General features: G+C 34.6%; 1 protein-coding gene across 1 annotated transcript; it reads left to right on the top strand.

The window, feature by feature from the left end:
- Nucleotides 1-11,097: 11,097 nt before the first annotated feature.
- On the top strand, nucleotides 11,098-35,699 carry LOC143633939 (uncharacterized; the record flags this gene model as incomplete). The annotated part of the gene is made up of 4 exons (XM_077102147.1): nucleotides 11,098-11,196; nucleotides 12,131-12,244; nucleotides 33,192-33,887; nucleotides 35,307-35,699. Coding segments are annotated over exons 1-4 (1,302 nt in total), but the record flags the coding sequence as incomplete, so codon positions are not given.
- Between the last annotated feature and the right edge of the window lie 20,081 nt (nucleotides 35,700-55,780).

Below are 55,780 nucleotides of genomic sequence, written 5' to 3'. Positions count from 1 at the left end.
TATCGAATGTTAAAAACGGTACAATCTAGACTTGGACGATTTCGTGTAAATTTAAGATATAAAAATATATATACGATATATGAACCAAATATTTTATTCAGATAATCGGTTACTAAAAGGTTATTATATTTTACAATAAATATATACTTTTTATTAAATAACGTCCATGTTTAGTTTCGAGAAATGTATTAGTTATACAATGATTGTTTGAAACTAAGTTATTTATAATTAACGATATTTTGAAACTTTCGATTTGGTTACGGTTATCTCAAAGGATTGAAGTTCGTAATTTAATCATTATAATTGTGATAAATAAGACACGTGAGGATAAACGAATTAAGTTAGAATATGTTCCTACTTGTATATGTGTTTATGTGTTAATATATTTGGTAATAAACATATGAATTCAGTTATCATTGGATTACTGTTGTTAAGATCTTGCATCAACTGGTTGTGTATCATCTCATATGTGTTACCTGTGCTGAGACAAGGTGAGCTCTCACAATCCCCACTTTTTAAATGTTTTAATTAATTATAAATGTTTTGGGGGAAGAACACATTTCATGGATTGTATTTTATTTTTACAAACATATTAAATTGGACAAGTTAAATTAGACAGGCGTGAAATACTTAGGTAAGGAAACAACTGCCTAAATATAGTATGAGCGTGAAGGTGAGGAAACAACCGCCCGGTCGTTATAACCGTTAACTTTGGTCAGGGCACAGAAATATTGATAGATCTATCTGTGTGATGCCCTGCCTGGCGACCAGTCGCTCTAGTTAAATGTTAGGGGCAAATATTTTGAGTATGGTATGCTTCGTGTAAGAGCATGAAATGTCTAGTACTTAGGTCTTGTGTTGCTAGGTCATGATAGCATGTGAATTAGGAATGAATTGTACGTTAATGTCTAACACAAACAACTTATGCGCTGCATAAGTCCCAAGCAGCCTATAAATAGGATGCTTGGCCTTTGTGTTCATTGGTCCCTCTATCCTTCGGGTGGAGTTGGTCCATGTTGTACCTGAGCTTTTCATTGTCAAATCATATGTACTTATCACTGCTATGATGAATAAAAAAGGAGATTAAAGAGATGTTTTCGAGTTTTTCACTTTGTTATGATTTCCGCTCATAGCATCATAGGGTAGATCTCGTCGTGGATGCTCGTACACGTCACTCTGAAGACCCATCCTGGACTTTTACTTCGGGTTATTGATTTAATAGTCATACATGTGTCAAAATCTTAGCTAGATTTTGACTATTGCGGTTTGTTTAAAGAAATAATATGTTAATACTATACACTTTGAGAAAGCTTCATTTAAAGGTTACCTTCGTAAAAATTCAAAGAGGATTTCGTTTGAATATGATTTTCACACTTTGGATTTAAAATGTTATATTCATACGCTTTCGCAATAAAAATGAAAGTTGACTTCGGCCCATATGGACGAAGTGGTATTTATGGAAATCATTAAACAAAGAGAGGCTTTGTTTCAATAAATAAATATGAAATAAAATGCAAGATCTAAAGTTAATAATGATATTCTCATTTATTAAACTGAAGAAATAATTGATGTAAAAGTCGAAAGCTATTACATCATGGTTTTTAAATTGAGAACCCACCAACCTTTGTGCTGACAAAATTTTTAAATGTGTTTTTCAGGTAAATGAAAAATGAGTGTTTCGTGGAGATGGTGTGGGAAAAAAAGTGTAACACTTGAATGTTGGACATCTATTTTAAACAAAGCATGTACTCTGGCATGTGTACTTTATGACATTTTATAATGAAAAAAAGTCCAACTTGTAAGTGAATATGTTGTGCTTAAATGCTGATGGGCATCTGCGCCTATCCAAATTAGTTGACTAAGTCTTCTACTGTTAAATTAAGATTTTTGGGGTGCGACAGACGTTGGTATCAGTGTCAATAGCTATAGTGAACTAGAAATTTCTGAAGAAAATTTCTAGACTATAACCCAGTATTTGAAACAAATATTTTCCCACTTCACGAAGCAAAAAAATACAAAAGAAAAGGCTGCATTGTGTCAGGACCGTAAATCTGGTGCAAACCTTAAGCAGGTTGACAAGAACACACAGATCTAATAACCCAAAGGCCTATTGAATATCCAGACGGAATTAGAATATTCAACGGATGGGAACGAAGGTATGAGATAATAACAACGAAACAACAAAATATAGTCGGTAAGAACAATATCAAATACAAAGATTCACTGCATTTAATATATCATTCAATGAAACAGTGAAGGAATGTCTAGGGTTTCGTGACTGCGACGACATATGAGGAGACAAGGAGAATATTCGTTGGAATGTTTGTGCCCTCGTATTGCGTGCCTTGTCCCCCCTAAATGGAAACCTAGGACTCTATTTATAGACCTTGACATTCCTTCTAGAATCCCCTAATCATTACATAATGAAAGACAAATATAATACAAGTGTAAAAGTCTTCGAGCATGAAATGTATCTTGCTCGAGCAGACTTGATATGCAGTGTATTCTTGATGAGGGACTTCGAGCATACTTTACTTAGAATATTTTCTGATAGAAAATATTCTCCTCTAGCACACTTCATTCTTCTTGACTAATCCTTGCTTTGCTCGAATTTGTCCATCGAGCAAGCATATTCTTCTTGATGTCTTCAATCCTGCCTTGTGACTTATTCAAGAATCTTTAACATGCATTAGATGTGAATCTTGCTCGGGACTGAACCATGCTCGAAGTCTATACTTAGAACATATGACATCCTCTTATTGCATCCATGCTCGACACCAATGTGCTCGGATCACTTGTGCTTGGATCACTTGGCTTAAACCTGAATGATCAAGTCATTTGCTCGAGTGGCAATCCATACTCCATAGAAGAATACTCTTGCTTGGAGAAGTGTAGCTTGCTTGAAGCCTTCAACACTTAAAAGAATTGACCCAGAAGGCTCTGGAAGACCATGCTCGATGATCCAAGCTTGCTCGTAGTCCATACTTAGCTGATTTCTTGAGGAGGTTGAGAAGATTTCAATCTTCCTTTGTAGATATCTGACTTAACACATTGAATTTGTTTGTGTATTATGTGAAATTTAATTGATAAAATTTACCTGTAATTTATATTTTATTTTTATCAGGATTACCTAATACGAATTATGTCACAAACGCCTAATTCACACACTGTTAAAGAAATACACAGCACTAATAGTGAGTCAGGGGACCGCTTCTACCGACCTCTGTTATGCTAGAAACCATGCACGCTCTTCCTTAACCTACTCCCCTACTAGCTTTAGGCTACATGTCGTCTTTCTACACAGATCTATTTGCATTACTATTGGCTATCCTATGGCTAACTCAAGTAATAACTGGATTTAGGACGACAATGTGACCCTACCTCTAGCTATTCTTGAGGTTGTGTAACTCCATTATGGGCATTATTGTTGTTTTGGTTAAGGTGTTATAACCATTGTTGGAGTACTTGGACCTCCAATATTTTTCTCTTGTTGATCAAGATAGGCATCACATGCCTTCGATATTTTAGTATGGAAAAATTAAAAACTTGTGCTTGGTGATGATGCATATTCACACCTATTTTAGTAGTTATTTTATTAACTTCTAAGCAAGTATTATAATTTTCCAAATTAAAATGTCACGATGATCTTTTGGCTGATTTATTAATTATTGTGCGTATGCGATTATTTCGTATATTTAGTCACAAGCATTTAATAATTAATAATGAATATTATTTTATCTATGTTATCTGAAAATAACATAAACGACAAAATGCCACTTAAAACAAGAAAAAATTTTGCTAGTAGAAGATATGGTTTACCGACCTACTCTAAAAGATTAGCTCAACTAATATCTCAACACGTTAACACTATTTTAGAGCAGTGAAATATTAGCTAAGGGTACTATAACTTAGATGTTAAGAACGCCTAATATTTGAGTGTGAATATTTCAACTGTGGCGTGAAATCTTGGTCAACTTTAGTGTATGCGACAACACAAAATAGTGTTCTTGTATGGATTCTAGAAATAAATAGGTGGAATACGTGATTAGTATTTGATACATGTATCTCTGTGTAAATTTGTGTTACCTACATTATGACCTACAATAGGAGAATACTAAAATGATCCTATAAGGTAAATTGACAATTATAGTTGATATCATGTTATTTTGAATTTACAGGTATGAGAGAATTCTAGCAAATTCTATTGTGATGACCTATGAGTATGATATGATAGTTAATAGCTATCGAAGATGAGATCTTAATTAACAAGTCACCCATCCGTACGTATAAATGGATTCTCTAATCAGGAGTTTCCTGAGACAATAATTTGGTTTAAGATATCAGTGAACCTTTTCTATTGATCCATAGTGATCATTCTGTCATCTTTGTGCTTAGTCATGTTATATTGTGGTTATCCTGGCACCATTATTACATTCGTAAGTCTTCATTATATTGATATTCTGATGACGTACGTGCTGGTTCTTATTTCTAAACAAGTTTGCTCCATATCTTAAATCTTGATGATTATATTATCAGGGTAAATGTTGTATAAATTCCTTTGTGGATTTAGGATATTACAGTTGACTCTGGTAGATGCATCAATAGATTTTGAGAATGAAGCACATATATCATATCTTTATTAAAGAAATCGTCTCCTTTGGAATTAAGTCATGAGTAGGACATTCCTATTTTTTAGACTCAAGGATGACACTACGCACGAATGCGTTAGTTCTTTGCGAAATCATATTGACTTCTTCACTTAATATTCAAATCAGACACTTCCTTTATACGCCTCTTGTATCATAAGTAACGTTAACTTTATATGTGTGTGATGCCTAAATGTGGTGTAAAGACTAAAACAAAGACAAGTAGGCATACTAGGTCTTGTCAAAATTCTATTATACACATTATAAACACGCAACCTCAAATATATAGATGAAGAACTAACTGCGCAACTACCTTAGCAGTCACTTAATCACCTTTATGATTGGAGTCACTTTGAGATTTTGAGTATACTGTCATGTCTGGCATATTCATAGTTTTCCACTAATCTCCAAAGATACATCTATACGCAAAATTTTGTTGACCTCCGTGTTTCAAATTCTATTCTAATGGATGAAAGATAAGTTATCGTCAACCAATCAATTTTTCATAATGATTATGTGACGATCATGCTATTTTCACCAAATAGAATATATTATCGGCTTCAAAAATATTTTTGACAGAATTAAGTTAAGTGTGATTTTCACAAATCAATAGGCCCCTCATTACTGATAATGATGATAAATATAATCACATCCTTAATAATTCAAACTCTAGAACCTAAGACCAAAATCGTGGGATCAACATCTAGTTATAAATTTACAACTCATAATGAAGCATCAACCCTATAAGGCTAAATAAAAAATTACAGTAGAAACTTTATAAAATAATACACTTGGGACCACCAAAATTTATTAATTAAAAGAGTTATTAATTAATCGATAAATTAATAATTATTAATTTATATATTAATTAATATTTTATTAATTTATAGTAGAATACTTAGTTTACAAACATCTTTCAAGCTTCCACTTAATTATTGTATACAATGCATGTATATCAAATGAACGGCCCAATTTGAAAAAACAACACCAGAAGTTCTTACCATGCTAAGGAAAATTAGAGACGAGATTCAAGGGGAAATTGATTTCAACAAAAAACAAAAGACAGTGTCATTTTTCAAGAAACCTTCATTAATCATTCATGTAATATGCTATATATAAGAAATTATTAATTTATATTTTATATGGGTTCTAAAGAAATTATCAAAAATGTATTATCTTATAATTTTAGCGAATTATTAATTTAGCACCATATCCCCAAGTCGAGACCGGCAAAAAATATTATCTTAGAGAGTTTATTAAATAATCGAATATTAATTTATCGAGTTTCTACTGTATTAGGTTTACATAACCTAGGTACTAGAATAATGCTTATTATAAAAGCTTACGATAACAATCTTGTAAGATCATTATTATATATGTTTTCTGCTACCTGGCTTTAAAATGACGCGTGGTCATTTGACTTAGCTTTCGAAGTAATATATATTTCAAACTTTTGCCCACCCTCTACCTTTAGACCTAACTCGAAAACTGAAATTTCAGTTGATTTATCAATTGCCCCGAGCAATAAATATATGAATTTTTGTCTGGAATTCATCACCTATGATTTTGTTATTTTCTCCCTTTAGTAGTGATAACTAACACGTAGTTAGTACTAACATCGTTACTTGGTAGCAAGATTTCACAACATATGCTAAGTCAGAAATTTGCAAAGGAAGATAGGAATCTTCTAAACCTCCTCAAAAATGGCTAAGTATGGACTTCGAGCAAACATGGACCTTCGAGCATGAAGATTACTACCCCGAGCACGATTTCTTACGCTTGTAAGATTATCTTCTGGAATTCTTCTAAGTGTTGAAAGCTTCGAGCAAGCTACACTTCGTCGAGCAATAATGTTCTTTATCAAGCACAGTTGGCTATCCGAGTAAACACTTGATCTATCCAGCTTAAACCAAGTCATTCGAGCATCTTGGTGGGTTGAGCATGGATATAATAAATGAAGATCTCAATATGTACTAAGTTAAAGATTCAAGCATGGTTTAATCTCGAGCAAGTTTCAATACCCAAGTATGCTGGAGTTGTTCACAATGAATCCTAAGGAAATATTGAAGAGATCAGGGAGAACATGTTTGCTCGTAGGACCTATTCGAGCAAAGTTTAAATATGTTATGAAGATTGAAGTCTGCTGGAGTAGAATATTTTCTAAGGAAAATATTCTAAGTAAAGTTTGCTCCAAGACATGTTTCGAGCATACTATGCATTTCTAGGTCTGCTCGACAAGGATATATCATGCTCGAAGACCAGTTTTACAGTTGTATTCATTTGTCATTCATTATGTAACCATTAGGGTTTCTAGAAAGAATGTGTATGGGCTTATAAATAGAATACTAGGTTTTCCAAATTATGCACGGGTGCATAACGATCACTGAAAGAATATTGCTCATTTTTGTTACCTAGTATGGTCGTCATTCAATATACGAAACCCAAGACATTCCATGCAAACCCGATAAACTATTCCACTGTTCATCAACGATATATAATATATTGGAATCCCTTTATTTATTGTGTTTGTTTTGCTTTACCAATCATTTACTCAATCCAACACTATGGTTATGCTGATTCCGACGGTATAATCAGAAGGTCTTCATTAATTAGATCTTGTGTGCTCTTCTTGACTATTGTTAGTTTTGCATGAGATCCGGTCCTGACAACATAGGATTATAATTAACACTTCTCTTTGTTAATTTGAACTGAACCTCCTTGGTGTTGGCAGCACTCAAGTTTCTCAATAGGATTGAATCATTTGATCTTAAACGGTTATCTCAAATCCATCTTAACTCCAAATTCGATCATTAGTTACATGACATGCATCATGCGCACTCATACTAATGCTCAATCATATCTGCATGATACACCAACTCTGTATTGTTTAAAGAATGTAACCCCTCATTAACTTTTTATCTTTAATGAATAAGCTTGTCTAATGTACATGGGCGCCATCCTTGTTACTATTAGGCCAGATCGAATCTACTATTTTAACTGTATTGCGTATGTACACCAAATTTTGTCATTCCCTCATATAACATCATATTGTTGCCACTTCAAAATACAATAATGGTTGTTGCTGACAATAGCGGATCAACGTCTTATTTTGTATATGCTTTCTTGCAATTCAAAATGAGTATAGTCTCATAAGACTTAGGCTCGAACACAAAAATATGTGTGATTTACTAACATTCTATGCTAGGTCGATCAATTCCTTAGCATGAGAAACGTTAAGTAATTTGGCACAAATGTGTTAGCGGTACAATGTTCAGAGTATGTTGTGACTTCTACTTGTTATGAAGTTACATACTTGAAGAATCATACATCAAAGTATTTTGTATTAACAGATCGTCATTGTGAAAATTTAAGCATTTTAATGCAAAGGTGTGCTTAGATAAAATTATTATTAATATATATATATATATATATATATATATATATATATATATATATATATAAGCACACCCAATCATATGTTATAAGGTATTATATAATACATTTAACATTAGAGATTAAATCTTAATTGGATGTTTGTATTGTGAAGTCATATTAAGTTATACCCAGTATTTTGGTTATAATGAAGTGTGATAGTATTTCACACACAACTCTGTGTAATCAGAATATCACATATACCATTCGCTAGTAAAGTATATATATGAAGCATGTTCTTAAACACAGTCACGCCAAACTATATATAGTCACGCCGAATTATATATAGTGATGTCAAACTTTGTGTAGAACATACATTCCCTAATCGATTCCGATTGCATTCTTGAAAAACATTAATGAGTTAACATATCCTTGTCCATCAAAGATAGAAGTAAGGTGCTATCCTTTGTATATTTATCAACTCCATTGCTCTTCAAATATTGTGCAGCATTTGCAACCACAATAATCTAAGACCTTTAAATATCGTTGTAGCTTCATTAAAAAATTTAGTGATCCTGTTGTGAATTCATTGTTGTCATTCTATCTGATTCCATCATACATTACTTACCCACCTTTCTTGGTAAAGAATACTAAATGTTTAGGTCCTTCTGTATAACAAACCATACTAAAGACTAAAATAATCAAAGAAAGAAATGAAGAAATGAGAAAGAAAAGAGAAGAAGTAAAAGGAAGAATGGAAAACATAAAGGAAAAATTCCATCACACATTGGTGGAGGAAAGAAAATGGAAGGCTTCCACCATGGTATAAATAGAATTTCTAACTCTTGTCCCACATCGTTAGATTACAAACTTGTAAGCTCTTTATAAGGAAGAGAGTTCATATGATAATGTTCTTATGTGAACAACCACTCTCCCTAGTCCTAGCAGAGGGTGCGAAGCACCCGACACGCACGCGCACGCGCACGGGCTCGGACACGGGCTCGGGCGCAATGTGGCACTTTGATGGCGCACTTCGCACGCTCGCGAAGATTCCTTCGCGATACACGAAGATGCTTGTCGAGCCACGTGGCATAGCTAGGGCTGACTCGACAACCCTACTGCAACTTCGCGATACGTGAAGATGCTCAAATCCGAGTATAAATAGGGAGGCATCCTCGACTGCACAAATCATTCAAAAACTCTTGATCTCTCTCTAAAATTTTCTTATATAAGGCTAGTATTATACCAAGTAATTGTAACGGTACCTCTCCGATCGAAAAGAACTTTTATAACACGAATCCAAAAGCTCTACCTAACCAAGGTATGGCATTGTGCCATCGTATAAAGTTTCATGTCTCGTGATAATCGTTATAATTTTGGGTTTATACTAATATAGTTATACTACATTGTGCTTAATCTAGATGCTTAACATCAGAAGGCTTGTTAAATATAAACTAGCAAGGTGAGACATTCGAGTTTTTGCACAACTCACATTTGCGTGAGACAACTGATTTTCCAATGCTGTCATGATGCTTTTCTAAATCCATTAAACTCATGACAGATAGTTTAAATATTTTCAAAGGATTTGAACTAAATTACAGTGATTAAGTCTCTGTAGACTTACGGGATGGTTACTACTGGTATTATGGGGTGTTGTATACAAGGCTTGCCTACTGGGCTATTACACGTTACTTATTGGAAAACTGTTAGCCAATAAGTAATATGACCACAGTCACAGATACGGTCGGCTGATAAGTACCTTTCGGTAATTTGTAAGTAGGCAGATGTAAAAACATCTTAATGCTATAACTGTAAAATGTGTCATTTATAAATGAATGTGGAATGTACTCACCAGTATTTCCTGCTGATCAAATATTTTTAAACATGTTTCAGGTGACTTGTTAGAGACAAAGGAATGATGCCTGCGGGCTTCCAGCTTAAATAAGTGGCTTGTCACCATAATAAAGAAATGTGTTTTGTAAATTAGGGTTTATCCCTATAAAATTTATGTTTGTATAAAAATGGGGCGAAGTTGCAGTAGGTTTATCAAGTCAGCCCTAGCTATGCCACGTGGCTCGACACGTTGCATACTTCTTCGCGTATCGCGAAGGAATCCTTCGCGTATCGCGAAGTTGCATGCTCCTTCGCGATATAAACTTGCAAGGTGAAACATTCGATTTTTTGCACAACTCACATTTGCGTGAGACAACTGATTTTCCAATGCTGTCATGATGCTTTTCTAATTCCGTTAAACTCATGACAGATAGTTTAAATATTTTCAAAGGATTTAAACTACATTATAGTGATTAAGTCTCTGTAGACTTACGGGATGGTTACTACTGGTATTGTGGGATGTTGTATACAAGGCTTGCCTACTGGTTTGTTACACGTTACTTATTGGACAAGTGTTAGCCAATAAGTAATATGACCACAGTCACAGATACGGTCGAGTGACAAGTACCTTTCGGTAATTTGTAAGCAGGCAGATGTAAAACATCTAAATGTTGTAACTGTAAAATGTGTCATTTATAAATGAATGTACTCACCAGTATATCCTGCTGATCAAATATTTTTAAACATGTTTCAGGTGACTTGTTAGAGACAAAGGAATGATGCCTGCAGACTTCCAGCTTAAATAAGTGGCTTGTCACCAGAATAAACGTGTTTTGTAAATTAGGGTTTATCCCTATAAAACTTATGTTTGTATAAAAATGGGTTTTATCCCAGTTTATGAAATAATATTTATGGTGTTTTTATAACTCTGATTAATTTTCCTAACTACGATTCTGATGAAATATTCCTGCTGTAAATTATTTTAATAAACATCGATACCAACACTCAACATTCACGGTTCCCCTCCCGGGGTATAGGGATTGGGGGCTGTGACAGCTGAAGTGGTATCAGAGCCATTGGTTTAAGCAATGTAGGTATTTTAACAATACCTAATTAAGTGTTAGGAAATAAATGTATTAACCTATGTGTTAACTTTTATGGATGAAATTTTAACTATACATAAATATAAATAATATGATTTTCTTTTGGAAGTCGTTGTTTTATTTTTTTTTTTTGATTAAACAGCATGAGTGAGCTTATAGAGGCTTTTGAGAACATATCGGTCAGTACGGAGGAGATGGAGACAGTAAACCCAACAACCGAAGAAAAACCAAATGAACCAATGGTATTCACTGCCCAGTCCTCGACTTCAACCTCAAATCAACCAAAAAGAAGAAAACGATATATGGACCGGAGAAAAGGAATGAGAAAACAACAAAGAAAAGTTATGATTCCAGTACCAAAACCACAACCACAAATTCAACCATCAACTGAACCACAACCCCCTACAAAACAACCCATCGCTAAACTTCCCATGGAAGAAAGGCTAGGCCAATGCCTAGATTAGTGTGAGTTCTTCCAACTAATAGTTAACAACATGGAAGCAGGAACCTCGACCAACCCAAACCAAAACCAAGAAAACCTGCTTCCCCCTGATGACCTCATAAACCAATCTCAGTTTGAAGAATGGTGGACAAACGATTGGCAATTCCACACAATGACCACAAACCCGTACGCACCATTCCAGCCGGAAACTGCCAACTTTCCCATGATAACACCGGAGCTAACCACACAACTCCGTCAATACGGGGAAGAACTTAATGAAACCGCCAACCGACTGAGAAACATCAGGGATAGCATGATCTGGCGATTTTACGATAGAGAACCCTATATATAATATAACTAATATAATATATATATGTGTGTGTGTTTATTACCGTAATTTCCTCTTTGTATAAAAAAAATGGAGTGTATGTATAAAATATAGTGATGCATATATATAGATTAGATATAGAATATAGTGACACATATGTACAAATATAAATGTCGCAAAGCTCGACGATTTTGACATATTCTGTGCCTATGTGTTAACATGTTTTGTGCTTATATGTGGATAATACCTTGCTTATTTTATTATTTAATTATGATATTAATATTCCTTCTTGTTTGAAATTCAGATGTCAAATGAAGTTTCTGTTAACAACCGTGAAAATAATCTTGAAAATTCCAATCAAGAAAGTGCTCTAAATATGAATGCTATTGACAATATGATAGCTCAGAGAATTGCTGAAGCAATCCCACAAATTGTTGCGGCCATTAGACAACCAGTAACTGTCATTAGAGATAAAACCGAGAGCAATAAACGAAAATCTGATACTGAAGCTAGTAATAGTGTGAATGGAGGAAATAAAAATAAACAACCTAAAAAGTTAAAAACTAATGGTTGTACGTACAAGGATTTCTTGGCCTGTAAGCCAATCGACTTTTCTGGAAATGAAGGAGCTATTTTAGCACTACGCTGGTTAGAAAAGACAGAAGTTGTTATAAGAACTAGTAAATGTGCTGAAGAAGATAAGATATTGTATGCTTCTAATCTCTTTATTAATGAAGCATTAGAATGGTGGAATACAGTCCTTCAGGCAAAAGGAAGCAACATAGTTGACATTTTGACCTGGGGTGAATTCAAAGAAATAGTAGAAAGAAAATTTTGTCCTCCACATGAAAGAGAAAAGATTGCTACTATGTTCTTGAATCACAAGATGGAAGGTGTGAAATGTCGTGAGTATACGACAAAATTCTTTGAATATGCAAGAATGGTACCGGCTCTGGCTTCGCCAGAAACAGTACTAATTTCTCGTTATATTTGAGGATTAGTAAGTGAAATCCGTGATCTGGTAAAATCGGCTAGACCTCAGACTATTGAGGAAGTAGTTGAACTAGCCAATACCATGACAGACGGATTAATCCGAACACAGGAAGAAAACAAAAAGAAGGAATTAGCCCAGAAAATTTCTCAAGAATTCCGAAAGAGAGGGACAGGGCAATCCTATGCTCAGCCTTTTTGTAAAATCTGCAGAAAGAGACATTCAGGAAGATGTGCTTTTAAAAATACTAAATTTTGCAACTACTGCAAGATAGCTGGTCATACGGATGAAGAGTGTAGAAGAAAAGAATCCCGTGTTTGCTATAATCGTGGAGAACCTGGCCACATCCGTCCTGAATGTCCCAAGTTGATAAAGGTGTCTGACAATAAAGCTAAGAATTCGGATGGACCTAAGAGGAACGCAAGAGCTTTTCAGCTTACTGCACAAGAGGCAGCAATGATTCCAGACGTCATTGCGGGTACGTTTCTTATTAATGACGTTTACACTAAAGTACTATTTGATTCCGGAGCAAATCAAAGTTTCATAAACAAGAATTTTTGTCAAGTCTTAAACCAACCATTAACCAAACTTAAACAAGTTTGCATAGTAGAAACATTCGACGGAAATCCTACTTATATTCATGAAGTACTTCAAGGAGAAAATATAAATTTATTAGGTCACAAGTTCAAATCAAATTTGCTTCCATTGAATTTGGTCGGATTCGATGTTATATTAGGAATGGACTGGTTAGCAGCCAATCATGCTCGAATCCTATGTTATAAAATTCTGTTTAGATTCGTACGCCAACAAGAGAGATTATTACAATTCAAGGAGACAAAGTTCTTAGACCTAAGAAGTTTATATAGATAATGAAAGCGGCAAATTTCTTAAGAAAGCAGGGTATAGTATATATGATTTCTGTCATCATTAGCGCCAAAGGAAGGGAGCTAAAAGAAATTCCGATAGTATCAGAATATTCTGATGCTTTTCCAGAAGATTTACCGGGACAACCGCCTGATCGTGAAGTAGAATTCAGAATTCATGTGATCCCAGGAACATCACCAATTGTTAAAGCACCGTATCGCTTAGCGCCAACAGAAATGTTAGAATTGAAAAAGCAATTAGACGATTTGCTAGAAAATGGTTTTATACAACCAAGCTCATCACCCTGGGGAGCACCAGTGCTGTTTGTTAAAAAGAAAGATGAGTCGATGCGTATGTGTATCGATTATAGAGAATTAAATAAGGTCACAATTAGGAATCGGTATCCCTTACCGAGAATTGATGATCTATTTGATCAACTTCAAGGAGCTCGATATTTTTCAAAGATCGACTTACGCTCAGGATACCATCAATTAAAGGTGCAGGAAGAAGACGTTCCTAAAACTACTTTTAGAACCAGATATGGTCACTACGAGTTTATAGTTATGCCGTTTGGTTTAACCAATGCACCAGCTGCATTCATGGATATGATGAATCGGGTATGTAAACCGTATTTGGATAAATTTGTGATCGTTTTTATAGACGATATACTTATTTATTCCAAAACTAGTGATGATCATGTCAAACATCTTCATACACTTTTAACACTATTGAGAAAAGAGAAGCTTTATGCTAAATACCCAAAGTGTGAGTTTTGGTTACAAGAAGTGCAATTTCTAGGTCACTTGATTAATCAGGAAGGTATTCATGTTGACCCTGCCAAAATAGAAGCGATCATTAAATGGGAAATTCCTTAAACTCCTACAGAAATTTGAAGTTTCTTAGGATTAGCAGGATATTATAGACTCTTCATTCAAAACTTTTCCCGAATAGCAGTTCCGTTAATAAAGTTAACATGTAAAAATGTTAAGTTCGAATGGGGAGATAAGCAAGAAGAAGCTTTTGAAACTTTAAAAAAAAAGTTAACAAATGCCCCAATACTTGCATTACCAGAAGGAACTGAAGATTTCATAGTTTGTTGTGATGCTTCCAAGTCAGGATTAGGATGTGTATTAATGCAACGTGAAAAAGTTATTGCTTATGCATCCAGACAATTGAAGAAGCATGAAGAGAATTACACAACACATGATTTAGAATTGGGAGCAATAATTTTTGCCCTAAAAATCTGGAGACATTATTTGTATGGTAGCAAGTTGACTGTATTCACAGATCATAAAAGTTTAAAGTATATATTTGGGCAAAAGGAGCTCAATATGAGGCAAAGACGTTGGATGGAAATTCTTAGCGACTATGATTGTGAAATCCAATATCATGAAGAAAAGGAGAATGTAGTAGCTGATGCATTAAGCAAAAAAGAGCATGAGAAACCTAAAAGAGTACGAGCTCTAAGATTAGAACTTCAAATCAATTTAATTGATGAAGTGAAAAATGCTCAAAAACAAGCAATGGAAGGAAATAACATTGCTGATGAAAAAAGAAATGGTACAATTGAACAATTGACCAAAGGAAATGATGAGATCCTCCGAATGGGGATTAGAATTTGGATACCAATCATTGGAAATTTATGAGAAAGGATTCTCGAAGAAGCTCATAAATCCAAGTATACGATGCATCCCGGAAAAGATAAAATGTATCAAGATTTAAAGAAAACCTATTGGTGGATAGGAATGAAAAAGGACGTAGCTAATTATATTTCGAAATGTATAACTTGTTCGCAAGTTAAAGCTGAATATCAAAAACCATCAGGATTACTTCAACAATTAGAAATGGCAGAATGGAAATGGGAATTAATAACAATGGATTTTGTTACCAAATTACCTACAACGAGAAGAGGTAATGACACAATCTGGGTGATTGTGGATAGATTAACAAAATCAGCTCATTTCATACCAATGAAGGAAACTTTTAAAATGGAACAATTAGCTAAACTATATGTAGACAAGGTTGTCTCATTACATGGAATTCCATTATCCATCGTATCTGTAACGCCCGTTAATTTCCGACAAAAGGTTTAATCTTGTAGTGTTATGTACACCTTTCGGGCTTGACCCGGCATTCTCCCGGGAGCTCCTTGCAACCCTCATAAACATTTCTCACTTAACTTTTCTTACAAATTCGATCTTTAGTAAAGTGGAGGGGCTAGGATGTATTATTATTATATTATTATACAAAAAAAATAATAAAACCCTAAACCCCTAACCCATCACCGATCGGCGCCCCTCCTCCCCCTCTCTTCTCGATTTCCGTGCAAGACCAGCCCGTTTCCGGCCATCCAATCTTCAATTCCAGGTCGGTTCTATCTTAGTATAACTCTTTTTCACCATTAAACCCTTTGTTGAACACGTTAGGGTTGAGTTTTGATTATAACAATTTCTGACAGATTCGTACTCGTTTATTGCTTGGTCTGTAACTCAATGAAAATATATTGTTTTTGATTGATTCTTGTTTCTATTATGTTCTACTTTGAGTCTAGTTTCCAGAAAGGTATAATACGTATTTTTTGGACGAGATTTGAATACTTTTTATGATTTTATAAGATCGAGTGTCAAAGCTGATGCGGGATGACGGATTCTGGTCTGTCTTCCTGACATCATAACCCTTTTTCGACAACTCTAAATTGGTTGGTTTCACTTCTAGAAGTTAATATTTTGAGTTAGGAACCAAAAACAATTGGAATCGTTTAATTTGGCTGGGTAATGAATTTTATAAAAATAAAACCATTTTGTTGCGCGCTGAAATAGCTGCACATACCTTTCTGTGTTGGAGGAATTTTTATGATTTTTGTGTCCACTAGAAAAATATAATAAAAATATTTTTATAAACTTAAGATATTTATACAACTCTGGTAAAAATTTAATAATTTAATTCCGTGGTTTTCCTATGTAATAAAATACATCTTTTCATGCTACAACCTGCATGTTATATTCGTTATTGATCGATAAGTTCGTTTTAGGCTTAACCGGTGGCTGCCCTTGCTCGCATCTTTCGGGGCTGTTATAATTGAAGTTCGTGCTCCGTCATCTTCTTAGGTATGTCTAGTGTAATATACTTTAGTATCATGAGTTTTGGCAATCGTTAGATTGGTCAACTGTTGATGACGTGAAAACTAGGTTTCGGTTGTCTAGTTTGTCAATTGTTACGTCTAGCGCGTTGTTTGAGGGAATTAACAACCAATTCGGGTGTTGTAGCCTCGGTAGGATTTGTTGGCTGTGAAAAACTATATTTTTATGTTATTGGGGCTGAATTGGTTGTCGGTTACTCAAACGGGTCGGTGCGGCGCAAATTCGCGTTTATTAGTAATTTGTGCATCGTGCTTGCGAATTACCGACCCATCCAACTCGTGTAGTGTCGTGTGGACTTGTTGGCTGTGATTTTACTAAATTTGGTCCACACGGGGCTGAGTCGGTATCTAAGTGCATAAACAACCCGTTAACGCGCGTATTCGATAAAGTCAACAACTTTCGGGGGTAAATTGGGAACCCTTTGTCCCCGGGATTAACTAAGGGTGGTTTTGGTAAATACATGGCCTCGGGGGATGATGTAATTGAATTTGGTAATGTCAAGGCTTTAGGTCAATCAAATCATGTTAGAACGTCTCGTAGGATAAACGAGTCGGTAGGTTTAGTTAGTAATCTTTGTGTGCAATCCGACAGACTTGTAAACTGTGGATTGGCTTTGAAGTTCTCAAACTCTTTGGTGTTTGTGTGGCTCGTTTCAGGTGAGTTCATGATGCCCTTTTTACTCTTTTTATGTAAGGCCCCGTTCCCGGTAACCCTACTATGGTGTTGGATTTACTCATAAACACAGTTCTAAAATCAGAGTTAATTTAAACTTTCGCGGAATAATTTAAAACTTCAAACATCACATTACAAACATTCATTTTTGTCTTAACATACAAATTGTCTTTTCATAACATAACATAAAATAGTCTTGACACTTCTTCATAGATGCCAGTCTCTTTAGCTCGTGCCATGTGTCCTTCCTCAAGCCAACTGCCTCAACCTATCTGCTTAAACAATATCGCATGGGAGGTTTCGTTTCGCTTCGCATGGGAGCGCTTCACTTCGCATGGGAGCGTTTCTCTTAGCATGGCTGAGCGAAGCGAAATGCCTTCCTTTCTTAGTTTTTACCATTTTAAAGCCATTTTACTTCGTGGCTCTTCCTCAGGACCTGATTTTTACTCTTTCCCAACTTTCGACACATTCTGACCCCATGCACCTGATTCTGAACCCATCTCTCAAAGTCCAAACACCACCTTTTATCACAACGTGCACCCGAGAGGTAATAACTTACCAAGTTTGTATTTTTCTTACATTTCACAACCCGATTAATCATTATATCTGTTTGCATGCCGATTCTAACCATAGAACTTAACCAGTTAAACCGAAACCTACCTTTTGCTTCGGGTTTGAGTTCAGATCGGGACGACACGCAGGATCTTCCAAACGTTTCTTGTTGCTCGATGAAGTTGAACACAAGATTCACCTTTCTTTTGCTCGGATTTGGATCCGGGTGTTTGAGAGAAGAAGTGTGTGTTTTTAGTGTGTGGGGAGGGAGACAAAAATGGTGAAATGGTGCGTGGGTTGGGTTTATATAGTGGGTTATGGGTCCCACCACCCACTCTCCATTCCCATTTCAAATCCTTATCCAAACATTTAACACACGACTAACTTAACGACACACAGTTAATAACAAAACTTTCCGTCATTTATTATATAACAAAAAGTTGGATATTACATTTTACGTTTTGGGCTAGCATACACACCGTAATACGATTTTACCCGATTTTACTTGTTACAACTAATTGGATGGTAGTACATAGCCTTAGTTGTATTTGTGCATTTATAAAACTATGAGTGGATTGTGTTCTATGTCTTAGGATATTTTAGACCCGTTTATGGTCATATATTCCTTAAGGTTATACATATTACTTGTGCTCTAAGCTCGAGTTTGCTATTAGGCTTAGTATTGAATGCCTAGATTATCCATTATTTATGGATTGTATGTGATGATAATGTTGGTTGGATATTTGAATTAGATGTTTGTATGTGTGTATGTAAATGTGTATGTGTTGGTAAACTGTGACCGGGTCAAATATATTACTCGGGGAAGACCCGGGGTGAGGAGGCCCGTGTTGCATGTTTATGACGCGGCTGGGTCAAATATATTACTCGGGGAAGACCCGGGGTTAGGAGGCCCGCCGTTCTGTAAACCGTGGTCCGGTCAAATATATTACTCGGGGAAGACCCGGGGTGAGGAGGCCCGTATCACGTGTTTGGTATGTTAAACCACGACCGAGTCAAATATATTACTTGGGTATGACCCAGGGTGAGGAGACTCGTGTTGAGTGATTTTGTTTTATTAAACTATGACCGAGTCAAATATATTACTTGGGGATGACTCGGGGTGAGGAGGCTCGTGTTGCATGATTTTAAAGGTTTTGTTAAACCGCGGCTGGGTCAAATATATTACTCGGGGAAGACCCGGGGTGAGGAGGCCCGTGCTGCGTGAAAAGAGGTTTAATGTTTTATTTACTTATGATTTGGTTAAGAAAAGCTATTTATGATTTTATGGACTCATGATTTTCCCCTACATTCCATACTCATGGAATTTAAATTTTTAATGAATGTCGTTTATGAAAACTTGAACTCACTCAGCTCAAGCTGACTTTGTGTGTATATTAGATTGACTTTCAGGTTAAGAAGTGGATGCTACCGCTTGGACGTGCTGGATGCTACTCGGGAGGTTGAAGGCATTTCTGGTCGAGGATTTCCAATAAAACGGATATTATATTTATATTTGATTTTTGGACACTTGTACCCATGTTTGGGATTTTCTTTAAATAATTACACTTTTTCCGCTGTTATTTACTCTGAACTTGTTTTAAATAAAAACGAATCGTTTGGTTTTAAATTTTTGTGAAATTGTGGATGTGATTACCAACTGTAGGATTCCCGGCTTTCGGGGTCTTACAGTATCTAATCGAGATAGCCGTTTTACTTCTCATTTTTGGAAAAGTTTTCAAATAGCCATGGGAACGAGGTTAAACTTGAGCACAGTATACCATCCACAGACTGACGGTCAAAGTGAAAGGACCATACAAACGTTGGAAGACATGCTAAGAGCTTGTGTGATAGATTTTGGTGGAAATTGGGACGACCATTTACCACTGATAGAATTCTCTTACAACAACAGTTATCATACAAGTATTAATGCTGTCCCATTTGAAGCACTTTATGGACGAAAGTGCAGAACACCAATGTGTTGGGCAGAAATAGGAGGAAAACAATTATCAGGTCCTGAAATCATACAACAAACTACTGACAAGATAATTCAAGTCAAGGAAAGATTAAAGACCGCACGAGATCGTCAGAAGAGTTATGCAGATCATCGACGCAAACCATTAGAATTTCAAGTTGGAGATAAAGTGTTACTAAAGGTATCTCCATGGAAAGGAATAGTCCGATTTGGTAAGAAAGGAAAGTTAAGTCCAAGGTTTGTTGGACCATTCCAAATTATTAAAAGAATTGGATCAGTAGCCTACCAGCTGGAGTTACCAGAAGATATGGCCGGTATACATGATGTATTTCATGTAAGCAACCTAAGGAAATGTCTAGCTGAAGAATCATTAAAAATACCCCTTCAAGATATAAAAGTAAACGAAAAATTGAAATTCGTCGAGAAAGTATTACAAATTAAAGATAGGAAGATCAAGAATCTCAAGCATAAAAGAATAGTTCTAGTCAAAGTAAAATGGGATTCAAAACGTGGACTAGAATATACTTGGGAATTAGAATCAGAAATGAAGCGGAAGTACCCACACCTATTTCAATAGATCTCGAGGACAAGATTTAAAATAAGGAGGGGAGACTATAATAAACCATACTAAAGACTAAAATAATCAAAGAAAGAAATGAAGAAATGAGGAAGAAAAGAGAAGAAGTAAAAGGAAGAATGGAAAATATAAAGGAAAAATTCCATTCCACATTGATGGAGGAAAGAAAATGGAAGGCTTCCACCATGGTATAAATAGAATTTCTAACTCTTGTCCCACATTGCTAGATTAGAAAACTTGTAAGCTCTTTATAAGGAAGAGAGTTCACATGATAATGTTCTTATGTGAACAACCACTCTCCCTAGTCCTAGCAAAGGGTGCGAAGCACCTGACGCGCACGCGCACGGGCTCGGGCGAAGTGCGATGGGCGCAATGTGGCGCTTTGATGGCGCACTTTCCACTTCGCACGCTTGCATCGCCGCGATACGCGAAAGAGCATGCAACTTCGCGATACGCGAATAAGTATGCAACGTGTCGAGCCACGTGGTATAGCTAGGGCTGACTCGATAAACCTACTGCAACTTCGCGATACGCGAAGATTCCTTCGCGATACACAAAGATGCTTGTCGAGCCACGTGGTATAGCTAGGGCTGACTCAACAACCCTACTGCAACTTCACGATACGCGAAGATGCTTCGTGATACGCAAAGATGCTCAAATCCGAGTATAAATAGGGAGGAATCCTGGACTGCATAAATCGTTCAAAAACTCTTAATCTCTCTCTAAAATTTTCTTCTATAAGGCTAGTATTATACCAAGTAATTATAACGGTACCTCTCCGATCGAAAGGAACTTTTATAACACGAATCCAAAAGCTTTACCTAACCAAGGTATAACATAGTGCCATCGTGTAAAGTTTCATGTCTCGTGATTATCGTTATAATTATGGGTTTATACTAATATAGTTATACTACATTGTGCTTAATCTAGGTGCTTAACATCAGAAGGCTTGTTAAATATAAACTTGCAAGGTGTGACATTCGAGTTTTTGCACAACTCACATTTGCGTGAGACAACTGATTTTCCAATGCTGTCATGATGCTTTTCTAAATCCATTAAACTCATGACCGATAGTTTAAATATTTTCAAAGGATTTAAACTACATTACAGTGATTAAGTCTCTGTAGACTTACGGGATGGTTACTACTAGTATTGTGGGGTGTTGTATACAAGGCTTGCCTACTGGGCTATTACACGTTACTTATTGGACAAGTGTTAGCCAATAAGTAATATGACCACAGTCACAGATACGATCGAGTGACAAGTACCTTTCGGTAATTTGTAAGTAGGCAGATGTAAAAACATCTTAATGCTGTAACTGTAAAATGTGTCATTTATGAATGAATTTACTCACCAATATTTCCTGCTGATCAAATATTTTTAAACATGTTTCAGGTGACTTGTTAGAGACAAAGGAATGATGCCTGCGGGTTTCCTGCTTAAATAAGTGGCTTGTCACCAGAATAGAGAAACGTGTTTTGTAAATTAGGGTTTATCCCTATAAAACTTATGTATGTATAAAAATGGGTTTTATCCCAGTTTATGAAATAAGAATTATGGTGTTTTTATAACTCTGATTAATTTTTCTAACTACGGTTCTGATGAAATATTCCGCTGCAAATTATTTTAATAAACATCGATACCACCACTCAACGTTCACGGCTCCCCTCCCGGGGTATAGGGATCAGGGGCTGTGACATTCTGGGTGATGATATTTAGTAATTATGTTATACTGAATGAATGCTTATGCTTATAGTAATAGGCCCCTTAGACTCTAAAATCTGATCTTAGGAGAATATTCTTTATGACTCATCATAGAAAGAAGCAATAAAGAGAACACGTTTGCATGGAACTCTTTTCAAGATGCGAAACGCATATAATCATAGTAGTTCATCTAAAGACCAGCTAAAATTGTTCTGAGAAGACTGGCTTAGAAGGATGGCAAATATGAATGTAGGTATCGACAAGATAAATTCCTCCTCATGATAGAGACAAGATTAACCTCAGAGAACCAGTGTTTAAATTAGAGGCAGCATCTAGTAGTTTACTTTGGTAGACTTATCAAAGTTTGGTGTGTGCTTACATAATGAAGTAGATTATGTTGCACAGCACAGTTGCACTCATAAAGATAATTACTTGACTTAAGATCTAAAGTTAATTAAGGATCTTGACAGAAAAGCTCATACCATGATAAGTAGCTAACGCTATCATCTCAAGGAAGATTACCTTGCGATCAAGGAAATATGTTGTTGTTAATACCGACTAAAGATTTTATTCAGATCAGAAACGCTCACCCGGTGACGATAAAGAATCTAAAAATCTATATAAAGGTAAGCTATCGGAAATCTAGAAAGTAAAGCAAAACATTAGAATGTTAGACCCCCCACGCTCTGTTGAATATCGAGGACGAGATTCAAATAAGGCGGGAAGAATGTGACACCCGGTAAATTATTATTTTTCATAATCAAAATTAAGACATGTTTAGACCGGGTTAAGTGAGAAATTAAGACCGAAAGTTAAAATATTGTTTTATTCTAAGAATGAAGGTAATATATTTAATGGAAAGCATGTGAGAAGTCAGACTAAATAAAGAAATTTTGGTGATAAATTAGAAGAAACGAACGTTTTTGGTTAAACGTGTGAATATTCAACTCGACATTTGAGAAACTATTCATAGGTGGATCCAACTGAATAGTGTAGAGGATTGAAAACCGAGAACGAAGTCCAAAACGTGACTTAAGTTTGAGTTATCACGAAGCGGGAAAATGCAAATTAGTATTTTCAAACGTGGTTGTTAAAGCACATATACCGATGAGCTTGTAAAATTTAATACTATCTCCATATTTGAGATTTATTGTTTGGATAAAATAAATAGAATAGACATCATAAGTTTGGATGAGTTGTTTTTGGGAAAAACAACTACACTAGTTTTATTAAGTTCGGAATAACACGGAACCAACAACGGATAAAGATCAACAATAATTTATTAGCAAAGATAATAAGCTAACGAGACAAATTTATCTTGCGAACGAAAAAAATATTTTGACGAAATATATTCGGAAAATATAACGTCACTTGAAGTAGTGGATTCATTGGAGAGAGAGACCAAAACGCGATCGCAAAACGCATTAAAAACCATATGTATGAAAGACCAACCACACTCATTTTCTCTCATAATATTATAGCAGCTGAAAAACTTAGAGAGAGAGAGAGAGTAGAGAGAGGTTAGAGGATTCCGGCAAGGTGGTTAGCGGAAGACAGCGGTCTGGTGGCAGCTGGAGCCCGTCTTCTACCCAGAACCATTTTTCGATGTCCCGAACGCAATGGTAAGCTCTGATCGTCCTAATTTTGAGCTTAAGTTTTTTAAAAGATGTTTTAAAATCTAGAAAGATAGTATAAATTTTGCATGTCTGTAATGATCGTTCCATAACTGAAAATCTAACGGTCCGATAATCTTGATTTTTTACAGAGGGTTCATAACCCATAGATAATCATTTTGAATAGTGGAGATGAGAATCAGAGTAGTTTAAGTTGGGTTTCTAGACTCGTTTTCGGGTTCAGTTCGCTAAGCGGATTTTCAAAACACAGATCTAAAGAAATGCAGATTCCCGGAGATCCGACAGTCGAATCAAGCTGAAATTTTTGGTGAGCCTTCCTAACACATAGATATTTGATTCCACAAAAGTAATCGATGATCATATGTCTGGATTGTGAGTTATAAGATTCGTAAGTTACTGGCCAGATTTCATAACGAAATTAGTTTCTTAAAACTAGTTGCATGTAGGTTTTGAGTTGTCGTACGGACTATATGAGACTGGAGAAACGATCGTGAAGCAAAAACGATGTTGGTATATCCGGATCACATTGCATGCGGGTTTTGAGGAGATTTCTATACGCGAACCTTAGGTGAGGAGGTATATATTTTATATCTTTTAGTGTTGAAAAAGTTATATAACGAGAGATTAGTATAAATATTGTTATCGGCAATAACTTGGACAATGAAAATGTTGTTATAATTATTTAGAAAACCTTTAGTTAATATTGAGTGTTAAAAAGGGTACAATCGAGACATGGACGATTTCATGTAAATTTATGATATAAAAATATATATACGATATTTGAACAAAATATTTTATTCAGATAACCGGTTAATTAAAGGTTATTATATTTTACAATAAATATATACTTTTTATTAAATAACGTCCATGTTTAGTTTTGAGAAATGTATTAGTTATACAACGATTGTTTGAAGCTAAGTTGTTTATAATTATACAATATTTTGAAACATTTGATTCAGTTATGATTATCTAAAACGATATAAGTTCGTAATTTAATTATTATAATTGTGATAAATAAGACACGTGAGGATAAACAAGTTAAGTTAGGATGCGTTCCTACTTGTATATGTGTTTATGTGTTAATATATTTGGTATTAAACTTAAGAAGCCATTTATCAATGGATGGTCGTTGTTAAGATCTTGCATCAACTGGTTATGTATCACCTCATATGTGTTAATTGTGCTGAGACAAAGGTGAGTTCTCACAATCCCCACCTTTTAAATGTTTTAATTAATTATAAATGTTTTGGGGGGAAGAACACGTTTCATGGATTGCATTTTATTTTTACAAACGTATTAAATGGGATGAGTTAAATTAGACTGTCGTGAAATACTTAGGTAAGGAAACAGCAGCCTAAATATAGTATGAACGCGAATGTGAGGAAACAACTGCTCGGTCGTTCTAACTGTTCACCTTGGTATAGGGCACAGAAATATTGATAGACTATCAAGGTGACGCCTTGCCTGTCGACCAGCCACTCTAATTAAATGTTCGGGGCAAATATTTTAAGTATTGTATTCTTCGGGTTATTGATTTAATAGTCATACGTGTGTCACATTCTTAGCTAGCTTATGACTAATACGGTTTGTTTAAAGAAATAAAATGTTAATATTATACACTTTAAGAAAGCTTTGTTTAAAGGTGTTTGAAGGTTACCTTCGTAAAAATTCAAAGAGGATTATGTGTGAATATAACTATCACACTTTGGATTTAAAATGTTATATTCATACGCTTTTTCAATTAAAACAAAAGTTGACTTCAGGCCATATGGACGAAGTGGTATTTATGGAAATAATTAAACAAAGAAAAACTTTGTTTCAATAAAATAAATATGAAATAAAGTGCAAGATCTAAAGTTAATAATGATATTCTCATTGATTAAAATGAAGATATAATTAATGTAAAAGTCGAAAGCTATTACATCATGGTTTTTAAATTGAGAACTCACCAACCTTTGTATTGAAAAAAATTTTATATGTGTTTTTCAGGGAAATGAAAAATGAATGCTTTGTGGAGATGATGTGGTAAAAACAAGTGTAATACTCGAATGTTGGACATCTATTTTAAACAAAACGTGTACTATGGCATGTGTATCTTTATGACATTCAATAATGAATAAAAGTCCAACTTGTATGTGAATATGTTGTGCTTAAATACTGATGGCTAAACGACATCTGTCACGTCCAAATTAGTTGACTAAGTCTTCCGCTGTTAAATTAACTTTTTTGGGGTGTGACACCTTTTTCATAAGACAAATATTTGTGTTCATGTTTGTTCATTTTAAAAAAAAAATCAGCATATTCATGTTCGATTATGTTGGTTAGTTAAAAATCTAAGAAGCCTACACATCTCAATTGAATGAGCCCTAACGTTAAATAAATATAATTAACGTAACAAACTACTATATACGTATTAAATTAAAACAGAATTACGTTAAAAAATAAAACAAATTATTAAAAAATATAAAAATAAAACGATTACAAACAAAACCTAAATAAAACCCTGTAACACGGGGGCTAAAACCTAGTGTGTGTGTGTATGTGTATGTGTATTTGACCACAGATACTTCTCATACTTCTCATTTTTCTCTTCATTTGCATTTTAATTTTTCCTTATATATATAACCATTCTATATATGATCTCCACTAGTACTTGTGTAATATAAACATATGGGTATGTTTATATAATTCGGTTTATGTAAATTCTAAGTATGGAATGGTGGTATATTGTCACACCCCGACTAGCACAATGCGGAAGCGTAAAACGGGAATGTAACAGACACCTCTGGTATCAACAACATTGTTTATAAAGAAACATTACAAACTAATTTACGTTATATGACATTGATAAATCTTTGTGTTCAAACTACGTGTTACAACAAACTACGTTCGTTAAACTATTATATTCGTACTAATAACCTTGCATCTATTCACATAGCATCGAGTATGTTCCACAATAGATAGCACAACATCACTTTATTCCAACTTTGGTAATCCTGAAAAGCAGTTTAAAATGGGTCAACTACTGGAGTTGGTGAGTTTCACGAGTTTCAAGAAAACAGTTATGAATATTCACAAGTTAACACTTGTAATCATGATACAAGTATGTATGTATGTAAACGATGTAATTATGCTAAGCTACAGTGAAGCCTTGACTGTATGTGCTGCGTGCATCCATTTCCCACGCTCAATCAACCACTGTGGCTCCCCTTCCGCCCACAACATGCCCCGGTAGCTATGTCTAACACTACATAGCCTGTATATATAAATATGGTCATGTGCAAACGGTGCTATGTGACACGGAAACCAGGCCGATTCCGTTTGGGTTTGTCAAACCAATAGTACTATTCACAAGCCACCGACTCGAAGTTAATCACTGTGATCGTGGGGACTTTCGTGTGTTAGCACTTAGATAATTCACATCATTACAAATTTCAGATATGTATACATAATCAAACATGCTTTTCACCCCAAAAGTTCGTAAAACTGTTTAAAGAGTGGGGTCATGAAACTCACTGTTTAGTAGATAATCAGTAGCAAGTCGGTTCGAGGTTTGTGTAACTCGTAATCACGGTTTCCGATAATCAATATTATAATAATATTAATATTTTAATATTATTATAATCTCAATACTAAACTGGGCTGTATAACTAATCTGGGTATAGTTGGAACGCCCAGAAAGTGGCAATAGGCTTAGATTGTGATGTTGTTCAATGTCTAATACTCAAAACCGAACTTGGCTTAGATTCTCGTTTTCCCAGCTGGGCCAAGTTGTTCGTTTACGCGTTCAGAAAACAGTTATGGAGAAATAAGCTTGGCTAAATGTGTTGGTTAATAAAATGATTAAGTTATAAAGAAATATCACATATTGTGGTCCCGGATTAGCTACGGGGCCCGTTTCCGTTTATTCAGTTTGTTTTGAGAAGAAACGTGCACAATCTATCTAGATTATCCAGGTTTCTCATAAAAAGGTTCGTTTTTAATTAATTAATCCAAAAATATGATTTTTGATCACTCTTGGTGTTTTGATATTCTCGCAGGTTCGTTAATCGCGAACTTGCCGGTTTTTATTAAAAATTGAATTTCTTTAATTTTTAAATTAGCATAATTAATTAACCGTTAATCATTAAGTTATGAAAATTTAGACACTTATCAATTAAAATATGTAGATTTTTATAAAAATATTTTTGGAATTATTTACTGATTTATTAATTTATAAAAATTTATTTTATCAGCTATATTTCGCCTAAAAATCGTCCGTTTATCCCAAAAAATTTCCAAAAATTCCACAAAAATTCCTAAATACTCAAATTATGTCTCAAAACAACCTGTATCAATTCTAGAATGTAAAAAGCTCGTGCAATATTCTTTTCGGCCCAAATTCGGCTATAAAAATTCACACGAACGCATATGCACAAAACACCCTTAGACTTCTCCAAATGATCCCAAAATTCATATGTGATCAAAATACATTAAATATGAGTTCCCTGAAAAATTTCATAAATTTTGAAGCATTTTAAGTATTTTTCCCCATTAAACGTTCCAATTCGGTAATAAATTCGCCAAATATTCTCGGATGGTCGAAAAATTACCAAATTTGAACAGGGACTCAATGACATGGTCCCTGATATCGCTAAAAAATTTCAAGATTTGACAATATTCACATCACAACCTTAACCTAAGCAGCCGTAAACGAGTGTTTCGGCATTACCTTAGCGGTTTTGATTCGTTTCCGCCTTTCTAATCAACTTTTCAAGCTCTTATGCTTCTATTCAAGCTAGATACAAGTCCTATATCACAAACCAAAAAATTTTTCATCAACATAACAACCCTTGAATTAGGATTTCGGCTAGTGCACAAAAACGAACTTTTGAACCGTAAAAATGCCGTTTCAACCCTCTAATCCGTGTTTACGGCAAAAAAAATCTATCAAACCAGGTTCCTTACCATGTGTATGATCAAAAAATGTCTATGGACCATTTTTAGGGTTTTTACATGGTTAGGAATGGTTTTTAGTAATCAAACTATGTTTACAAGTGATTAAGCGAGCTTTAACGAGTTAAAAATTAGCCAAAAATGAAGTTTTTTACCTTGTTCTTGCTGGGTTTTATGAAGATCAGGGCTGGTGTCCAGATTTTTTTATGAAAGTGATGTTGAAAATATCTTATACTTATTATATAATTAAAGGAAACCTTGGGGGGGGGGGGAGTTCCTCTAATGCGGCCGCCCCAAAGGTGGGGTCCTTGGGCCCCCCCTCCTGTTCATTTGTCTCGTTTCTCGTGCCTTTACATGAAATCCCGACCCCATATTTATTTCGGGTTCGGGTTTTGGCGCGAAAAACTTATCGGGTACGTTAAACAGTGCGAAAACGAGTGTTTTTCGGCTAGTTTTGTGTAAATTTATAAAAACATACTATATATGTTTGTAAAAATCAAAAATATTTTCACGGATCACTTAAAACTTTTCAATTAAGTGTTTGGTAAGTCTTTTTCTGCTTAACGGATGATACAATGCTTGGTTCGTAACTATCTTTCGCATTTAAATCTATAGCGGGTAGTTAAACGAGCATGTTTTCGTTTAACTTGTTTGCTATCGAACTAAGACCGTATTACTAATATTTTAGCTTATATTAAACGTACATCACTTATAGATGGCCCCCCGGGATATCTGGGTCATAACCCGACCCGTTCGGTTAATCGTTCGTTTGTTACGCAAAAAGCGTTTATTTGCTTAATCGATAAATACGTACGGAGGTGTACCTTGTTTTGGCTCAAATGTCACATATATTTTTGTTTATGTACTTTTATGAACTCTTGTTTGTGTGTTTTGTATTTACTCCAAATATAATATAACTAGATTTTATCCCCCGTATTACGGGGGTTTTTTACATTATTCGTCTTTAATATTTATATATGTATATTTGAATTTTAATTTTATTTATTGTAAGAAAGTTAATAATTAATATACTTGAGGTTTGATGATGAAATAGTTTCACAAATAAATGATGTGTTATAATCCGGTTTAAAAGCTATCTGAGTTTGGTGATACCCATTACTCGTTTATTTTCTTTATTATAAAATTTTTTGTTAATTATAAATAATATCTTTTTTTTAAATAAAATAGGATATTAATTTTTAGTATATTCCTATTTTATAGGATTTTCATATCAAATATTTGATGAGATTATTTTTTAATATAATGAAATGTTATAACCTTTTTAAGAGCTATCTGGGTTTGGTGAGACATTTACCCGTGAATTCGGGTCAAATTCGTGAGAAGCATTCATTTACAAATAAAGCAATTTGATGGCTTGAGAGAATGGCTGTTTTATATTTTTCGTTTTTTATATTTATTTTTTGGATTTTAATTTTCTTTATCGTAAGAAAGTTAATAATATACTTAGGGTTTCATAAATAAATGATATGTTATAACCCGTTTAAAAGCTATCTGGATTTGGTGACCTATGATCCGCTTATGTTTTTTAATATAAATTTTTTATTAATTATAAATAATATCTTTTTCTTTTTAAATTGGCTATTAAATTTTAGTATATCCCTATTTTATAGGATTTCCATATCAAATAATTGGTAAGATTAATTTTTAATTTAATGAGATGTTATAACCATTTAAGAGCTATCTGGTTTTGGTAAGACCCATACCAATTAATTTCGGTTAAATCAATGAGAGACCTCCATTTAAAAATCAAAAAATCTGGTGGCTTCCATAAAAGGGGGAGCGACCACATCGCGACACATAGGATTTTAGGGATTTCTTTTATATATATTATAGATGGTTTGTTTGTATGCTTTTATATTCACGTATTATATAAATATTAAAAACTAAATGGTTGTTATCTCACTAGTTTTCCTATTTATGAGATAAACCAATTAAATTTTTATATGTATGTATAGTATCACTTCTTTCAATATAGGTAGTTACATCAAATTTACTTTCAACATTGTTTTATTATCATTCTATGTTTACATAACCATATTGATTTCTAAGAGTTTTGCAACTTTAGTTTGTCAAAAATACATTTTTTAGTCCTTAATTTTAAGTTTCACATATATAATATAGGTAGTTACAACAAATTCACTTTCAACATTGTTTTATTATCATCCTATGTTTACATAACCATATTGATTTCTAAGAGTTTTGCCACTTTAGTTTGTCAAATATACATTTTTAGTCCTTAATTTTAAGTTTCACATATATATGGTTTGCCCTTCAAATTTAAGTTTCACATCTATATGTTTTTTGCCTATCAACTTTGTTTTCCATGTTTCGCATATATAGTTTGTTGGCTACTAAACTTTGGTGATGAAACTTTTGCCACGTAACTTTTGCCCTTATGAATCGAACCAACACCTGACCGATTTACCGCCGCATGCTAATCGCAACCCACGATAGCTTTTGAATTGCCATACAAGTTTCACATATATACTTTTTGACCCCTCAACATTTGTTTCACCTATTTTACTTTTTGGCTCATCAAATTTGGTAATGATTTTTTTTATTACATCTTTACTTTTGGTCCATTCAACTTTGGTAATTAATACACTTTTGCCACAATACTTTTAATGTAACACATCGAACTGATATTGGTCGATTTTCCGTTGCGTACTTGCCATTATGCACGCTAGCTTTTCGAACATGTAATGCATTTAACCCGCTTCACTACAACGCGCGGATATAATTACTTGTTATGTAAAAATAATATTTGGTAAGGTAAATCAGATAATTGTACATATGGCTTTTCTATCCAATCGTGCTAATTATCCTAAACTAACTAATAATCCTCATGAAAATGGGTCTGATCCCGACGGAACCATTTTACTTTTGAGCCGGGTCATTGCAATGTGCCGGACTTCTTGTCTGACCATCTAAACAGTTTTGGACCTAAATCTCTGTCGTGTCGAACCTATATTTGTAGTTTAGTTTATCAAGCCCAGTTATTCTAGTTGGGCCTTAAGTGTTGGGCCAATTATATTCGGTCTCTTGGTGTCTCTGTGGTTAGGTCTCTCGGTGTCTCTGTAGTTATTAGGCCTAGCCCTTTAGCTCTTCTCTTTAGTTGTTGGATTACTTCCACTACATTCCAATATTGTGAGCTTCCATGTTTGTTCTACAAGGATTGTCGGTTATTCTCTAACCTCTCCAGTTCAATTTATTGGAAAAACAAATTCGACCCTACTTTCAGGGTTGTTACTATGTTGGTGAATATGTTAAGACTGGTGTGGCAATGGTGTTATGGAGAAAAATATAGTAGAAAATTGAAGAAGAGACGAAAAAAACACGCCACGTTAAAATTACTTTATGGGTAAAATTAAAATATAAAGAGAGACAAAAATGACAAATGCGAGAAAGATTTGTGACCACACAAAAAACCCTTTAAAAAATAAATTCAAAAAAATCATAACTAAAAATATAAATAAATAACGAAAAAATTTAAAAAAAACTAAAATGTTTCCCCTATCATTCCCTTTAAAAAAAAACCCGACGAAAAGACACAATGCCGAGATCAAACACAAAATAACGAAAATGAACAAAATACACAATATAACTAAAAAAAGACACAATAGATCACAAAAATATAACATAATGTTAAGTAATATAACACACTATCAAGAAAAAAAAAAAAGATACAATGTCAAGGAAAAAAGACACAATTAATAAAGAAAATAAGCACAAAACACAATAATAAATAAAAAGGCACAATGATGTTTTTCATTCAATATTATTTTTTGGGAACGAGAAAGACGGTGAAAACATTTTTGTGTTTTACATTTTCATTTTTTTATTAAATTTTAAGTAATGTGTTTTTTTGTTTTCTTTTTTGAGATTTTTTTTTACTACAAACCTTCTCATCCTTTCTATTTTTGTCCTTATAAAATAAGTTGACCCTTACTTTATACCGTTTTTGTACTTTTTTTAATTACAGTATTTATATTATTTCCTTACCGAAAGATTTTTGATTCTAAAAAGATATTAAAAAACACTCATGTGCTAATTAGAAATTTTTTTTATTAACATTAAATTTTGGTGAAATGTGTAAGGAATTTTTGGTTTTAAAAGTTATTACCGGCCAAAAACCTACTCCAATTCCATGTAGTCAAAGACACGTGTCCTCCATCACTCTTTTTGATCTATTTTATAGTTTCATAGAGTATAGATGTTGATTTCTTTCGGTGTGGTTTTGTTCTTAAAATCCCCCAAAACAAGCTTTCCGATCGCCATCTTCAAACCTCCAAAACACAAGCAGACGAGATTATGATACATATTCGAGAACTCACAAATTTCTTTCACTACAAGAACAGTGAAGCCGTAACCAAATCGTTAAAACTAACCGTACTCGTGTTCTTAGTCTTCTCGATCTCCTTTTGTCGTTTTTTCCTCCCTTTTCGGCCGGCCGTCATGGTGGTCCACCGCCCCCGCTTGTCTCCACCACCGAGAAACCACCTCCCAGCCTTCTACCGAAATCTCACACGTGCTGTTTGGAATAGGTGGGTCTGTTCGCACGTGGCGGGACCGTCGGCGATACTCAGAACTTTGGTATGAGCCGAACGTTACCCGGGGCTTCGTCTGGTTAGAGGAAGACCCGGGTGACATGTTTTCACACCCGGGCTCGATTCCGTACAGGGTGTCGGAAGATCTGTCCCGGGTGAAAAACGTAGGGTCCAGCCCGGCGGTTAGAATCGCCAGAATTGTGTTGGAATCGTTCAAACTCGGGTTACCGGACGTGCGGTGGTTTGTCATGGGGGATGATGATACGGTGTTTTTTACCGACAACTTGGTGTTGGTGCTATCGAAGTACGATCACCGGCTGATGTACTACGTTGGTGGTGGTTCGGAGAGTGTGGAACAGGACGTGATGCACTCGTACGACATGGCATTTGGCGGTGGTGGATTTGCGGTCAGTTATCCGTTGGCTGCGGAGTTGGCTCGGATCTTCGACAGGTGTCTTGCTCGCTACACTTATTTCTACGGTTCAGATCAAAGGGTGTGGGCTTGTGTCACCGAACTTGGCGTTTCATTAACCAAAGAACGTGGGTTCCACCAGGTAATTATATGTGATGTGATCGTTCCGGTTAGTTTTCTAGATTCTTTTTTTATCTTAATTCATTTTTGAGAAACAAAAATTGCGTGCATTTAAAAAGTGTTCAATGGGTGGAGTTTGAATTGCAAGTAATTTAATTAAATATTAACTTAAGTAATAAATAATTTGATAAAATATTTAAATTTTTTGTGCAGTTTTAAAGTTAAAGTAAAATATAAACATAAGTAAGAAAAATACATGAGTAGTTGCGTTCTTAACTTCAGTAGTAAATAATATTTTGAGAAAAGAAAATGGTTCATATGAGTCGTTGAGTTGTTAACTTAACTAGTAAATAATATTTTGAGAAAAGACAATGGTTCGTATGTAAGTCTACTAGTTGTAGCAGGGCGGCAAACGTGATACTGGCGTGGTTTTAAAAAACGTGAAACTGGCGTGGTATAGGAGCTCTAAAACCACGCCGGAGGTTAACGTCCGAGCTGTAAACAAGGAAATCGTAAGGTAATAACGAGAGATGATGGGTCCAAATCCTTTATCAAGGAAATGGTAGGGTTTTAACGTTTAAATCATAAAAAGGTGTTAAATGGGTTTGTTAGTTAAAACCTCATTTCTTATGTGTGACAGTGACAGTGGACGTGCTTTAACTTGTTGTTTAAAGTCCACCACAACAGTTAACTTATACGGGCTGGTCTAACACAAGCTGGTTCGATGTAAAAGGCATGGCAAGAGACATAAAATATCATGTATCAGTATCACAATGTGATGTCGGGGCACGTGTCCCCTTAACACATGGTTACGTGTTGTCAATCTAAAAATTATAGGTTTTGTCAAAGGAGCTTTACCTAACTTCTAGAAATTTTAATCTGAAATATGTTTATTACTTAATTTTCTTTTTGAAAATTTATTTTATGTTTTTATTAATTTAGTAAAATTATATGTATTTTAAACGAAACTTTATAAAAGGGTACATGAATAAGACTGATACGATCATGCAAACTCATATTCGGATTAACAGTGGTTATCTAAAATTTTGCGCATAAGTTCAATAATTTAATATTGTTATCTGTTTATTTTTAGTTGTGTTTGATTTGGATTTGAAGTGTTACTTTGTTCCTATTTAATGTTTCGATGTTTTCACAATAAATATGAAAGAATTATTATTTTTGGTCTATTTTCCTTTTTTCTTTGTGTTCTTGAGAGATGGACTTGAGAGATGGACGGTTGTCTCGAATAAACGGCCGTATCAAAGATCCAGGTTGGTTTAAAAAAATTGTATTGCCAACAACTTTTTGAGGCATAGATTAGTAAAGTGATCATATGTAAGTGGTCCTATATATTCATGCCAACACGTGTTCTCATTTCCTCACCTCAACCTTTTCAACTTTTATGTAAGTGCAATAACGAATGTCTTTTTGATTGTTACAGATGGATGTTAGGGGAGATGCGTATGGTCTACTAGCAGCACACCCTATGACACCACTGGTATCACTTCACCACCTTGACTATATTAAACCACTGTTGCCGAACCAGACCAGGTATGAGTCCTTGAACACCCTAATCCAGACCTATCGGCACGACCCACCTCGAGCCATGCAACAGTCTTTTTGCTACCACAAAACTTGGTGGCATAAATGGTCAGTATCCGTCTCATGGGGTTACACCGTTCAGATCTATATGTCTATGTTGACGGCTCACGAGCTTCAAAGTCCAATGCGAACATTCCTCACATGGAAGAGCTTTAAAGATGGGCCTTTCACGTTCAATACACGCCCCTTGTCCGCCGGCCCGTGTGAACTTCCAGCAACTTACTTCATGCTGGGGATCACACTGTGACCACGTATGTAACACACGAATTGGCCAAGAAATGCAAGAAGGGAGATTATCCACACACAATCGAGAAGGTTGTAGTGTTGGCATCAAAAATGAACCCTAAGTATTGGATTGAGGTAAGCACTATTTTTACTTTTGGTAGGGACCGATGGGCCAATGATATGTTGACACATCGATCACACTGAAACTTGTTGAATTTTTATGTATAAAATTTGAAGTTTTTAAAGAGAATGAGTTGGGAGTACGGTTTTGTCATTGTTGATCCTTATTATGTGTCCCAGACCATTAATCCTTATCTAGTGTATGGGCTGGGACCGGCTTGTTTACAAACAATGTGATCCGAGGTGTCTTGGCTTGGCTTGATTTAGAAACCGTCCTATCTTGGCTCAGCTCGTTTATATATTAACAAACTGGAATGTTTAGCACTAGCTCAAGCTCAGCTCCACTCATAAGCCGTTGAGCTCATGTATTTAGTTTATATCTATTAAAATTTTGGAATATATATGTAGTAAACGAGCAAGCAGCTAACGACCAAGTTTACCTTGCTTGGCTCAACTCAATTAAAAACAAACTTCTTTCAAGCAAACCTTGGGTGGCGAGCCTTTTAAAAAGCCGTCTATAATATTATCTTGGAGGGACTGGGAGTCTGGGACCATAATGACTTGTTGTAAAGGGGCCACGGAGACAATGCTGTGATATCATGGGACGGAAGTACAGCATTTTGGAAGTAAGACTTCGTAATTGTAAGGATGGAGAGACTATCACTAGTTAGAACATCCAGTAGTTAGTGTTGGTGCAGGTGAATAGGTGCTCCTTTGTTGCACATATTACAACGTATGAGTGTTTCTTTCCAAGATGGAACATAAATAACTTTGAGACCGAGGTAAAAAACTATTGCGTCACACTAGCCTAGTCTGCCAATTTTTGGAATCCCGTTAATGAATCCAGGATTTCTTTTATTGTCAAAATGGGTTATTTAAAACATGACGTGTATTAAAAGATGGTATAACCCCGGACAATTAAGATTATAATGCTACTATTAAACACTTAAGGATGTCATATTTAGACTTAAGATATTGTGAGCTATCTTGTTGCTAACTATTAAGATGTAATAAATAAGAATTTCAAATGTAAAAATTATCTATACTATATTAATATATAGATAATAAGGATGTAATAATCAAGAATTTCATTGTATAAATTATCTATATACCACTTCCTCCCTCCCATTAAAAGTGTCATAGTTTGGAAAATATAAATTTCAAGATAGGTTGAATGAATATCTTTTTTACTTATCAAATGATAATAACACATTTGAAAATTGGATCCATCAATATTGTTTATTAATGCTAGTTGTGTGTGTTTAAGGGTAAACTTGGAAATTAACTAATAAATTTTAAAAGTGGATAATTGTAATTAGACAAATAGAAAAGGAAATGTAGCACTTTTAATATCAATATTGTTTGTTAATGCTAATTGTGTGTGTTTAAGGGTAATTGAAAATTAATTAATAAATTTTAAAAATGGATATTTGTAATCAGACAAGTAGAAAAGGAAATGTGAGCACTTTTAATTACACGGTGGGACGAAGGAAGTATATATTACAGATAATAAGGGTAAATTAAGACTTGATCTTAAAAGTATTATTAAAAGTTTTACAAATAATAACATAAAAACGGCATAGGGGGGCAAACTTCTTTTAAACAGAACTAGAAATTTTCCACACGCTTCGCGGCGTATGACAACTTAGAAATCAGGAATACAAACTGATCTTGACCCATTTCAGATACCGAACATAATTCGATGAAATCTTATCAATAGGCAATTCTATTCATTCTGTTACTAACAAGTCTATGGGTAATGTCAATAAAATCAAGTTGGACGAAAAAATGATGCCAACAACATTTCTTCCTACTTCATCACACCATACCCATATATATATTCATTTCAAGATTATATATAAAGCTATCAAATCGGTTTCACGACAATCCAAAATGCAAGCTCCCGGTAACCCCCATCGACCCAACATAAAGTCAATTGTTAACTTTGTCTCTTAATTCTTGAGATCATCTGAATTGGCAGAAGGTACCTAATGAGTTGAGAGGATGACCACAGTTGATGCTTTGGCTATCTTTACTTGGAGTACCGCTATCTGCAAAATTCCTAAATTCATATTGCATGTGCATAAAATAAAGAGTGGTAAGTTTTTGAACCATTGCATTTCATTTTTTATTACAAATAAAATACCTGCTGATATTCCAATACAAACTTGAGACTCTTCAGTTGTTGACCTTGAAACCAAGAACATAAAAAACTAACTTATAATAAGATGCATAAAGAAAATGTATGAAATACAGAACTTGTACACTTGCCTTGCCTATCAATACTGGTCAGTGATAACTTCTCTTCTCTTTTGCGGTTCATTGAGAACCTGCAAACTAATGCAATAACCGAGCTAACAAAAGGGGGAATCAAACAAAAATTCACCTAAATAAGAAGAGATTACGTACAATGTAGGCTTCGGAGATATGTTTAAATTTGGCTTTTTGCTTCTTTCCTCTTAGGGTTCTTATTTAGCGACCACTTCATCGCCAGCTTCCAGTACACTTTCTTGAAATAATCATCTTTAGTAACGCTTAATTTCCCATCTCATATGGGCTATTTCCCCAACTATGTTACAATTCATCTACAACATTCAAAACCCAGCATCTTAGTTTATCCGTTGATATGAAGGTTTCCAACCATCACTTTTCAAATTCAAATTGGAAAGTGAAAATTAGAAGCCGTGAATGAGGCGGGTGAGCTCATCTTCCTCCCATGTAGCTGTAAATGAGCTAGTTGTTCTACCAAATCGTAGTCACTTTTGAACGGTGGTTGTTACTTGTGAGAGGAAAGAAAAGTCTAGAAAATTGAAGGTAAGAGAGAAGAAGGGCACGTGTGAAAAGTTGAAGAACAGGTGTTACAAAAGCTATGTAGATACGTGTAGTAAACCATGCTTAGAAAGTGGTATGTCTAGCACAGTAGAAAATTATGAGTACAGAAACTTGATGATTATATATATATATATAATTCGTTCACATGATTTTTCAATTCTATAAAATATTTATAACTATTTATTTATACAAATAGAACATAGTCTATTGAGGGCCAGAGTCAATGTCAGTTTAGTAGATAAATCACTAAAAATCTATACTTTTATGAATTAAGGCGATTCTTAATTAGAAAATTTTGTTAATTCATATATATACAGCATATCCAAAAATTGGGTCTTAATTCGTAAACATGGGTGAGCTATGACCTTCGTTTTGAGACCAAACTCTATGTCAGGATTTCCAGCAAGACCCATTGTTAAAATAAAAATAGTATAAACGTTTTTAAAGTTTATAAATGTTTACATAAAAATTTTCAGAGGTACTGGTTGTAAGGCCCCGTTCCCGGTAAGCCTACTTTGGTGTTGGATTTACTCATAAACACAATTCTAAAATCAGAGTTAATTTAAACTTTCGCGGAAATAATTTAAAACTTCAACATCACATTACAAACATGCATTTTTGTCATAACATACAAATTGTCTTTTCATAACATAACATAAAATAGTCTTGACACTTCATCATAGATGCCAGTCTCTTTATCTCGTGCCATGTGTCCTTCCTCAAGCCAGCTGCCTCAACCTATCTGCCTGCGTGCATACTAAAAGTCACCTATGCTGAGTGAGTTCTAGTTAATCAATTTAACATACAATACATTCCTGCCCTTACTCATACGCGTCCGAAGATACGTATTCATACTTACTTTGCTATTACTTCTTTCACACATACTTTATATACATGCATACATACTTACATACTTTCTCTCATAAAACCCTATGGTATACCATAAGCTATTCTACATTAAACATCACAGATATTGTAAGGGTCTGGTCTCTACCATCACAGATATTATAAGGGCCTGGTCCCTAACATCACAGATATTGTAAGGGTCTGGTCCCTAACATCACAGATATTATAAGGGTCTGGTCCCTAACATCACAGATATTATAAGGGTCTGGTACCCTAACATCACAGATATTATAAGGGTCTGGTCCCTACTGCCTCGAATAACCATACATTTATCATACGTGTGTATTTTACCTGTCTCATGTATATAATAATAAATATATACATGCTCATTCATACTATCATTATATAGTAATAACATCCAATACATAGTCATACATGTATCATACACTTATCAATTAAGTAAATGTATTAACTATCACATAAGAGTATGCACACAGCCCCGAAAACATTCCAAAGAGAAATGGGGCTAGAACTCACCTGGAGTCGATTTCTCTCGCCGTTAATGGTAATTCCCTTCTTTAGTTGTGCACGGCTAACTGTACAATACAATACGCGTGTCAATTATCTATTACCACGACTACCTACATCTAAATTTATGAAACCCTCAACTAACGGGGGCCCGGGGGAAGCGCCCCTGGTAGCGGGGTCTAGGGGCGGCAGCCCCTAGCAGGGTCCAAGGGGCAGCGCCCCTGGCTAGGGTTGAGCTGCCAGGTCAGCTCAGAAAAATTTTATTTTCATTAACAGTCCTTTAACAAAAATGCATCAGAAAATGAATTTTATAAAATTTCGCATGGAAGAATTTCGCTTCGCATGGGACTGTTTCGTTTCGCATGAAACTGTTTTGCTTCGCATGGCTAAGCGAGGCGAAATGCCTGTTTTGCTTCTCATGGCTGAGCGAAGCGAAATGCCTGCCTTTCTTCGCTTTTACCATTTTTAAGCCATTTTACTTCGTGGCTCTTCCTCAGGAACTGATTTTTACTTTTTCCCAACTTTTGACACATTCTGACCCCATGCACCTGATCCTGAACCCATCTCTCAAAGTCCAAACACCACCTTTTTATCACAAAGTGCACCCGAGAGGTTATAACTTACCAAGTTTATATTTTTCTTACATTTCACAACCCGATCTATCATTATAACTGTTTGCATGCCGATTCTAATCACAAAACTTAACCATTTTAAAATAAAACCCACCTTTTGCTTGCTGGTTCGAGTTCAGATCTTGACAACTCGAGGATCTGGACGTGATTCTTGTTGCTTGACGATGTTAAACACGAGATTCTACCCTTCTTTGGCTTGGATTTTAAATCCGACTGCTAGAGAGAGTGTTTGTGTGTGTTTCTTGAATGTGTGTGTTTGTGTGTTTGGATGAGAAAAAGAAAGGAAAAGAAGAAGTGGTTGGGCATATATAAAGGGGGTTTCACGGGTCCCACCACCTATTCCCAAATCCTACTCCCAAACACTTAACACAAGACTAACTTAACGACACACAGTTAAATAACAAAACTTTCCGTCATTCATTATTTAACAAAAAGTTGGACGTTACATTGGTCACATAAAGAACCAACTTAGACTTTTGAAATTCATGATTTGGATATATTATGACCGAGAACTAAGCTTTGAAAGTCAAAGGTGTTTCTGCAAAATCCAATCCAAGGAAACACTTAATTGTTCCTTTGACGTTTTTAGTTTAATAAAAACAAAGCTGGATCATTAAGTTAATCTAACTTATAATAGTTTTAGGTTCACAAAGGATAGATTATGATTTATAATAATTAAAGAATGAAAGGAAGAAATATTAATCGAAAGCCGGAACTTCCTAAAAAGAAAACAACTTGTGAATCTTTGAAAGACAAGGATCATGACTTTGCAATCTTGGGGCTCTGTAATTTGTAGGTTTGAAGTGAATTTTGATAGTGCTAGAGGGTTCTATTTATAGAAATGTTTAGAGAATAGTTTATGATGAATTAGAGATAAAATTTGACTAAGTTTTGAATTTTCAAAATTTAGATAAGGTGAATCTTGGAACACAAGAATAATAAATTCTAAAAGATTCCTATTGATTTAAATTAAAAGATATAATTACAATACCTTTGGATAAAAATAATAATGTTGCATGTTATAAAATATTAATCTAGGCATTCCCGATTCATCGTGTCATGCTAACGATTAAGCATGCATGTGATGAAATAAACATAAAATCGTGTTTCCGCATATGCTTTCATAGCATCAAGGGAACAATCTTGGAAGTTACAGAACCACATTTTGCGGGATTGTGGGATTGATGGGTTGGATTCGGATTATGGGTATGCATTGGATTGTTTGCATAGTTTACTTCCCGATCTTTGTAACATCTCGGATTTTTCGTATTTGTTTAAACCGATTCGAGAAAGTAATTTGGATCTTTTGAACTGATTAAAACTTGTATTTAATTTGGTTTAACTTATTTTATAATTCCATAACTTTCAATCATGCCAAATAATCCTTAGAAACCTTTAAAATCGCTTAAAACGGCTAAAAATCGCATTTTTGGGATCTACAGTGACTAGTTTTGCCAATTCTTTCCTATTTTTGATTAAATTAATGAAACTTAAACTCCAAGACATGTCAACTAATGTTATAAACATTCCAATTTCGTTTTATTGCTGCCCAAACCGAAATATTTAAGTTATTATACCCGATTTTGTCATTAATTGATTATTCGGTTTCCTAAAATAGTTATTTCCTAATAAACAATCCTTAATCATTATTATTTAAACAAGACATATCATAAAACCCTAGATTATTACTTCAAGACCAGCCACCATATCTAAAATCCACGAAATTTCCCTTTCCCCATTGTCGATTTCTTCAATTACTTCAAGTTCTTCAAGTTCTTCAAGCCTTCGTTGACTTTCAAGCTTCAAGACCCTTTGACCTTGATTATCGCTTGTTCCATTCATCGTTCGGGTAAGTTATCTTCTTCAATATTGTAGATTTTTATCTGTAGAACAAAAGCCCCCAATAAATTTTTCCAATTGAGGGAGTCTCGGTGGTCAATTGGACTCAAACCCATTTAAGGGCATAATAGTCAACAAGTTTGACTTAACGTTTTCTCATACTTCTGGTCAGATTCAACATTCGGTCCAGAAGACTTTTATTCTCGTAACATAATTTTAAGGCTACCCCCAAAATCAAACTTCCGACACGCTGTTTGGATTCTGGTCAGTACCAGCTCGCTTAAATCTTAAAACAAACATAACTTGAGTTCTAAACGTCAATTTGGATTGATTCCAGCGGCCACGAGTTCATTTTTATTTATATTATCGTATCCTAAAATCTCATATTCTGAATTATATATATCGTTTGACATGTACTGGACGACTCGCTTATTCGTTTGCTCGTTTAATCGCATTTAGTAATCGCTTAAGTTGAGTTTATCATTCCCCTATTTTATCAGTTTTCTAAACGTTTTGGGGACATATGCGTACCTATCCGTATTTCATACTATATATATATATATATATATATATATTCAAACAAATGTATACGTGTAACTATGAGTGACTTAATCAAACATACGTGCTACTTGCTTACTTGTGTTACTATTCATTCATTCGTATATTGGGTGCTCATGCTATTGACCAACGCCCGATTCACTTGGAAACGGTCTACATACTTGTTTATGGTTTGATTATATTTACCGCACTTATCACGTAATGCTTATTTATATTGTTGTGTCAAAACTGGTGATATTCTCACTCAACTTTATGTTGACAAAATTCCATTTTATATGCACATGCAGGTTGCTTGTATTGAATATTGAAGTTTGGACACGTAGACAACACATTAGGATATAATCAAGATAAACATTATTTGAGCTTACATTAATATTTGTAGATTGTTTATTATAATTGGATAAGGTGGGTATTATTTGGATAAAATAATTAATTAGATATTGTCACATTTTATATATGATAGTATCTTCAAGCTGTGAGCAATCGAATCATGTCCGACATTTCCGCCTTAGGTTGGGGTGTGACAGATTGGTATCAGAACCGAAAGTTATAAGATAGGTCGTTAGAATGGTCATAGACATATGTTAGGAACCCTATACGTGTTTATCTAAATTGCCTTATATGCTATTTAATTTATTTACAGCTTATCTAATAACTTTAAGTGGTACCTGTAATCGGCTAAACGGTTGCGTGGTAAACATAACCGGCTAAATGGTTATACTTCCAAATTGTGTTTTTAAATTATTTTAAATTCTTAGTTGTGTGAAAAATCCATGGAAATCCATGGGCACTCCAACTATCCATTTTTAAAACCATTTTTTATTTGATTTTTGGGTTGGAACGTATCTTCCGGGTTGGTTCTCGAGATACACCAACTACTTATATTTGATTCGTTGATTCGATATATAGTTGGGTCAGTTAAATGCCTTGTAACGCTCATGGTCCAAACAACTCCATTGATTCGATAATTTGTTAATTAGTTGGGTCAGTTAAATGCCATGTACACGCTAATGGGCTGACCAACTCAATTATTTATTACTCGTTATTTGAATTGGGCCACCAAATTGCCATGGAAAGCTCATGGGAGGCCAACTCATTGAGCATGTTTCGTTATTTTATTTGGGATCTCGAGTTACCATGGGAAGCCCATGGAAAACCCAACCCAATAATATTTTACTTTTGAATTTTCTCAAGAAAATTATTCACATTATTTTAAATCCTGACTTGTCCTCGAGCCATCACTTACACAATTTTATTTAGGTAAACTTGTCTATTATCTCACATCAACTTATTCACACAACTTACCCATCAACTTGTAAAGTTTCATCTTTGGCCACCATAGAATGTCTTCCCTAGGAAATCATCGTCGTAATCAATGTCGCTTATCTGCTTCTCACGATCACCGTACGACTACTAGAATCATCAAGGAGTTGCTGCTGTATGCCATTAACCGAGCAACCGTCAACCTCGACAAAACTAAAATACCTCGAACAATAAATCTTATAATAACTTATATCTGTTATAATATTAATTAAAATATCTACTCTCATTTATTTCCTCAAATTATAAACTATCAAGTGCAATTAAATCCGTAACATCAATTTTAACTATAAAATATTTTATTACTACTTGTCTTTCCTCAACCTCATGCTAGTTTTCACAACTTACTTTCCATTTTATAAATCTTTATTATTAAAATTCAATTAATATAAATTTTATTATTATTAACCTAAATTTTTCATCCTATAAATTTAATTTTCATTATTAAATTAAAACTTTCATTAATTAATTTTTTTCATTAAAATTGACTTTTAGATTTAATCTCCATTAAAACCCATCACTCACTTTATTTAGTGATTAAGTTCGTTATTTGAAACTAAACATTGGTTCGTAAACATTTCAACTCCCCACTTTGATTTTTGATACAACTTGAAAATTTTGAACATTTTAATGATAAACTTCATAGTTGTTAGAATAGTCATGGTGGTTCATGCATTTCTAGCCTCGCGTTTATCTTATTTTATTATGTTAATTCACATCTTATTTTTGGTACCCTAATTAATTTAAAAATTTGTTATTTACTTGAATTTACATTATAAATCATCGATAACTCAATTACTTATTTCCTAATATTTATAACGATTTTGTGAAAAAAGAAAAATCAACGAATTTCTAATTTAAATAATTTTAAAGGTTTAATTGGAATAGGACTATCTCGGTGATTTGGGAATATCCGTTTCTCAATTTAACCTGTTAACAATTTAATTCAAATATGTATGTTTTCGTATTATCATTAATATTTAAATTATTAACTAATAACTATAATATTTTAGAATATATTAATCGAATTAATTTTAATCTCAAAATCACCAACTTGAAAAGCTATGACTTTATATTAACTTCTATTTAATCTCATAAGTTCTCAAACTAATCAAACTCGACTCATCAAAATTTTCGTTAACTACGTTTAAGCTTATACCCTCGATCTTAAGAACTTCATTCCTAAAGAATACGATCTTTAAAGATTCCACATGCTATTAACTATTTTAAAATTTGTTATAAATTAAACCTTTGCGTATTTCATCCCCTGGATAAAATTCCTTTCATCAAGGTAGACTTATTAGAATCTTATACCTATACCTCAATTTCCTTAGTCTCGATTAAAAAATCACGATTCATAGATAACATTTATTTCACGAAATTTGTTTCCTTCATAAGCAAAAGATATTTTAGAACTTACCTTATTTTATTAATCAAACACGAATTTTTATTAAGTATCTCTTGAATTTATATTTAAAATTATTAAAACGTTTGTTTGTTTCAAAATGATGGTTTTAAATGTTTGTAACACACATGATGAAAACGAGTTATGCGGGCCATCCGACGATAATAGTAATTATGGTCCGGAACATAATTATCCAAGTCCTCGCATGGAAATCATAACACGTACAATTGTGTGTCATGATTTAGAACCTAAGATAGCTTGGGTAATCGTACAAATGATGAGATGATAAGGACATGATGTATATGCCGCTGGTACATCCTATATATAAATGCCCTTATCAGATTATCATTTGAAACGTTGCTTCGATTATTAAAAGTTCTATGTTATGATATTTTCTTTAAAAGTTTAATTATTTTCAAAAATGATAGTGTTCAAGTTTTCCTTAATTTCGGGACGAAATTCCCTAAAGTAGGGGAGACTGTAACATCTTCGATTTTTCGTATTTGTTTAAACCGATTCGAGAATGTAATTGGGATCTTTTGAACTGATTAAAACTTGTATTTAACTTATTTTATAATTTCATAAGTTTCAATCATGCCAAATAATCCTTAGAAACCTTTAAAATCGCTTAAAACGGCTAAAAATCACATTTTCGGGAACTACAGGAACTAGTTTTGCTAATTCTTTCCTACTTTTTATTAAATTAATGAAACTTAAGCTCCAAGACATGTCAAATAATGTTATAAAATTCCAATTTCGTTTTATTGCTGTCCAAACCGAAATATATAAGTTATTATACCCGATTTTGTCATTAATTGATTATTCGGTTTATAAAATAGTTATTTCCTAATAAACAAGCCTTAACCATTAATATTTAAACAAGACATATCATAAAACCCTAGATTATTACTTCAATACCAGCCACCATATCTAAAATCCATGAAATTTCCCTTTCCCCATTGTCGGTTTCTTCAATTACTTCAAGTTCTTCAAGCCTTCATCGACTTTCAAGCTTCAAGACGCTTTGACCTCGATTATCTCTTGTTCCATTCATCGTTCGGGTAAGTTGTATTCTTCAATATTGTAGATTTTTATCTGTAGAACAAAAGCCCCCAATCAATTTTTCCAATTGAGGGAGTCTCGGTGGTCAATTGGACTCAAACCCGTTAAAGGGAATAATAGTCGACAAGTTTGACTTAACATTATCTCATACTTCTGGTCGGATTCAACATTCGGTCCAGAAGACTTTTATTATCGTAAAGTGATTTTAAGGCTACTTCCCAAAACCCGACTTCCGACTCGCTGTTCGGATTCTGGTCAGTACCAGCTCGCTTAAATCTTAAAACAAACATAACTTGAGTTCTAAATGTCTGTTTGGATTGATTCTAGTGGCCACGAGTTTTTTTTTATTTTTATTATCGTATCCTAAAATCTCATATTTTGAATTATATATATCGTTTGACATGTAGCGCACGACTCGCTTATTCATTAGCTCGTTTAATCGCATTTAGTAATCGCTTAAGGTGAGTTTATCATTCCCCTATATTACCAATTTTTCTAAACGTTTTGGGGATATATGCGTACCTATCTGTATTTCTTACTATATATATATTCATACAAATGCATACGTGTAATTGTGAGTGACTTAATCAAACATACGTGCTACTTGCTTACTTGTGTTACTATTCATTCAGTCGTATATTGGGTGGTCATGCTATTGGCCAACGCCCGATTCGCTTGGCAACGGTCTACATACTTATTATGGTTTGATTATATATACCGCACTTATCACGTTATGCTTATTTATATTGTTGTGTCGAAACTGGTGATATTCCCACTCAACTTTATGTTGACAAAACTCCATTTTATATGCAAATGCAGGTTACTTGTATTGAAGATTGAAGTTTGGACTCGTAGACAAGACCTTAGGATATAATCAAGATAAACATTATTTGAACTTACATTCATATTTGTAGATTGTTTATTATAATTGGATAAGGTGTGTATTATTTAATAAAATAATTAATTAGATATTGTCACATTTTATATATGATAGTATCTTCGAGCTGTGAGCAATCAGATCATGCTCCAACATTTCTGCCTTAGGTTGGGGTGTGACAATCTTGATCTTGGTTGGTTCGCTAATAAGGACCCACTCTAAAGCCCAATATGCTTTGGCGAGTGCTCTTATAGTAAAATCGTCCGAAGTTTGGGAGAAAAGTTTAACTTATCCACTCGCTAGGGAGCAGTGTTAGAATGCCTTCAAGCTCCCCATGCTCAAGATTTCTTGATCATCATCCCTATCGAAGGTTTAGGGCAGCACATGTCATCAGTGGAGTACGGGGCCATTCTTAAATATCGTTTAATGATCACACTACTCCCAGTGGATGAGTCATCCCCGGTTTGTCGCAAAGTTTGCTTGGATAATTTTGGGTGAACATGTCGTTCATTGCAACGAGCTTCTAGGGTTTAAATATAGACATGATTTAGTTAGACATGTCATTTGTGATGCGATAAAATGAGCGGGGATCTAGGCAAAGAAAGAAGTTCATGTGAATTTCCTATCGGATCCACTTAAAGGGAGGTATACTCTCTGACCAGCAGACACTCTTGTGTTTGAATGGCCGGGGGAAGCATGCTTTTATAGACCTTACTGGAGTATCCCCCCTTGTCGGGCTTAGGGATACCGATTTTGTAGTTTGGCAGGCTATGTTGAAGGCGGAATCAGGAAAAATTGCTAAGCATGAGAAAGCATGTTTTGAGAATTAACATGTATTCATTCCTTTTACTTTTATACATTTGGGTACCTTGCCTCGAAGCTATTACATTTCTCAAAAGAGTTCGAGGGTTCGTGTACAGTAACTTATCGACGCCAAATAACTATAATTTTGTTTTCAACAAGATCAGGTTTGTCATTCAGCGGGGGGGGGGGGGGGGCAGCTTGTTGCCCGCCTCTCTATTGTAATTGGATCCTTTTGTTCAATATTTATATAACTCCGTGCTAAAAAAATAAAAAATAATAATGTTACCAACTAGAAATAAACAATATATGATTCCATAATAATATAGATGATGAATTAATACGCAAACTTTATTAGAATGAGTACAAAAGACTTGAGATTTCATGCATGAAAATTCACATATGTTACAACATTGGCAAAAAGACCAAATCATAAATTATTTTTAACGTCTCAAGTTATAAGAGCAAAGATCAAATCAAAATGTAATCGAGATCTGAGATATCTAAAAGTGTGTTATGCCGCAAGGGAATATTAAGGTTTATGCTAGATGTGCGTTAGTTACCATCGTGTAGGACAACTGTAACATCCTATAGTTCGATAAATAATAAATAAAAGATTTATTGTTTAATATTATGGAATTCTTATTTCATTGAATAAGAGTGACATGGACTTAGTATGAGTTTGTAAAGCTTTAATAAATTATGGACTTGTAATAAATATGGACACAGAGAAACATGGGTTTAGTCCATGAGCCATGGAGTATATAAACCCCTTCATAAACGCTAGATCTCCTTTTCATCCATCTTTCACCTACAACTTAATTAAGAAAACACACACACACACACACACACACACACACACACACACACACTTCCATTCCAAACCGAATCCTGTTTTTGAGTGAGCAACCCACAAAGATCTGATGATTCCTAGAGATCTAACCGCCGGATCAGTATCAAATTTTTACAGAGTGTTCTTAGCATATAATCAAAAATTTCTACCAGTCCGATCTTCGATCAGATGTCGGGAAGTCTAGTTTTATCAAGAGAACTGTACAATGAAAAAAGAAGTTTTTCAGTGGCTATTTGGGCTTTCCAGCTAATGTATCTGCGGTTTCCGGTGATGGCGAGTATAGGGGTTCGTAGATCTTGGCGAGACGGTTCCGTGACCGCTTGAATCGCCTAAATCGGAGCTCGTTTGATATGGTTTTAGGCTATTCAAGTGAATTCGAAACATAAACCTCAAAGGTACGTTTTTGTTAAAGGGTTTACTTTTCGTGTACGGATTTGCATGAAACTTGGTAGGTTGATATATCGGGTCAAGATTATTGATAAAGTAATGAACTTGTGAGTAAATGGGTTAGTTGGTTAGGTTCGAGAAAAACGAGTAGTGTTCGGCTCGTGAAAAGGCGGTAAACGAAGTCGGTTTTGCATGAAAGTTGGTAGGATTGTAAATTGGATCCTAACATGTAGGAAAAACATAAACTTGGTGATAAAGGAGTTATCGGGTGAGATTTGTTTGAAATGGGATTCGCTTGCTTAACATGTGATAAGATTCGTTTTTAATGCAATGCGTTTCGGTTACCATGCTAATGCGACTCGGATTTCATGCGATTCAATTCAGAATAGTAACCCACTTAAGTTAAATTAATACTTATGATTGTTACATAAGTCGTGCCCAACTGAGGAAAGGTGATACAATTAACTCAAAAATGAACATGACCCAGGTGAGTTCTAGCCCTCTTTTTACCTTTAAATGTGTTTGGGGCTATATGCATACTCATAAATGAAGATAAAAGAGGGAAGTGACTTATTTTATATGAGAAAAGAAACGGTTAAACTAGTAATAGATGTACGTAACTCTTTTATGTTAAAGTTGTATGAAGAATGTGATTAAGTCATGACGTGGACATCAGGGAGGTCGTAGTACCTTATACCTATCCATATCATGAATGCTCGTGGGTAGAACGTGAGTGCTTATAGATAAACAGATGTTCCTTTCATGGATATGAATAGTTTTTCCTTTTATGGAAGTGATACTGTGTTGTTATGGAATGGAAAGCACGAGCACGAACATAATAAAGGACTAAAAGCTTATACTGTGTATAGGGCACACGTTGTTTGTAGTGTTCTCTAGTTATAGATACAATGTATTGACTGATAGAATACTATTATACGTGTAAGATGGTCTAGCTATGAATACTATAGTAAGATGGTCAAGTGTTGGATACTAGGGTAAGGAGATCCAGTTATGGATACAAAGGATAATGTCGTCCAGTTATGGATACGATGGTTAGGTGGTCCAGTTATGGATACAATGAATAGATGGTCCAACTAGGGATACTAAGTGTGATAGATAGTAAATACGTACGCGCATGTGGAATGATTGTATGATATAGTAGTTAATGAATGCATAAATATACGCTGTGTGATTGATTGGTCCAGCTATGGATAGTATATAGTGTTCCTTGTATGGGTACACGTTGTTCCTTATATGGATAGTATATAGTGTTCCTTCTATGGATAGTATATGCTGTTCCTTCTATGGATATGAGTATATGTTCATTTTATGGATAAGAATAGGAGGCTCGGTTAGAGCAAGAAAAGATGGCTCGGTTATGATCACGAATAGATGACTTGGTTATGAGCAAGAATAGACGGCTCGGTTAGGAGTAAGAATAGGAGGCTCGATTATGAGTAAGAAAAGATGGCTCGGTTTTGAGCAAGAATAGGCGGCTCGAATACAAGCAAGAATAGGCGGCTCGGTTATGAGCAAGAATAGATGGCTTGTTTATGAGCAAGCATAGACAGCTCAATCATGAGCAAGCGTGTATGAACATAGTTAAGGAATGATTGATAGACAAACATAGAGAAAGTATATAATGAATGATAGATGTTATGTATGAATTCTTGAAAGATGCGATTTATTTATAGATCGTGTTTTATGAAAAGAAAGAAATGTTAGAAATCACTCAACGTGAAGCTGCTTTTAGTACGTATGCAGGTATGGTTGATGCCATGGCTAACTTGAGGTGCGTACATGGCTATCCATATTGAAGATTAGTTAGTGAAAGAACTTAATGTATAAAATTTTGAGTTTTTGCTGCTATTTGTTTGTGCTTCCGTTGTAACAAACTGAGTTTATGAGTAAATTCAACGTCCAAGTAGGGCGCCTGGGTTTGGGGCCTTACAAGTTGATGTCATAGCAAAAGTTTTAGAGATTTAAGCATCCTTTCAGGCTTAAGCTAAAACAGAGAATTGGATCGAAGAAGAAAGTCAGTATGGATAGTCGTATGCCACTCAATCAAGCTCGCGAGTAGTAAAGAATATAATTGATTTGAATATTAAAATGCGTGCCATAGTACGAATGAAAGTGTGTGTTAAAGTACACGATTTAGTTCGTGTGATAGAATGCATGTTGATGTCGTCTAAAATATATATTATTATATATATATTTCCTACACTTTTATGTATTTTTGGGCTATATTTTCAATGAATTTTATTCTTAGTTGATTCATATGTGGGGTTTTAAGGTTCTAAGAGATAATGAGCTAAAATTGGGTACTTTTACTAAACATAAGACAACGAGCTTAAATTGAATATTTTTCACTAAACTAGAGATGACGAGTAAAACTTTAAACAAACACTATATTCATTATATTTCTTTCAAGTTAGATTTATACAACGAAATAGAGTTTTATTATGATACAATGTAATATTTCAAATTAATGTTGATTTTAATTTTTATGTTGGTTCAATGATTGATGTAGGCTACCTGAGAAGTGCAAATTCCAAATTATATTGAAGCCTATATTGAGTGAATTAATACCGCATGCCACAAATTTTCATTGATTCAGTTATTTAGTGGCCCATAATGTGAATCCCACTAAATATCTTAAAGTTTAATTTCATACAAAAGGAGGGTCTTGCATAAAAAAAATGACAAGACACATCATATTTTATTATTTCTCTTTGGAGCCAAGAAAATGGGTGGTGGCTGGGAATTGAAGGAAAAAAAAAAGAAGAAAGAAGGAAGATGCAAAAAGAGAACTCACGGAAAAGAAGTTAGCTTTATTGTTTCACAAGTCTTTGGTGATTGTTTCATATAATAAGATTCTGTTATGTCATCTACTGTATGTTTTTGACTAGTTTGTGGTTAATATGCATTAAAACCATAGAAACGATAATAATTAATCAAGTAGACTTAAGTGTACTGCTAATCTAAATAACTGTAAGGTGATAGATTATGTAATAGGTATTGGTTGATAAATTGCTAGATTTAGTTCTCTGTAAGGATTCCGTCTAGGTTTGGTTTATTTACCATGTCTATCTAGTCGAGTAAATTATTTAAACCACCTTTGATTTCCGAACTGTAAGGTAGGATTTCGTATAGAGATACTTTTCATAAATAAGTTAGAGACATAAGCGAGTCTCATTAAACCAGTACTTTTCAGAACATAATAGAAATCCATAGGTTTCTTCTTGAGAAGTGTTAGGGGTCCTATTCAGTTTTTCTTTAAGCAACTATTTGATAATCCTGGTTCCATAACATGCATTTTCCAACTAATTGATAATTGATACATTTGGGATTCTAGCCTAGGTGGTTGCTTGTCATTATCTGAGTTAAATCCAAGTCCTAAGTTAAGTCGTGTATAGTTTTATTAATTAGTTTTAATTAGTTTAAAATTAGTATTTTAGTAAAACCCCCCAAAAGAATAAAAAATGAATAGTTGCGTCTGTAGTTGAGTCTAGTTTAATTAGTTTACGTAATTTAAAGAGTATGTGAGTTTGATATCCGGACTTACTAAACTTCACTAGAGTCGAACGGTCACTTGCCGGTTAGTAGTTTTAGTTAAGTTTAAGAGTCTAGAATTTATTACTTAGTGTCTAGATTAGCGTATTTTTATATAACTACTTTTAGCACATCAAGTTTTTGGCGTCATCGCCGGGGATTCTTGGCATTGCATTATTAGCTCTGACTGGACCTGCTTGCTACATATGTGCTATTTGCTTTATTTATTAATTTGAGTCGTAGGAGTCTAATTTTAATTGTTAGTTATCTTATTCTATTTTCAACTTATTTTTGAGTCTTTTATTAGAGTCTAGTTATTTGGTCTAGTGTGCTTTTTCAGGTTTATTCCAGATCTTCGATCACACGGACCACCGCTGTGAAATCTTGGACCTTATCCGTTGAAGTCCGAGTCTAGTTCGTCACCAGATTCAGATTCACTGTTTTCAGAGAAACAACCAGTCAATATTGATTCTACATCAAAGTCTTCATCGCAAAGTTCACCGCCATCAAGCCCTAGAAGTATTCCAGATAATCAAATGGTCGATAATGACGAAACTGTTTACCAACAAGCATTCGAGGCTTTCATTGTAAATCACTCGCCCATCATCGTTCCCAAAATCGTTAGCCCAAACTCATAGTAGATCCAATCATACATCATAACCGCTATCACTCAAGGTTGCCAGTTTCATGGGAGTGAAGATAAAGACACACCGGCACACATCAACCGTTTCAACCGTATTGTCAAGACATTCAATCTGCAAGGTGGTACAGAAGATGCTATACTCCTTCACCTTTTCCCATTTTCACTCATGGGACGGGCCGCCATTTGGCTCGACTCGCAACCAGCCGGCACATTCACCAATTAGGAGGCGCTTTGATCCGCATTTATTAAAAAATATTTTTCGCCTGCCAAAGAATCCCACCTTCGTGATCAAATCCGTTCTTTCCAAATGGAGCCAGACGATCTGTACTACCAAGCTTGGTGTCACACCCTGCCATGGGGGCCTGGTCGTTATATGGACAAATCGGTACCAATGCAAGTAGCGGAATATTATAAATAAAGATAAGCTACAATAGTTGTACTATGCATTTAAAACAAGGTGTAACTACACAACTATCTCTTCTCTGACACTGCTGCAATCCTTGCTGGGTTCTACTAATATCCTTGGCATCTAATCTTCATTGTTCTATCCTTAGGCATACTCATTACAATGCTAATCCAAATTGCTATCCACAAGGTACCTGAATACATGCTAAAAAGTGTTAACTAAAAAGTTTGTGAGTTCGTGAGTTTAGCTCACATACACATAAAAGAGTTACTTTAAAAAGCATGCAAGTTTTCGTGTATGTAAGTATAAAGCATGGTGCACATCAATCAAGTCCACAATCAATCCTGCATCCAATCATAAGTCTCCCCTCGACTTACAACCGAACAACACCCGTCCCTGATTATTGCTCTGCCAAGCAATAATCAAAACGTTAGGTCATATGCCGCAACGGTCCGCAGACCTCAGTGTGGTTTACCCGACATAGGGTCACTGTGCGTGGGGGTCTCCCAAATAGTACTACCCATACGAGCCATAGGCTCACTCCCTGAGTTAATGATTGCGTAATTTAAAGTGGGACAAAAAGATGACAGAAACAGTTCTTGATAAACATCACACCATAAGTAAATCACAACATGTATTCAGCCGAATAGTTTAAGTAAAAGGGGCAGCATGAAACTCACCTCAGTCCGTATGCAATATGTGTAAATGAACGATTATCTATGAGCTTTCAACGATGCTAGACACCACCAAGTAAGCCTAGTATGTATATAACAATAAGTAATTTGACAACATTGTTATATTTGTTATTGGCGTTACCGTTCGATTGAGCTCTTCCGGTATGTTTAAGTGTTATTGTCGGGAGTTATTTGTTAAGTTAAGTTTTCCCATGTTAGCTAATCATATGTCAACCCTTAGCTAAACTAATATTGGTTCTAATAACCTTCCTTAATATTATATATTAGTCAACTCCATGTGTACCTTAACCAAAGTACTAGGTTCTAAGAAATTAAAGCTTCCTTTTTAGGAAAGTTCATACATATATATATGTTTATAGTATCTACGTCAAACAATTGGTCATATAACTCGTGTACAACAAGTGTGCATTATAATGTACGCCTTGCAAGTTTTGACAAAGTCAAAATTTTTTTATAAGTTTGGTTATCCATTATTTTCAGATGCAGAACGACCATAGCCTATCAAAATTTACTAACACCAATAGCCTTAATATTTTTATTAAGAAAAACAAGCATGTCTTTATTTCATAGAAGACGACAATGCCGGTTATTGTCGATATTGTCGATTTCACGTGTAACAACTTATAATTACGCTTTCGTAAACCAAAACATTTTATCTTATGACTCCTCATTTATTATTGGCATATAATAAAAATATTAGTATAAGTTCATGAAATTCCAACAAGTTTCAAT

This window comes from Bidens hawaiensis, unplaced genomic scaffold (genome assembly GCF_021521415.1).
Source record: "Bidens hawaiensis isolate Kalapana, Puna unplaced genomic scaffold, B.hawaiensis_p1.1 tig00006950_1, whole genome shotgun sequence".
Lineage (NCBI taxonomy): Eukaryota > Viridiplantae > Streptophyta > Magnoliopsida > Asterales > Asteraceae > Bidens > Bidens hawaiensis.
This window is presented reverse-complemented; position numbering and strand designations above follow the sequence as displayed.